Genomic DNA, 72,089 nt, shown 5'->3' with positions numbered 1-72,089 from the left:
CATTAGCCAGATTGTATCTAACTTAGCAGTTTTACTTCAGGCTTTCATCTTTGGCAATCTCTTTTGAACAGCATTATTATCTGTAGAGGGCTGCCTGGGAGGCACCTTGGCATTTCTTTTAATTATCGTCAGCTGAACTCAGGGTATAGGCAGAGCCACGCCCTGGGAACATGCTTCCCCAATAAGGCTGGACATGTTAATCAGTTCTGACTTCATAGCAGCCCAGGTGTCAGCAGGGGTGGGTCTAGATATGTAAATCCAGTAATGCTAGGGCCTAGTTAAGAATGCAAATAAGCTCCTCTGATCCTAAGTTTTGGTGTTACTTCCTGGATTTTTGGGATATAAAATAAACCTGCTGTGTGGCTCAGGGTCATCATCATGCTGCCTCTCCAGCAGACAAAATGGCGTCCCACCCAGCCCCCAGCTTTGTGAATCTATTTCTGCGTCTTGCTCTCTTTATTTCTATTATTTCTCAATCCCTGACTGCCTTCATTTAGAACCAGTTCATTCATCTCTCTTTCCGTGTGGGATGCGGAAAAGGGAGATCCCCACCATGTTTGGCCCCCGCCGCATCAGGCCCCCGCAATCATACTGCCAGTCCCGTCACTGAGTTAAACAGAACTTTTGCATCTGTTATTATGTATTTGAATAAGAATTATGTATGTAACACATGCAAAATTTTGTTTTGACACAATAAAACAAAAGATCATTTGCTTCTTCCCTGGAACATAGAAAAGCACAAACTTGAATCATTGGTGTGGCTTAGGTTAATTTTCCAAATAGCCTACCTAATAATAGACAAATATGCAAATTGACCGCACCTTCGCTATGCCCAAGCCACACCCACCAGCCAAAGCCACGTCCACCAGCCAATCAGGGCAAGTATGCAAATTACCCCAACCAAGATGGCGGTTAATTTGCATATGCTGAGGGAGGGAGGAGTGAAGACTGAAGACAACTTAGAAGGAAGAGGGAGGAAAAGCGGAAAGCAAGGTGGCTGCCAGAGAGAAAGCCTGGACTGGGCGGGGTGGGGCAGGGCGGGCCACAGCGGCCGCTTGCAGGATTCTTCCTGTAAATGGGCTACTAGTTGTTAATAAAATTCATGTAGGGATCTTCACAGAGCCAAGAATTCTCTCTTTCAGGCCTACATATTCAGCATCTCCAAGGAGGAGGCCTGTTATTCTGTGTTTTGTTTTGTTTTTTTAATACTCACCAGAGGATATTTTTTCACTGCTTTTTAAAGATAGTGGACCAGAGGAAGAGGGAGAGGGAGAGGGAGAGAGAGAGGGAGAGGGAGAGGGAGAGGGAGAGGGAGAGGGAGAGGGAGAGGGAGAGGGAGAGGGAGAGGGAGAGAGCCTGCTTGCGGCTGAAGGCAGGCCCTCACCAGCAGTCCCGCCTCTGCGTGTAAGTTGCAGAGGAAACACCTTTTCTGACCGCTCATTGGCTAAGCTCCCTATATGCTACTTGAAGTGTTCTTGGTAACTTGCCTAATAAGAATCCAAGAAGGTGATCTAGGGTTTTTCCACCTCACTTCTGGAGGAAAAAATGAAGGTTCACTGTTGGAGGGGCTAAGAAATGTCATATCTTGCCCTAGTCGGTTTGGCTCAGTGGATAGAGACTCGGCCTGCAGACTGCAGGGTCCGGGTTCGATTCTGATCAAGGGCAGGCTCCTCCCTGGCTGGGGCCCAGGTCAGGGCTCATGCAGGAGGCAGCAAATCACAGTGTCCCTCTCACATTGATGTTTCTCTCTGTCTTTCCCTCTCTCTTCCACGGTTTCTAAATATCAATGGAAAAATATCCTCAGGTGAGGAAAGAAAGAAAGAAAGAAAGAAAGAAAGAAAGAAAGAAAGAAAGAAAGAAAGAAAGAAAGAAAGAAAGAAAGGAAGGAAGGAAGGAAGGAAGGAAGGAAGGAAGGAAGGAAGGAAGGAAGAAAGAAAGATCATATCCTATGAAAGAGACATTTTGAAAATACCTAAAGAAAGTTGTAATTTTCTTGTGGTGAAGGGACTGGAGTCCGTGTTGATGAAAACACCTTGGTGGCTGTGACGGCAGGCAGTGGCAGCAGCAGCGGGGTGATGGGGGCGGTGCCTTCCCCTGATCTGCCAGGTTGCCTCCTGCAGAGGGAGGCCTACTAATGGCTTAGGCCCACGGGGAGCGGGCCTAAGCCGTCAGAAGGACATCCCCTGAGAGCTCCCAGACTGTGAGGGGGGGCAGGGGGGACTGAGGGACACCCCCCCCATGCACGAATTTCATGCACTGGGCCTCTAGTAAGATTATAACAGCTGAAAATTCCTGTCACTTAGTGACACTGTAGTCATTGTAACATGACAGCACAACAAATTACACAAATACTTAACACTGTGTTGTAATTGCCTACAGAATTCAGTACAAGTAACATGCTTTAACGGTTTGTAGCCTAGGAGCTGAAGGGGAACAGAACTAGTCACCCCAAAATATGTATCTTTGACATAAGGATTATTTCAGGCTATTTAATTTTAAGAAACAGACATGGGAGAAGCTCTGAAATCCAAGTAGTAGTTACTCTGTAAAAGACATTACATGTGTAAGGGTGTTTCTCCTTACTGTACTAGGAAGGAGATGACCTTATATCTAGACATTTTTTTAAACATATTTTTTATTGATTTTTAGAGAGAGAAGAAGGGAGAGGGAAAGAGTTGACCAGTGACCTCTCAGTGCACAGTACGACTGTAGACATAAATGTAAAATCTTTCTGTGTGGTGAGATAAACAAAATGTTTAAAAGAAAACACAGGAGAATTAATTCATATAGAATTAATTTTTTAAAAATATGTTTTTAGCAGTACTGATTTCAGAAATAGGAAGGAAGAGTGAGAGAGGGATAGAAACATCAATGATGAGAGAGAATCACTAATTGGCTGCCTTCTGCTCAACCCCTACTGGGGGTGGAGCCCACAACCTGGGCATGTGCCTTTGACCAGAATCGAACCTTTGGTTCACAGGCAGATGCTCTATCCACTGATCCAAACCAGCTAGGCTTTCTTTCTTTCTTTTTTTTTTTAGAATTAATTTTTGAATATGATGTGAGGTTAGAGGTTGAAGTTCATTTCATTGCATATGGCTAATTATTCCAGCACCAGCACTATTTGTTGAAAAGACTATCCTTTGTAACTTTGTTGGAAATCAATTAACCATATATGTGTAAATGTATTCCTGAACTCTCTATTTTGAACCACTGAGTCATTCGTCTTTCTTTATTCTGATACCATACTTTGTTGATTACTTTTCAAGTCTTAAAGTCAGGGAAAGTAAGTCTACAAACTTTGTACCTCTTTTTCAAAGTTGTGTTGGCTATTTTAGGTCCCTTATATTTCCATATGAATTTTAGAATAAGCTCATAAACTTATACAAAAGCCTGTTGGGATTTTGATTGAGGTTGTGCTGAAGTATGGATTGATATGGCAAGAATTGACATCTTAACAATATTGAATCTTCTGATCCACAAACATGGTATTTTTACTTACTTAGGACTTCTTTAATTTCTCTTAGCAATGTCTTATAGTTTCAAAATATGTCTTATTTGATGCTGATAAATGGTATTTTTTTACCTTTCAATTTCTACTGTATTTGCTGCTAAATAAAAATACAGCCCTGGCTGGTGTGGCTCGGTGGATAGAGCATCAGCCTGTGGACCAAAAGGTCCCAGGTTCGATTCCGGTCAAGGGCACATGCCCGGGGTTGCAAGCTTGATCCCCAGTAGAGGGTGTGCAGGAGGCAGCCAATCAATGATTCTCTCTCATCATTGATGTTTCTATCTCTCTCCCTCTCCCTTCCTCTCTGAAATCAATAAAAAAAACAAAAACAATTGATTTTTGTATATTGATCTCAAATGCTTCAACCTTGTTAAACTTACTAGTAGACCTTTTGGGGATTTTATTGGATTTTATGTGTAAACAATTGTGTTTTTTTGTTTGTTTGTTTTGCAAATAAATAGTTTTAATGTATCATTTCCAAACTGGGTGGATTTTATTTCTTTTTCTTGCCTTACAGCATTGGCTAAAACCTTCAGGACAATGTTAAATAGATGTGAGAACAGATACCCTTGCCTTGTTCCTTATCATAGAGGAAAAAATTTAATCTTTAATGATTAAATATTAGCTATAGGCTAATTGTAGATGCTCTATCAGATTGAGGAAGTTCTTTTCTTTTCTTTTTTTTTTAATTAATCATCACTTGAGAATATTTTTTCCATTGATTTTTTAGAGAGAGTGAAAGGAAGGGAGAAAGGGAAGAAGATGAACAGAGAGAGAGAGAGAGACAGAGAGAGAGAGAGAGAGACAGAGAGAGAGAGAGAGAGACAGAGAGAGAGAGAGAGAGAAACCTAGATGTAAGAGAGACACATCAATTGGTTGCCTCCTGGGAGTGGCCAGGCCTATGTTCGGGAACAAACCTGAAACCCTGGTACATGCTCTTGACCAGGAATCTAACCTATGATCTTCCTCAAGCCCTGGCTGATGCTCTAACCAGTGAGTGACAATGGCCAGGGTTGAAAGTTCTTTTCTATTCTAGTTTGCTAAGATTTTTAAAAATCAGAAATGGATGTCAGGTTTTGTCAAATGCTTTTATGCATCTATTGAAACAATCATATATATTTTTTATTTTTTAGCCTGTTAGAATGGTAAATTACCTTGATAGTTTTTTTAGTAGTGATTTTTTGAAAGTATGTTTTTATTGAATTTTAGAGAGGAAGGGAGAGGGAGAAAGAGATGGAAATGAGAAACATCAACTGGCTGTCTCCTTCACGCCCCCTGCTGGGGATCTAGCCTGAAACAAACGGGTAATCTGGTGCATGGGTTGAGGCTCAACCACTGAACCAAACTGGTGGGTACATTGATAGAGATTTTACTGTTAAAGCAACCTTACATTTGTGAGATTAAACCCTACTTGGTTTTAGGATTAAAAATGGCGGCAGAGTAAGTCAATGCTGCACAGACATGCTCCTAGGAACAAACTGGCATTACAACTGAAATACAGGAAAACTTCCTGAATAATCAATGGAAAACTTGCAGGAGAGAACCCTGATACCTGAGACTGCGTAGAGACTGGTAGGAGGGGCAGAGGCGTGAAAGGGCTGGCTGGGTGCCCACAGACAGCAACAGAAGTCCCGGAGAGATATCTCAGCTGTGGGGGTTGTCTATAAGAACTCTGGGATCTAATCCCCAAGCTGGGCCCCCCAACAGAGAGCATCAAAACTGAGGAGGGTACCCACGTAACATCTGGCTGTGAAAAGCAGCAGGGTGCTGTCTGCCAGAGAGTAACAGCTGAAAATTCAGGCACCCTCTTAAAGGGCCAACACCCAAAATTCCCTGTGGAGCTACCACCATGTGCTCTGGCAGAGGGAGGGTGAAGTGCATTGGAGCTGTGAGAGCAGAAGCCAGGACTGGGGACTCAGGGGATAGAGCTCAGAAGGCAGACACCCCAACTTTCCTAGGCTGAGTCATTCCCTCACACAGTGGAGGACATCTTTCCCACATAGACTTTTGCCTTGCCTGGGGGGAAGAGAGTTGACACACCCTAATGGGAAACACCTTGCCCTGAGGCCACTTAAGAAATTAAAAATAACAATTAGCCTTCAGGCAGAAGCAACAGCCCCACCTTATTGAAAAAAAAACTCTCACCACACCTGAGGACAATTGCCCAGGGGCAATTTAAGTTGGAATCCTATCAATTTATAGGAAGAGGCAGTCTCTGGAGGCTTTGAGTCTTTGCTTGATCTTATTGGTCAGAAACAGCCTTTAACACTGTCCAGAACTAGAGATTGAGAGGTGTAGAGGATCTACCTAATACATAGTCACAAAATCAAATAAAAAGCCAAAAGGAGGAGACAAAGAAACAACCCCCAAATGAAAGAACTAGAGAATTCTCCAGAAGAAGAGGTAAATGAAGCAGAGATAAGAAATTTATCTGAAACAGAATTCAGAGTAATGATGGTAAAGAGGCTCAACAGCATGAAAAAAGATATAGTAACTACGAAAAAAGAACTGAGATAAAGAATGACAGCCCTAATGGGTTTGGCTCAGTGGATAGAGTGTTGGCCTATGGACTGAAGGGTTCCAGGTTTGATTCCAGTCAAGGGCATGTAACTTGGCTGTGGGCACATCCCCAGTATGTTCAGGAGGCAGCTGATTGATGTTTCTCTCTCATTGATGTTTCTAACTCTCTATCCCTCTCTCTTCCTCTCTGTAAAAAAATCAATAAAATATATTTAAAAAAAAAGAATGACATAACACAAATAAAGAACACATTGGAAGGAATACACAGTAGATTAGGGGAAGCTGAGGATTATATCAGTGAATCAGAAAACAGAGTTGAAAATATCACTCAATCAGAAAACCCAAAAGAAAAGACAATTAAAAAATCAGGAGGACAGCTTAAGGGAGCAATGGGACAATGTGAAATGTAAGAATATTAGAATAGCAGGTGTGCCAGAAGAGGCAGAAAGGAAGAAAGGGACAGAGAAAGTGTCTGAAGAAATAATGGCAGAAAACTTCCCTAATCTGGTAAAGGAAAAAGTTACACAAATTCAGGAGGCACAGAGAACCCCAAACAAGAGGAACCCAAATAGGCCCATACCCAGACACATCATCATTTAAATGCCAAGATTAAAGACAAAGAGAGAATCTTAAAGGCAGCAAGAGAAAAGAAAACTGTTGCCTACAAAGGAGCTTCCATACAGCTGACACCTGATTTCTCATCAGAAACTCTATAGGCCAGAAGGGAATGGCATGAAGTACTCAAGGTAATGGAAAGCAAGGATCTGAGACCAAGTTTACTATATCCAGCTATCATTCAAAAGAGATGGTCAAATAAAGAGCTTCCCAGACAAAAAAAAGGCTAAAGGAGTACATCACCACCAAGCCAGCATTACAAGAAATGCTAAAGGGATTGCTATAATGAGAAGAAGAAACAGAGAGAGAAGCCTAGCCATACAGAATTAAAATGGCAATAAATAAGTACATATTAATAATAACCCTAAATGTAAATGAACTAAATGTTCCAATCAAAAGGCATAGGGTAGCTGAATGGATAAAAAAACATGACCTAACTATATGCTGTCTATAAGAGAACCACCTCAAAACAAAAGACACACACAGGATGACAGTGAAGAGATGGAAAAAAATTTTCCATGCAAATGGAAACAAACAAACAAAAACCTGGAGTAGCAATACTCATATCTGACAAAATAGATTTTAAAATGAAGGCCATCATAAGAGACAACAAAAGACACTATGTAATACTAAAGGGATTGATCCAGCAAGAGGATATAACCCTGGTAAACATATATGCACCAAATATAGGAGCACCTAAATATATACAAAAACTTCTAGAGTACTTTAACAAATAGATTTACAACAATACAGTCATAGCAGGGGACTTTAACACCCCTGACTTCACTGGGTAGGTCTTCTAGACAAAAACTTAACAAGAAAACAGAGACTCTAAAGGAAACACTGGATCCGTTGGATTTAATTGACATTTATAGAATATTTCATCCCAATGCAGCAGAATATACATTCTTCTCAAGTGCACATGGATCATTCACAAAGTTAGACCACATATTAGAACACAAAACAAGTTTCTACAAGTTCAAGAAGAGTGAAATCATATGAAGCATTTTCTCAGATCACAGTGGAATGAAATTAAAAATCAACTACAGTAAAAACACCCCAAATCATTCAAACACATGGAGGCTAAATAGCATGCTATTAAACAATGAATAGGTTACCAACAAGATTAAAAAAGAAATAAAAAACTTCTTGGAAACAAATGAAAATGAACACACAACAACTGAAAATCTCTGGGACACAGCAAAAGCAGTCCTGAGAGGGAAGTTCATAGCACTACAGGCATTCCTCAAAAAAACAACAAAACACAAAAAACAACAACACAGCAATAAACTGTTAATCCTACAACTTAAAGAACTAGAAAGAGAACAACAAGAAAAGCCCAGAGTAAGTAGAAAGAAGGAAATAATAAAGATTGGAGCAGAAATAAATAACATAAAGACTAAAAAACAATAAAAAACATCAATGAAACCAAAAGCTGATTCTTTGAAAGGATAAACAAAATTGATAAACCATTGGCCAGACTCATCAAGAAACAAAGAGAGTGGGCCCAAAGAAATAAAATCAGAAATGAAAGTGGAGAAGTAACCACGGACACCACAGAAATACAAAGGATTGTAAGAAAATACTATGAACAACTATATGCCAACAACTGAACAATGTAGATAAAATAGACAAATTCCTAGAAATATACAATCTTCCAAAACTGAATCAGGAAGAATAAAAAAACCTGAATAGACCAATAACAACTGATGAAATAGAAGCAGTAATAAAAAAAAACTCCCACTGAACAAAAGCCCAGGTCTGGACAGCTTTACAGGGGAGTTTTACCAAAAATTCAAAGAAGAACTAACACCTATACTCCTCCAAGTATTTCAGAAAATCCAAGAGGAAGAAACACTTCCAAACTCTTTTTATGAGGCCAGCATTATCCTAATTACAAAACCAGATAAAGACACTACAAAGAAAGAGAATTACAGGCCAATATCCCTGATGAACATAGATGCTAAAATCCTCAAGAAAATATTAGCAAATAGTATCTAGCAATATATTAAAAAGATCGTACACCATGATTAAGTGGGATTTATCCCAGGGATGCAAGGCTAGTACAATATTTGCAAATCAATAAACGTGATACATCACATAAACAAATTGAAAGACAAAAATCACATGATCATATCAATAGACACAGAAAAAGCATTCGACAAAATCCAACACCAATTTTTGATAAAATCTCTCAGCAAAGTGGGAATAGAGGGAGCATATCTCAACATGATAAAGGCCATATATGACAAACCTATAGCCAACATCATACTCAATGGGCAAAAACTAAAACCATTTCCCCTAAGAACAGGAATAAGACAGGGATGCCCACTTTCACCACTTCTGTTCAACATAGTACTGGAAGTACTAGCCACAGCGATCAGACAAGAAGAAGAAATAAAAGACATCCAAATTGGAAAAGAAGAAGTAAACTGTCACTATTCACAGATGACATGATATTGTACATAGAAAATTCCAAAGACTCCATCAAAAAACTACTAGACTTAATAAATGAATTTGGCAATGTAGCAGGATACAAAATTAACACCCAGAAATCTATGGATTTTTTATACACCAATAATGAACTCACAGAAAGAGAAACTAAAAAACAATCCCATTTGCCATTGCAACAAAAAAATTAAGATACCTAGGAATAAACTTAACTAAGGAGGTAAAAGACCTGTATTCGAAAAACTACAGGACATTGAAAAAAGAGATAGAGGAAGACATAAACAAATGGAAGAATATACCATGTGCATGGACTGGTAGAAGCAACATCATTAAAATGTCCATATTACCCAAAGCAATCTATAGATTCAATGCAATCCCTATTAAGATACCAACGGAATATTTCACAGACCTAGAACAAACTCTCCAAAAATTCACATGGAATAAAAAAAGACCCCGAATAGCCACAGCAATCCTAAGAAAGAAGAACAAAGTTGGAGGGATCACAGTACCAGATATCAAGCTATATTACAAAGCCACTGTTCTCAAAACAGCCTGGTACTGGCACAAGAACAGACATATAGACCAATGGAACTGAACAGAGAACCCAGAAATCGACTTAAGCCATTATGCTCAATTAATATTTGGCAAAGGAGGCAAGATCATACAGTGGAGTCAAGATAGTCTCTTCAATATTATGGTGTTGGGAAACCTGGACAGATATATGCAAAAAAAAATAAAACTAGACCACCAACTTACACCATACACAAAAATAAACTCAAAATGGATAAAGGACTTAAACGTAAGACGGGAAACTATAAAAATCTTAGAAGAATCCATAGGCAGAAAAATATCAGACATATGTCATAGCAATATCTTTACTGATACAGCTCCTAAGGCAATGGAAACTAAGGAGAAAATAAACAAATGGGACTACATCAAAATAAAAAGCTTCTGCACAGCAAAGGAAACCATCAACAAAACAAGAAAACCCACTGCATGGGTGAACATATTTGCCAATGTTATCTCCGATAAGGGTTTAATCTCCAAAATTTACAGGGAGCTCATACAACTTAACAAAAGGAAGATAAACAATCCAATTAAAAAATGGGCAAAGGACCTAAGTAGACACTTTTTGAAAGAGGACATACGGAAGGCCAAGAGACATATGAAAACATGCTTAAAGTCACTAATCATCCAAGAGATTCAAATCAAAACGACAATGAGGTACCATCTCACACCTGTCAGAATGTCTATCATCAACAAAACAACAAACAACAAGTGCTGGCGAGGATGCAGAGAAAAAGGAACCCTCATGCCCCGTTGATGGGAATGCAGACTGATGCAACCACTGTGAAAAAGAGTATGGAGTTTACTCAAAAAATTAGAAATGGAACTCCTATTTGACCCAATAATCCCACTTCCAGGAATATATCCCAAGAAATTAGAAACACCAATCAGAAAGGATATATGCACCCCTATGTTCATAGCAGCACAATCTACAATAGCTAAGATTTGGAAACAGCCTAACTGCCCATCAGCAGATGAGTGGTACATCTATACAATGGAATACTACGCTGCTGTAAAAAATAAGGAACTCTTACCATTTGCAACAGCATGGATGGACCTGGAGAGCATTATGCTATGCGAAATAAGCCAGTCAGAGAAAGATAAATATCCCATGATCTCACTCATTTGTGGAATATAATGAACAACACAAACTGATGAACAAAAATAGAGCCAGGGGAAAAATATTTTAGAATATAATAGAAGTAATCCTGTTATTTGAAGATTTTTAATATATCCTACAACTTTTGTGATATTATACTATGTTAATACAGTTTTGGTAATATTATATTTGAAATCTTTTTTTCTTGAAATATTAATGTTTATTGCTTGTAATATTATATTTAAAATAGTTTTTCTTGAAATATTAATGTTTGTTTCATGTAACATTATATTTAAAATCATTTTTCTTGAAAAAAAAGAAAAAGACATACAAGTTATGATTATTACCAATAAATAAAAAATAATGCAAGAATTAAAAAAAAACACCTACTTGGTCACAATATATTATCCTTTTAAAAACATTGTTAGAGCCCTAACTGGTTTGGCTCAGTGGATAGAGCGTCAGCCTGTGGACTCAAGGGTCCCAGGTTCAATTCCGGTCAAGGGCATGTACCTTGGTTGCGGGCACATCCCCAGTAGGGGGTGTGCAGGAGGCAGCTGATTGATGTTTCTCTCTCATCGATGTTTCTAACTCTCTCTTCCTCTCCCTTCCTCTCTGTAAAAAATCAATAAGATATATTTAAAAACATTGTTAGAGTCTTGGCCGGTATGGCTCAGTTGGTTGGGTGTTGTCCCATGCACCAAAAGGTTATGGGTTCCATCCCCTGTCAGGGCATATGCCTAGGTTGGGGGCTTGATCCCTGGTAGGGGGAATGCAAGAGGACCCAATCAATGTTCTGCTTTCACATTAATGTTTCTCTCTCTCTCTCCCAAAATCAATTTAAAAATCTTTAAAAAAAGGACATTGTTGGATTTGAATGGCTAAAATTTTGTGAAGAACTATGCATCTATATTCATGATGTATTGGCCAGGGTGGGGAGCCGATTGGGGCCTGGATCAGGCTGGTTGGCTGCTGCAGTGCGCGCCATAGCCACCAGTCGTTCTGGTCGTTTGGCCATTCCATTGTCCCAATCACTGGCTTTTCCTATCTAATAAAAGAGAAACATGCAAATTGACTGTACCTCTGCTAAGCCCACAAGCCACACCCACCAGCCAATCAGGAGCAAGTATGCAAATTAACCCAACCAAGATGGTAGCGGCCACGGAGCTGGAGCAAGCAGGAGGCTTGGGTTGCCCCCGGCGATGAAGGAAGCCAAGCCTCCCACCTCCCTGGCCTGCCCTGGCCTCCGCTCAAGGCTACAAAGTTTCAATTATAGAAGATAAATAAATCCCAGATACCTGCTTCCAGCCTATGCTTGGGTCACCAGGGGGCATGGCCGGCCTGCAAATAACCACAGGCCCCTCGCCCAGGCTACCCCATGCCACAAGGAAACCCCCACCCTGATCCGGGACACCCTTCAGGGCAAACCTGCCGGCCCCCACCCATGCACTAGACCTCTATCCTATCTAATAAAAGAGTGATATGCAAATTGACTGTCACTCCAACACACAAGATGGCTGCCCCCATGTGGTCAAAGATGGCTGCCCCAATGTGGACACAAGATGGTTGCTACAAGATGGCCATTTGGGGAGGGCAGTTGGGAGGGACCAGCTCTGCAAGGGAGGGCACTTGGAGGTGATCAAGCCTGCAGGGAAGGGCAGTTGGGGGGGTAACCAGGCCTGCAGGACAGGGCAGAGGGGGGACCAGGCCTGCAGGACAGGACAGTTAGGGGTGACCAAATTGGCAGGGGAGGGCAGTTGGGGGTGACCAGGCTGGCAGGGGAGGGCAGTTAGGGGTGATCAAGCTGGCAGGGAAGGGCAGTTAGGGGCAATCGGGCTGGCAGGGGAGCAGTTAGGCATCAATCAGGCTGGCAGGGGAGTGGTTAGGGGGTGATCAGGCTGGCAGGCAGAAGCGGTTAGGGGCAATCAGGAAGGCAGGCAGGCAAGCAGTTGGGAGCCAGCAGTCCTGGATTGTGAGAGGGATGTCCGAATGCCCGTTTAGGCCCGATCCTACTGGGATCGGGCCTAAACGGGCATTCGGACATCCCTCTAGGGGTCCCAGATTGGAGAGGGTGCAGGCTGGGCTGAGGAACACATCCCGTGCACGAATTTCATGCACCAGGCCTCTAGTGTGTGTGTGTGTGTGTGTGTGTGTGTGTGTGTGTGTGTGTATGAGCTTTTTTGAATAAACTTTGGTAGTTTTTGTCTTCCAAGGAATTTGTCTATTTCATGTAAATTGCTGACTTATTGGCATAAAGTTGTTTTTCATATTTCCTTTTTATTCTTTTAATGTCTATAGAATCTCTAGTGATTTTCTCTCTCTCATTACTAAGTTGGTAATGTATATCTTCCCTCTTTTTTTCTAATCAGTCTGGCTACAGGTTTGTCAAATTTTTAAAATCTTTTTAAGGAACCAGCTTTTGTTTTCATTTATTTTTCTCTATTGTTTTTTATTTAATTTGTTTTGAACTTTATTATTTCCTCTTTTCCTCAATTTCATTATTTTCTCTTATCTGCTTACACTGAGTTTCATTTGCTCTTTTTTTCCTAACTCTTCAAGGTGATTTGAGAACTTTCTCCTTTTCCAACATAGGAATTTAGTACTAGAAGTTTCCAAGTACTGCTTTATTGATATCCATAAATTTTATTCAATTCAAAATATTTTATAATTTATCCTTTTATTTCTTCTTTGACTTGTGGCTTATTTAGAAGTATGTTATTTAGTTTCCAAATATTTGGGTAATATTTATAGATCTTTCTGTTATTTTTAATTTAATTACATTGTGGTCAAAGGATATATCGTGTGTGACTTAAGTCCTTTAAAATTTTTTGGGACTTATTTTATGGTCCATTATATTGTTACTCATGGCAACTATTTTCTGTGCAACTAAAAAGAATGTGTATTCTTTGTTTTTGTGAAATAAGTACAGGAGACTGCAAGAATGGGACAATGAATTCTAAAAAATAAGACCCTTTATGGCCAAGGCTGAAAAATAGACTTAATAAAAAATTAATCTTCAACGGCTGTCAGTGTTTGCTAAAAGCAGAATTCAGATGACAAAGAAATCATGAATTAGAACTACTATGGGGCTTTCAACTTTTTACAAACCTCAAGTAAAGAATTTCTACAGTGTTAAAAACAAGAGTGTTCAGTTACTCGAGGTCAATTACTTGTTCCAACAAGCTGCCCCTTTGAGTGATACTCTCTCTGACTTACATTCTAGAGACTTGTCTTTCAGCATCTTTGCTGTTACTAAAAGGAAGACCTCTCAGGATAAGAATGCTGGTTTGGTGTGGCCTTGTTGTGGGAGTTGCATTTTAGCTATCTGTCTTTTTATTTATTTACTAGAGGCCCGGTGCACGAAATTGGTGCACGGGGGGGTGTGTCCCTCAGCCCAGCCTGCACCCTCTCCAATCTGGGACCCCTTGAGGGATGTCCGACTGTCCGTTTAGGCCCGATCCTACTGGACATCCCTCTCACAATCCAGGACTGCTGGCTCCCAAATGCTCGCCTGCCTGCCTTCCCGATTGCCCCTAACCGCTTCTGCCTGCCAGCCTGATCACCCCCTAACCACTCCCCTGCCAGCCTGATTGATGCCTAACTGCTCCCCTGACAGCTTGGTCACCCCTAACTGCCCTCCCCTGCAGGTCTGGTCACCCCTAACTGCCCTCCACTCAGGCCTAGTCCCCCCCAACTGCTCTCTCCTGCAGGCCTGGGTCCCCCCCAACTGCCCTTCCCTGATGGCCTGATCGCCCACAACTGCCCTCCCTTGCAGGGCTGGTCCCTCCCAACTGCCCTCCCCAAATGGCCATCTTGTGGCAGCCATCTTGTGTCCACATGGGGGCAGGATCTTTGACCACATGGGGGCAGCCATCTTGTGTGTTGGAGTGACAGTCAATTTGCATATTACTCTTTTATTAGATAGGATAGAGGTCTAGTGCATGGGTGGGGGCTGGCAGGTTTGCCCTGAAGGGTGTACCGGATCAGGGTGGGGGTTCCCTTGGGGCGTGGGGCGGCCTGGGTGAGGGGCCTGTGGTGGTTTGCAGGCCAGCCACGCCCACCGGCGACCCAAGCGGAGGCCCTGGTATCTGGGATTTATTTATCTTCTATAATTGAAACTTTGTAGCCTCAAGCGGAGGCCAAGGCAGGCCAGGGTTGCAGAAGCTTGGCTTCCTCCATCGCTGGGGGCAACTCAAGCCTCCTGCTCTCTCCAGCTCCATGGCTGCTGCCATTTTTGTTGGGATTTATTTATCTTCTATAATTGAAACTTTGTAACCTTGAGTGAAGGCCTGCGCCCGCCAAGGTGTGCAGAAAGCTTGGCTTCTTCCATTGCCGGGGGCAACTCAAGCCTCCTGCTCTCTCCAGCTTTGTGACTGCTGCCATTTTTGTTGGGATTTATTTATCTTCTATAATTGAAACTTTGTAGCCTTGAGCGGAGGCCTGGGCCTGCCAGGGCAGGTGGAAAGCTTGGCTTCCTCCATTGCTAGGGAAACCCAAGCCTCCTGCTCTCTCCATGGCCACAGCCATCTTGGTTGGGTTAATTTGCATACTTGCTCCTGATTGGCTGATGGGCGTGGCTTGTGGGTGTAGTGGAGTGATGGTTAATTTGCAAAATTTTAAAGGACTCTTTTATTAGATAGGACTAGAGGCCTGGAGCACAAAATTCGTGTGTGGGTATGTTCTCTAGGCCTGGCCTGCAATCTGGGCCATCTTCCCCAGCTGCCTGCAGCTGGCCCCACCCCCTACTGCCACCCACCCCTGGCTCCCTGTTTGCCATCGGGTGATCAGTGCCTGATGGCGGGGGTGAGGGACCGAGAGGTCGGCTGTTCACGCCCCCTCACTGACCCCGCCCTCCCCACAGGTGGCCATCAGGCGATCGGAGGCTGCCGGCTGGGGAAAGGAACCAAGAGGTGGTCAGTGTGCCTCATAGTGACTGGTCAAGCAGTTGTTCTGGTCGTTCTGCTGTTAGGTTCAATTTGCATATTACCCTTTTATTATATACCATAGGATAGAGGCCTGGTGCATGGGTGGGGGCTGGCTGGCATGACCTGAAGGAGCCCCAGATCGGGGTGGGGGGTCCCCACTGAGGGACAGGGCCAGTTGGGGCGAGGGGCCGCGGGGTTTGCAGGATGGCCCCATCCCCGATCAGGGTGGGGGTCCCTGCTGGGGGGCAGGGCTAGCCTGGGTAAGGGGCTACAGGTGGTTTGCAGGCCAGCCATGCCCCCGCTTTGTCAGGAAGGACATCCTGAATGATGTCCAGAGGATGTCTGGTCTATCTGGTCTAATTAGCATATTACCCTTTTATTAGTATAGATTTATTTATTTATTTATTTAATTTTTTGTTAATCCTCACTCAAGGATATTTTTCCATTGCTTTTTAGGGAGAGTGGAAGGAAGGAGGAGAGACAGAAAGAGAAACATCAATGTGAGAGAGACACATTGATTGGTTGCCTCCTACATTCATGGGATCAAGCCTGAAACCGAGGCATGTGCCATTGACTGGAATCAAACCCGGGACCCTTCAGTCCCCAGGCCAACCAACGCTCTATCCACTGAATCAAACTGGCCAGGGCATAGCTATCCGTCTTTTGATTGTGCTAAAAGTAAAAATATTTCAAGGTCCATGTAATGAAGAATAAACTCCAAAACATGCCAGATAAACCCCATTCTTTATCCTATATAATAAAAGACTAATATGCAAATTGACCGAACTGCAAAACGACCGGTCACTATGATGCGCACTGACCACCAGAGATGATGCGCACTGAACATCAGAGGGAAGATGCTCAATGCAGGAGCCTCCCCCTGATGGTCAGTGTGTTCCCACAGCGGGAGCACTGCTCAGCCAGAAGCCCTGAGCCGGGCTCATGGCTGGCAAGTGCAGCCGCAGTGGCAGGAGCCTCTCCTGCCTCCACAGCAGCACTAAGGAAGTCCGACTGCCGGTTTAGCCTGCTCCCCGCATCAGACATCCCCTGAGGGCTCCCGGACTGTGAGAGGGTGCAGGTCGGGCTGAGGGACACCGCCCCCCCTGCATGAATTTCATGCACCAGGCCTCTAGTATCATTATAATTAAAACTCCAGCACAAGGCAGTTTCACATTCTTGTCACCTAGTTTAATAGTTCCTTATGTAATATTCACTGCTGAAGGCATTAGCCAAAGATGAAAAAGACATTTCTTTGTGTATGATTCTTGAACTTCAATTTCAGATAAAACACACACACATTCATGAAAGATCTCTGTATTTTCTGTTCAAGATTTTTGTAAACCTAATACTGCTCTAAAAAATAAAGTCTATTAAGTTTTTTAAAATCTTAAAAAAGAGAGAATGAACCCTGTTGTTGCTGGGTGGATAAGTCTATAAATACCAGTTAGATCAAATACCAGTTGATAGTGTTGCTCAAGTCTTCCATATCCTTACTGACTTTTTTTTCCTGTTTGTTCTATTGATTATTAAGATAGGGATGATAAAATCTCTTACTATACACTGAGTGGCCAGATTATTATGATCTCTGAATGCATAATAATCTGGCCACTCAGTATATATATATATATATATATTAGAGGCCCGTTGCATGAATTCATGCATGGGTGGGTGTGCTGCGCCAGCACAGCCAAGGGTTCGGCGAGCCTGAGGGAGGGCTGGTGAAGGATGAAGAAAAAGACAGACAAGAGAATAAGCTGGGTCTAGGTGGATCTTCTGTGCCTGGCTGCGGCCACAGAACAGATCCAGACTGCAAAGCTGATGCTTTATTTATAGTCAGGGGCAAACAAGGTAATTTACAATGTTCTTGTAAGTTTCACTTGTTTTGGCAGCACTTGCTGCCCCTCCCACAGCCCATTAGCTACCCAGGAAAGATCTGGGGAGTAGTCACAAGATCAAGCTTAATTATGCTTAGAGGGCTGTGCCCTCCAAGCTGGGACTTGTTTGCGACTTTGCCAGCAGGTCAGTCCGAGGCTTAACCCTATAACTGCTCTCTACAGGTGGGGTCTGGCCAGCCTGGCCAGGGGGAGGGGACATGGGCGGTTGGCCGGCCTGCCTGCTGGTCGAACTCCTGGTTGAGGGGACAATTTGCATATTAGCCTTTTATTATATAGGAGTGGACAGATTATTATGCATTCAGAGATCATAATAATCTGGCCACTCAGTGTAATTGTGAATTTGGTTCTATGTACTGTATTTGAATCTCTATCGTTAGGTATATAAATTGTTGCCCTAGCTGGTTTGGCTCAGTGGATAAAACGTTGGCCTATGGACTGAAGGGTTCTGGGTTCAATTCTAGTCAAGGGCATATGCCCAAGTTGTGGGCTCGATCCCCAGTGTGGGGCATGCAGGAGACAGCTGATTAATGATTCTCTGTCATCATTAATGTTTCTCTCTCTCTTCTTCTCCCTTCCTTTCTGAAATCAATAAAAATGTATATTAAAAAATTGTAAAGATTGTTATATCCTCTTGATGAACAGACCTCTTTCTTATTAACCCTAGTAATGTTCTTTGTCTTAAAATATACTTTATTTGATATTAAAAGAGCCATTTCAACTTTATTTTGTTAGTGCTAGTATATCTTTTTTCATTATTTTACCTTTAACTTACTTGTGTTTTTATATGTAAAGTCAGCTTCTTGGAGGAAGTTTGTAGTTGAGTCTTGCTTTTCTATCCAATCTGACAATTTCTGTCGTTTATTATTGACTAGAGGCCCGGTGCACAAAATTTGTGCATGGGGGGAGGGGTCCCCTCAGCCCAGCCTGCAACCTCTCCAATCTGGGACCCTTCAGGCCTAAACCAGCAGTCAGACATCCCTTTCATAATCCTGGACCATTGGCTCCCAATCACTCACCTGCCTGCCTGCCTGGTTGCCCCTAACTGCCCCCCTCCCCAGCCTGGTCACTCCTAACTCCCCCCCCCCCCCACTCACCGGCCTTATCACTCCTTACTGCCTCCCCTGCCAGCCTAGTTGCCCCCAACTGCTCCCCCCCGCGTTGGCCTGGCCACCCCACGCAGACTGCTGTTCAGTCATTTTGTCATCCCTCACTAACCCCCCTGCTGGCCTGATTGTAGGCAGCCATCTTGTGAGGGCGTGAGGTTAATTTGCATATTACCTCTTTAGACCATTTACATTTAATGTGATTATTTATATAACTGAATTTAAATATACCATTTTGTTCATTTTCTATTTATTCCATGTGTTCTTTGTTTCCCTTTTCTCCTTCTTTTGGATTAACTTAATAATTTTATTATTTTATCTCCTTCATTGGTTTATTATAATTATTTATTATGTTATTTTATTAGTGGCTTTAGAGTTTAGAGTATACAACTTTAGCTTATCACAATCTACCCTGAAGTAACATTATATAGTATATATACTTCACATATAGTATAAGAACCTTAATACAGTATACTTCCCTTTCTCCTTTGTGGACTTAGTATTGAGTCATATGTTTTACTTCTGTAGAAGCATAATTATTTTTGTTTTAAAAGGTTGAACTGTTGTATTTTACTACAACAAAAAATGGGGGTAAAAGTTGAACTATCTTTGCCCTAACCGATTTAGCTCAGTGGATAGAGTGTCAGCTTGTGGACTGAAGGGTCCCAGGTTCGATTCCGGTCAAGGGCATGTACCTTGGTTGCAGGCACATCCCCGGTAGGGGTGTGCAAGAGGCAGCTGATCAATGTTTCTCTCTCATTGATGTTTCTAACTCTCTATCCCTCTCTTACATTCTGTAAAAAAATCAATAAAAAATTTTTAAAAAGTTGAACTATCTTTGAAAGATATTTAAATAATAAGAAAATAAATATTTTCTATTTACCCACTATAGTTGCCATATTTGGTACTCTTTTTTCCTATTGTATATATAAGCTTTGCATTTGGTATTATTTTTCTTCTGCCTGAAGAACTTCCTTTAATATTTCTTATGTATTGTAGAATTATTCACCTGAAACCTGTATCATTTTATTTACCGTCATCTGAATAAATTCAATAAATTTTTTTAAAAGAGAAAAACGATTTCTTGTGGTGCAGCTCTGTTGGTAATTAAGTACTTTAATTTTTTTAAATTGAAAAGTCTTTATTTCACTTTAATTTTTGAAAGATATTTTTTCTGGGTATGGAATTCTAAGTTATCAAGATTCCTCCCCCCACCCTACTACTTTATAAATGTTCTTCCACTGTCTTCTGATTTTCATTATATCAAGAAATCTGATATTATTTTTATCTTTGTTCTTTTGTATGCATTGTGCCTTTTCCCTGTGACTGCTCTTAAATTTTTTATTTTTTTTATCATGGGTTTTAAGAAATTAGATTATGTTGTTCCTTGGTATAGTTTTCTTCATGTTTCCAATTGTAAGGCTCACTTGTTTTCTATTTCTCAGGGATCACTGGCTTTCATAACCTGGTGTCCAATGAAACCATTGTTTCATATATCTTTTTCCAATTATTAGTTGTTTCATGTAAAAGGTTAAATCCAGTCCCAATTATTTTATGTTGGTTGATTGTATTCATTCTGTTTGAAATAACAAAATTATACTCCTGTGAGAGTTGTCTATCTATACTATACTAAATTCTCATCACCAGCATAGTTGATGAATTGATAGTATTATACCTCTTAGGGGAAGTACTCAAGTATCAAAAGTTTGCCTTTGGAGTTAAAATCCGACAATTTGTTTAAATTCTCTCTTTATCATTAACTTGCTATGTAACCATAGGTAGGAAATTTTAGCTCCTTGAACCTGTTTACTAAGTTGTGATTATTGAAGTAAATAATACAAAATCTCTATCCATAGTAAAACTCAATATATGATAGCTGTTATTATCAAAGATACTTGTCTTACTAGTACTATCAGTTTCTGCATAAGTATTCAAATTTATTAAACTATAAACTAAGTAAGGACATTGCTCCTTAATTGCAAAGCTGTCACTTGTCTTAAAATTAAATTTTGTGAATTTATTGGATGGCACTATCTTACAGACAATTTATGATGAAGTTTTTTAATAGGACTGCTTGATTATACCAAATTTACATTCATAATGGCCCAAGAAAATTCACTAGCTAATTAATATGAATTATGTACATAATATACAAATAGAGTGTTTTAGCCAATCTGGTCAGTCAACACATGAGACACATGTTCTAAAATAGTTGTAGATCTAGTTACTAAATATATATTTAAAAATCAATGGTAGTTGTATAGACTAACAATGACTTAAAAACTCTAACGGTAAAATAAAAATACCTCATTCACAGTTGAAAGAATTTAAAAAAATAAATAGGAATACATTTAGGCAATTATAAGGACGTATACTAAAAACCTATAAACTCTACTGAGAAACATAAAAACAACCCGAATACATGGAAAAACAGCTATTTTGCTTGATAGTAAGAATTATCATGATTTTAAAATTCCCCAGATTAATGTATAAATTTAACGTAATCTCCATCTAAATTCCAATGTAATTTTGATTTTTTTTGTAAATGCCTCTGAGGTTCATTTGAGAAAAGCTGTAGAACAACCAAGAAAATACTAAAAAAGAAGAAGTTGAATATACTCTATGAGATATTTAAAAGTATTATAAAGCTATAGTTATTTTAATTGTGTGGTACTGGAACTGAAATAGGTCAATAGAACCAAATAAAATCAATAACATAACAAAGATGACTATATTTCACGAAGCCTTGTGGAAGTGCAGGGAGTATAAAAATGCAAAAGATGAGTATCCAATCTTGAAGGAAGGTTGAGATAAGAATACAACTTTTAATATAAAATAAAAAGAATTAAGTGGCATAAGGGATATATAACTAAGGAACTATATAAATTCAAAGGCAGGAGAAAAAGTCTTGGTCAGGTCTGTCAAGCTTTGAATGCTGGACCTTGCTTTGTCTCACAGATTGTCAGTCCTTCCTGGTTGTGCAATTTCAACTGGATTTAGGCCATTCTGGGAGCCATAGGGGCTACTCCACCACACTTGTAAGTCATTTCACTAGATTTGCCAAACAGGACAATCCCAGGAGCCCTCTTTTGTTGTCTTGCTTGATTTTCTCAAGCAAGTCCATTCTGCTAGGTCCCTGAATCTGGACAGCCCCTTCCTTTTTCACTCCAGTCCCTATGGGGTCATTTAAGAAAATGTATTCATTTCCATTCACTGATTATGTTATGCCGATCATTCTTAAAAACCCCTTGGACATCGATAAGCCTTTAAAGCCATTCAGACAATAAGCCTATTTAAGCCAATCTTGCTGAAACACAAGTATCTCTTTCTCCTTCACAGCCAGTGGAGCAGAAAGGTCTTAATTGAAAGAACAGCCCGGCAGTCCTGAGGCTGGGTGTGGTGAAGTCACATGGATGTGACTGAGAAGGCATATGCTGCCCGAGGAGGCAGCTTATCTTTTCCTAAATTCTTCTCAAAGGGTCTCCTGAACACCTTTTGCATTAGCATCACCTTAAGAGCTTGTTAAACATTCCTGGGTTCCTCTTCAGAATTGCAAGTCAGGATCTCAGGCTCCAGGTGTTTAAAAATATATATATATATATATTTAAATATATTTTTATTGATATCAGAAAGGAAGGGAGAGGGAGGGAGAGATAAAAACATCAATGATGAGAGAGAATCATTGATTGGCTGCCTCCTGCACGCCCCCTACTGGGGATCGAGCCTGCAACCCGGGCATGTGCCCTTGACCAGAATCAAACCAGAGACCCTTTAGTCCCTAGGCTGACACTATCCACTGAACCAAACCAGTTAGGGCTAATATATATATTTAATTTAACTTTATTGTTAAAAATATTACAGATATCACCTTTTCCCCCCTCACTGACCCCTCTAGCCTGCCCCCACTCCCCTCCCCAGGCCTTCACCACTCTATTGTCTGTGTTATGCATATATGCATATAAATTCTTCAGTTAATCTCTTCCCACCCACTCAACCACCCGGGCTTCCCTCTGAGATTCGACAAACAAGCTTCTCTGCATGTTCAACCTCCTAAAATGCCCCCTGCTCTATCTCTAGTTTTGGAGTTGCTCAATCTGATAAATACTGTCTCTAAACCAGCAATTTTCAACCCGTTTCATCTCATGGCATACACATATAAACTAGTTACTAAAATTTTGTGGCACACCAACATATATATATTTTTTGCTGAGCTGACAAAAAACAGGTAAAATTTTGATTCATTAATACTGGGCAGCTATTATGGTATTAGTTGTTGTCATTTTTTTTATTTGACAATCTAAGGGAAAAGAGGTTAGTGTCCCTGACTAAATAGTCAGGTATTGCATATTTTAAAAATTCTTGCAGCATACTGGTTGAAAATCATTGCTTTAAACAATGATTCTCAGAGTTCTTAGCAGTTTTAAAAAGACATTTCATGCCCGCCAGTGTGGCTCAGTGGTTGAGCATAGACCTATGAACCAGAAGGTCACAGTTCTATTCCAGGTTGGGGCACATGCCTGGGTTGTGGGCTCAATCCCCAGTGTGGGGCATGTAGGAGGCAGCTGATCAATGATTCTCTGTCATCATTGATGTTTCTGTCTCTCTTTCCCTCTCTTCCTCCCTGAAGTCAATAAAAATATATTAAAAAAAAAAAAAAAGGTATTTCACAGGTGTTGAGCTCTAAACCTCACTGGAAGACACCTAAGGCCTGGGCTACTTATTAGCCGTAGATCACAGTAGTAATAGCTTCATTCTCAGTCTGCAGCCTTTTTTCATTTCCCTTCCTCTCTGTAGTCTACCATTCCCAACCCAACTTCTTTTATGCTTTGTAAGCTGTAACTAAGCATTTCCCAGGCAAAAGTTGATATTCTGGAAGTAAAGATTATATCAACAAGCCCTGTCCTTTCTTTCTATTGCTTCTGCCATACCCTAGAGACCCTTATCACCATAATTAGGCTCACATACAGCCTGGTGTTAGTCTGTGTAACAGTCTTCCCTCTCTCAAATCTTTCCCCCTACTTTTTCCTCTCACCTGCTCAAAAGCTTAAAAGGACTCTTTGTATCAACCATATCAAGTTTAAACTCATCTGTTTGCTTTCCAGGCCCTTTGTAATATATCCCATTTTTATTATTAGACTTTACTTCCCATTATTCCATATATGCTTTCCATTCACTGCCCACAAATATGTCCTGCTCATTTCAACCCATGGGCCAGATTCATCTCAGTGTTCTAGAGTGGTATAAGGAATCAGGGTAGGGTTCCAACAAATATGAGCCAATTTACTCAATAGTTGGCATTTGTTTCTTTTTCAATGCCCTCTCCTTTTACATTTAAATCCCCCAAATCCTTCAAGTCTCACATTCTGCTTGAAGACTTCCCCAGTTTCTCTAACTCTTGTGGCCTATTAGTTGTGGGGTCGGGGTGGGGTGGGGTGGCGGGGAGCCAAAGAAAAGAAGGAAGGAAGAGAGGGGAGCGAGGTGGGGAGGGAGTGAGGGTGGGAGTAAAGAAGGAAGGCCGGATGGATAAAAGGAATAGCTGGGATTCCTCACGAGAGAATGGGCTTTAGAAGTTGCAAAAGCAAAGGAAAAAGAAGGAAAGAGTTGTGGTCTGATAGTTCCCACTCTGAAGGTGTTCAGGGAACAGCACAGTCATGGAATATTCATTGGCTTTCTATAGTGCCACATAACCTACAACATTCTGTTCAGAACACATATACTGTCAGTGTTCCTTGCTAAGTGTTTCAGATGCATTCATTGTACCACTCCCATGGTAGTTCAGGAGTCATTTCTTCCTGCTTCCTCGACACCCTCCCCCCGCCCCATATTGAGCTACATGTCCCTTCTCCATGCTCCCATGACACCCTATGCTTACTTTTAACTCACTATCTTATAATGAAAGTGCCTGTTTGTAAGTTTGACTCACCCTTAGACTGTGATTTTCATGAAAGAAGGTTCAGGCTTCTTTGTCTCTATTCTTTGAACCTTTTTAATTAAATCCTCACCCGAGGATATTTTTCCATTGATTTTTAGAAGGCGTGAAAGAGAAAGGGAAAGATAGAAATATTGATGTGAGAGAAACACATTGATTGGTTGCCTCCTGCACGAGCCCCAACCAGAGCCTGGGCCGGGGAGGAGCCTGCAACTGAGGTATGTGCCCTTGATCGGAATTGAACCTGGGACTCTTCAGTCCTCAGACTGATGCTCTATCCACTGAGCCAAACCAGCTAGGGCTTCTCTGTACCTTTTATAGGTATGTAGATTCTGTAGATACATAGATTCTGTAGATGCTACACAAATGGTCTCTGAAGTAACTAGACTGTAAGCTTTGGGGGGTGAAGACCATGTTTTATACCTCTTGTCTCTGTATTCTTAATAATCAGCTCAGTGTTTACGTGTTCAGAAAAAGTTTATTAATGTGAACATTTCTGTGCTCTGTTATTCTCAACACTCACACATCACCTTACCCTTGCTCATCAAACCCTAGTAACTGAGCATTTAGTAAGTGCTCAGCACACTCTTATTCACTGAGATTAATGCTGTTGGCCACTGAGAGAAACAATAAACAAATTTATTAGTTATACTTCTGTTTAGAAACTCTATTATATAGTCTATTTGTTTAAATAAGAACTGCCTCTCTTTCAGACTTTCAGAGAATAGAATTTGGAACCAGGCAGAATTAGATTTGAATCTTGGCTTTGCAAATGCACTAGCTATATGAGCCTGGGTAGGGCCTTTAAATTAAAAATGAAGATAATAGCCCAGCTGGTGTGGCTCGGTGGTTGAGCGTTGACCTATGAACCAGGAGGTCACAGGTTCTGTTCCTGGTCAGGGCACATGTGGGTTGTGGGCTCAATCCCCAGTGTGGGGTGTGCAGAGGCAGCCAATCAATGATTCTCTTTCATCATTGATGTTTCTATCTCTTTCTCCCTCTCCCTTCCTCTCTGAAATCAATAAAAAATATTTTTTAAAAATGAAGATAACAGTACCTATTTTGTAAGATTATTATAAGGATTAAATATAAATATATGTACAGAGTGGAGAAAAGTTGGTTTACAGAAGATGACAAATAATACAAATACATAATACAGTAATTAATAAATAAATAATACAAGAATAAATTCTGTGTTTTGCATACTCACAACTATAAACCTACTTTTGACCACCCCAGTATATACTTGGCACATAATAGGTATCAACCAAAGTTAGCTCTTGCTTTTTGAAGAAGTCATACCTTTCCACACAGTATCCAGTTGATTACATGATATTATCTAGTTTAGCCTAAGGTTAGGCTTCACACTATTTGAGTGTGTAATATGGATGTGCTTAGGAGTGTGTATGGATGTCTATATGGTTGCTTATGTGCACACATCTGTGTACAAGAGCCATAGGCTTCCAGCTATCCTTACATTTTATTTGAGAAATTTCAGAGATTTAAGTTAAAATTGCCAATTAGGGCACGTTCTCCTCTTGCTTTCACCTCCACCAACCTGATTTCACCTGTTAAATGGCAGCATAGCAAGAAGTTCCTGGGGTTAAGCTAGGGTGAACAGATTCCACTATGAACATCTAAAAGCAAATAGGAGGAGTGCTCTCCAGTATTATCCAGCTATAAAACCCACCTGCTGCTATAGCACAATAATGGAAAAATGATGAATGGGTAAAGCCACTTTGCCTCAGTGGAGCTGGGTAAATATAATGAGCAAAGGAATATTTTCTCCCCTTTTATAAGGCACACCAAGTAGTTTTGGTGAGCAGCTCCAAACATCACATTCTGTTTGTGGCCTGTCTCATGTTGGTCTGAAGGTCTGTGGTAATTTTCCCCACCAATAATGCTAAAGCCAAACCTCCAGGCTAGTAATTTCAATTCCTCTAAGTAATTTCCAATTATTTCCAGAATAATTAGGAAAGTCTGAAAATATTTTACAAAACAAAGTTCATTTTAATTAACTTATATTAAAAAAGTGTATGTCAGAGAGTTCCATCTACAGCAAAGGCTGAATAATTGGGCTATTACAGATAAACTTCTTGCTGAGAACAATTGGAAAATGTAGATAATTATTATTTTCTTAAACATCAATTTGAAGGCATAAAAAAAGCTACCCAAAGCAATGAGAATTTGCTGGCCCAAGATCTGGAAGAAAAGAGAAGCCAAGGAAGGTGAACCTGGTGTTTGGGAAAACTTTATCCTACAGATGGTTATTGATTCCAAAAACAAAGGCAGCATTGAGAAGCTGAAAGAGCTTTCAGCAATTTCCCAGCTTTGAACGGCAACACAAAAATTATAGTAAAGAGCCTGAAAAGGAGAAAGAGTCCTGGTAAACATGCCAGGTTTTCTATTGGGACTGTGATGGATTTCACCCTAGGATAAGGGTAATTGGCCAGCCCTGATAAAGACTAAAGCCCAGCTTTGAATTTTTTTTTTAACATGTTTTATTGATTTTTTAGAGAGAAAGGAAGAGGGAGAGAGAGAAACATCAATGAGAAAGAGAAACATTAATTGGCTGCCTCCTGCATGCCCCTTTCTGGTGATCAAGCCCATAACCTGGGCATCAGTGCTCTGACCAGGAATCCAAGCGACCTCTCAGTGCTTGGGATGACACTCAACCAATTGAGCCACACTGGCCAGGGCCCAGCTTTGAATTCCTGAGACATTTATTAGATAAAGGTATTCAGCCCCTAAACTTTCTGGTTGATAGAAACAAAAGTAATCCCTCTCTGAAGGGAAATAACATCATATAGAACCTCAAATCAACTGAAGTTCAGCAAGTTTTTCTTTTTTTAAAGAAATTGATAATGTGGTTCTAAAATTTATATGGAAATGCAAAGGACCTAGGACCTAGAATAATCAAAGTGATATTGAAAAAAGAAAACCAAAGTCAGAGTACTTACATTTCTGAGTTCAAGATTTAGTTTATAATTACATCAGGCTTAAAATAGAAGTAGATAGAAATAGATTAATAAACAGAATTGAGTCCAGAAGTAAACCCAGACATATATAGTCAATTGATTATCAACCAAGACACCAAGTCAATTCAATAGGGAAAGGAAAGTCTATTTAACAACTTGTGCTGAAACAACTGGATATGTCTATGGGAAGAGAATTCTGACCCTTACTGCACTCCATATACAAAAATTAATTCAAGATGGATCACAGACCTAAATGTAAAAGTTAGAACCGTAAAGCTTCTAAAAAATATATTTGCAACCATAGAGTAGTCAAAGCTTTTTAGGCATAACATAAAATGTACTAATCATAAAAATAAGAAGTGAAATATTGAACTTCAAGAAAATTTTTCTCATGAAAAGAATAATCATTTTGAAAATGAATAATCAAGCAACAGACTGGGGGAAAAATACTCCAATACATTCATGTGGCAAAAGATTTGTATTTACAACATACAAAATCTCCTACAGGATAACTCCCGGAAGATGGTGGAGTAATAAGCACAAGGAATTTGCCTCCCCACCTACACAACAACTGCACTGAAAGAACCTGTCTAATGCAACTATGTGGGAACTCTGGAGTCTACTGACGGTTACAACTTCCAAGGAAAGTCTTGGACAGTAAATTGCTGTTAATTTTGGCTTTTACACAGTAGCAGCTTCCTGTGGCAAACAGCTATTCACCTGTTCCTGGAGGAGCTTTCACATAGCTTGTAGGAACCAGGGTGGGCAAAAAGGACCCTATCCTCCTTTGTGGATATACTGAACAAAGAGATGACTCATGAACCTGGTGGGACAGAACAGGATGGTGTGAGATTCCATCATGATACTCAGAACAGTGTGCAATTTAAAACTTATAAATTGTTTATTTCTGGAATCTTCCATTTAATATTTTTGGACTGTAGTTTGCTCTGGGTAACTAAAACTATGGAAAGCAAAACTGCGGTTAAGGGGAATTACTGTAAACCAATGAGATCTTACAGACATACAGAGAACACTCTTCACAAAAAGAGTATAGACATTCTTCTCAAGTGCTCATGGGACACTTTCCAGGATAGATCATATGTTAGGACACAAATTAAGTCTCAAGAAATGTATAAAGATAGATATCAAACTCTCTTCTCCAATCACAATGGGATGAAGTTAAAAACAAATAAGGGGACATCTGTAATATTTTCAACAATAAAGGTATATATTTTAAGAATCAATAATATAAGTAAAACTAGAAAATAAAAAAACTGGAAATTAAACAACACACTTAAACAACCAATGGATCAAAGAAGAAACCACAAGGGAAATTACAAAATACTTAGAAACAAATGAAAACAAAAACACCACATACAAACACTTATGGGAAGCAGCAAAAGCAGTGTCAATAGGGAAATTTATAGCTATAAATGCTTACATTAAAAAATAAAAAAGATCTTGCCCTAGCTGGTTTGGCTCAGTGGATAGAGCGTCGGCATGCAGACTGAAGGGTCCCAGGTTTGATTCCAGTCAAGGGCACATGCCCGGGTTGCAGGCTCGATCCCCAGTAGGGGCTGTGCAGGAGGCAGCTGATCAATGATTCTCTCTCATCATTGGTGTCTCTAACTCTCTCCCTCCCTCTCCCTTCCTCCCTGAAATCAATAAAAATATATTTAAAAAATAAAATAAATAAATAAAAAAGATCCAGACAGTGCCCTCGGTAGTTTCAGATCTGTCTCTTGATTCAACAGTGTTTGGATGGAACAGACCCAGGGACACCCCTTCTTCCAGCTTCTGACCACTCCCCAGTGTCTTATCCAGTCACCATCTTCAGAACCACCTCAGACACCAGCCAACACACCAGTTTGTTTTTTTTCTACCTTAACTTCTTATTGCTAAAAAACCATGAGCTCCCAAATTCGTCAGAATTATTCCACTGAGGTGGAGGCTGCTGTCAATCGTCAACCACCTGGCCAACCTGTATCGGCAGGCTTTCTGCACCTACCTCTCTCTGGGCTTCTATTTTGACCGTGATGATGTGCCTCTCAAGGGCGTGGGCCACTTCTCCCACGAGTTGGCTGAGAAGTTTGAGGGTGCTGAGCATCTCTTAAAGATGCAAAACTAGCATGGTGGCTGAATTCTCTTCCAGGATGTGCTGAAGCCTTCCCAAGATGAGTGGGGCAAAACTCAGGATGTATGGGAGCCACCTTGGTCTTGGAGAGAAACTGAACCAGGCACTTTTAGAGCTGCATTCCCTGGGTCAGTGGTTGGCAAACTCATCAGTCAACAGAGCCAAATATCAACAGTACAACGATTGAAATTTCTTTTGAGAAATTTGGCAATTTTTTAAACTTAAACTTCTTCTAATGCCACTTCTTCAAAATAGACTCGCCCAGGCCGTGGTATTTTGTGGAAGAGCCACTCAAGGGGCCAAAGAGCCGCATGTGGCTCGCGAACTGCAGTTTGCCGACCACGGCCCTGGGTTCTACCCACACAGACCCTCATCTCTGTGACTTTCTGGAGAACCACTTCCTGGATGAGGAGGTGAAACTCATCAAGAAAATGGCAACCACCTGACTAACCTCCACAGGCTGGCTGGCCCCCAGGCTGGGCTGGCCAGTATCTCTTCGGAAGGCTCACCCTCAAGCACAAGTAGAAGGCTTTGGAGCCCAGAAGCTTTTGAGGGGCTCCTCTGCATTCCTCTGGTGTTTAGCTTTGCCTGAGCCTCTCCCTCTAACTACTATTCATTCTTTTAACCACCCTGAAGCCCTCTCCCATGCATTGAAACAAATAAAAACAATAAAGCTATTTGCAGCAATAAATGAATGAATGAATGAATGAATAAGATCTCAAATCACAACTTATCTTTTACAACCTAAGGAACTAGAAAAAGAACAGACAAAACCAAAGCTAAAAGAAAATAATGAAGATTAGAGCAGAGATAAAATAAATAATGGAGCTCTGGTTGGAGCATCTGAAGGATTGTGGGTTTCATTCCCAGTCAGGGCACATACCTAGGTTGCTGGTTCGACCTCCCATCAATATGTATGAGAAGCAACCAACTGATGTTTCTCTCTCACATCGAGGTTTCTCTCTCTCGCTCTCGCTCTAAAAAGCAATAGCCTTAGCCAGTTTGGTCCAGTGGATAGAGCGTTGGCCTAACAACTGAAGGGTTCCCGGTACGATTCCAGTCAAGGGCACATTCCTGGGTTGTGGGCTCGATCCCCAATGGGGGATGTGCAGAAGGCAGCTGATCAATGATTCTCTTTCATCATTGATGTTTCTCTCTCTCTCTCCCTTTCTGAAATAAATAAAAATATCTTTAAAAAATATAAATCAATAAAAAAAGAAACACAATTGAGAAAGTTAATGAAACAAAAAGTTCTTCAAAAAGGTAAAACAATTTGCTAAGTCTAGCTAGACAGATTAAGGGAAAAAGAGAGAAGACTCAAATTACTAAAATCAGAAATAAAGGTGGGGCCCTTGGTGATTTGGCTCAGCGGATAGAGTGTTGACCTGCGGACTAAAGGGTCCCAGGTTCAATTCAGGTCAAGGACACATGCCCGGGTTGCAGGCTCCATCCCCAGTAGGGGGCATGTCGGAGGCAGCTGATCAATGATTCTCTCTCATCATTGATGTTTCTAGCTCTCTCTCCCTCTCCCTTCCTCTTTGAAATCAATAAAAATATATTATTTTAAAAAAGAAATAAAAGTGGGGACATTACTGTGAATTCTACAGAAATAAAAAGAATTTGAGCACTGTTTATGCCTGGTTTTCTCTAAAGCTGAGATGGCAGCCCAGCACCTCCTGTCTGGAGCGTGTAGGGTTGCTATTGATCACATGGCATCTTATAAGCTGCACATCAGTGATGCTTATTTACTTATGGCCTTTTATTACATTGAAGGCCCAGGAGAACCTCTTTTTGCCACATTCGTTGAAGACCAAGCTGAGATAAAGAGGGAACATGGAAAGCAATTCATAAGATATCTAAGAGGATGTCAGAGTAAAATCTGCTGTTGGGTCATTAAGAGGCCTGAGATAGATAACCGGGGAACTGGGATCCAAGCTCTAGAGTCTGCTCTGGAGCTGGAGAACAAGTTAACCAAGCTCCTGTTAGACCCAAAGACCATGGCTTCTGCAACATGAATAGGATCTCTTATGCTTCTTGGGAAAGTACCTGGATAAATAGAAGAAGAACACAAACTACTTGGAATGCAACTTGTATATCATAAGGAATTAGAAAAGCAGACCCAAAAGGAAGAAGACCCATTTATAAAGCCTGCTGAAGTGTTTGATAAACAGACCAAACATCTGAAGGTGATAAAACAAGTCTTCCCATGTAGTAGGTCACAAAATCAGCTCCTTAAGAATCTTAACCTTCTCCATTTGTCATAAGACTGCTTTCCTTCATGGTGTGTGAACAAATAAATCTGTTTTTGCATTATAAAAATAAATCCTATATAATAAAAACCTAATATGCAAATTGACTGACCAGCAGAATGACGGGTTGCTATGACACGCACTGACCACCAGGGGGCAGACATGTAACGCAGGAGCTGCCCTCTGGTTGTCAGTGCGCTTCCACAGGGGGAGCACCCCTCAGCCAGAAGCCAGGCTCACAGATGGTGAGCGCAGCGGTGGTGGCAGGAGCCTCTCCTGCCTCCATGGCAGCGCTAAGGACCCCTCAGGGGATGTCCGGGGAGCGGTCCTAAGCCAGCAGTCGGACATCCTCCAAGGGGTCCCAGACTGCGAGAGGGCACAGGCCCAGTTGAGGCCCCACCCCCACCCCCAATGCACAAATGTCGTGAACCAAGACTCTAGTAAATAAATAAAAAGAATTTAAGATAGTTCTATGAACAATTATACACCAAACAAATTGAATAACCTCAATAAAATAGACAAATTCTTAGAAACACAAAACTTACCAAGACTAAACCACAATGAAAAAGTAAATTTGAATAGACCTATTATTAGTAAGGAAACTGAATAAGTAGTAGACAATAGGGGGGGCCTGGGGAGGGATGCAGTAATCAAGATAAATAAGATGTGCCGAAACAGGTTTGGCTCAGTGGATAGAGCGTTGGCCTGCGGACTCAAGGGTCCCAGGTTCGATTCCGGTCAAGGGCATGTACCTTGGTTGCGGGCACATCCCCAGTAGGGGGTGTGCAAGAGGCAGCTGATAGATGTTTCTCTCTCATCGATGTTTCTAACTCTCTATCCCTCTCTCTTCCTCTCTGTAAAAAATCAATAAAATATATTTTTTAAAAAAAAGATAAATAAGATGTAGAAGGGTAGAGGGAGTCCATGGAGGGGAGGGGGACATCTGTAATACTTTCTTTTCTGTTCTTATGTAATACTTTCAACAATAAAGATAAAATTTTAAAAAATAAAACAAAAACATATTTAGTTCAAATAAAAAAATAAATTTCCTAGCCAAAAAAAATAGCCCTGATGGCTTCACTGGTGGAATCTACTAAACATTTAAAATTGCCAATCTTCTTAACTCATTCTATGAGGCCAGCATTACCTTGATACCAAAGCCAGAAAAAGGCATTACAAGAAAACTATAAACCAATATCCCTTATGAACACTGATGCAAAAATCCTCAACAAAATACTAGCAGACCAAATTCAGTATCATACTGAAAGAATTATATACCATGACCAGGTAGGATTTATTCCCAGAATGCAGGAATAGTTCAATATAAGAAAAATCAATCAATGTTATACACCTCATTAACTGAATAAGGGATAAAAACACACATGGTCATATCAATTGATATAGAAAATAGAATTTGATAAAATTCAACATTCTTTTATGATAAAAACACTAAAAAAAAGTAGGACTAGAGAGAGACTACCTCAACACAATAAAAACCACATACAAAAAACCCATGGCAAACATCATCCTCAATAGTGAAATACTGGAAGCTATTCCTCTAAGATCAGGAACAAGGCGAGGATACCAAATCTCACCTCATCTACTTAACATAGTCCTGAAAATTACAGCCAGAGCAATTAGGCAAGAAAAAGAAATAAGAGGCATCAAAATTGGAAAGGAAGAAATAAAATTATTTCTGTATGTAAATGATATAATCTTATATATAGAACACCTTACAAATTCTACATGAAAAAAATGTTAGAACTATTACATGAGGTCAGCAAAGTAGCAGGAAAAATTTAACACAAAAAATCAGTTGCATTTCTATACAATAAAAATGAACAATCTGAAAAGTAAATTATAAAAACAATTCCATTTACAATAGCATAAAAAATAATAAAATATTTAGGAGCTAACTTAACCAAGGAATTATGAAACTTGTATAATGAAAACAACAGAAAATTGATAAAAGAAATTTAAAAAGATAAATGAAAGGAAACATTCCATGTTTATGGATTGGAGGACTTCATATTGTTAAAATGCCAATACTATGACCTCCAGGTTCACAGGTCCCTGAGCCAGGCTGACCGGGCTGGACACAAGTTTTTAAGGGGGCACCAAAAAACAAAACAAAACAGTAATCAAGATAAATAAGATGTCAATGCAATATTTTTTAAATAACCATGAAAAAAATCCATGAACAAAATATCAAAATTTTAACCCTGGCTGGTGTGGCTCAGTTGGCTGGGCATCATCCTGTGCACCCAAAAGATTACTGGTTCAATTCCCTATCAGGGCACATGCCCCGGTTGCAAGCTCTATCCCTGGTTGGGGCCCTGCAGGAGGCATGTGATCAATGTTTTGCTGTTACATTGATATTTCTCTCTTTCTCTCTCTCTCTCCCTCTCCCGTTCTCTCTAAAAATCAATTTTTAAAATATCTTAAAAATACATAAATAAAGATAGGTATCAGTATTTCTGATTTTTCCTTTTGCCTCAGGCACCAATATGACTCAACAGCATTGTGGGAAATTATATTTGCAACATGTATATAACAAGTATCTATAATACTTATAGAACACTTATAGATCAATGAAAATGTCAGACAATCCAACAGAAAAGCAGGTTCAAGACTGAAAGGTATTTTATAAAATAGGATAGCCAAGGGCCAATAAATACATTAAAAGGTGTTCAACTTCATCAGTCATTAAGGAAATAAAAATTTAACTCAAAAAGCATTCCACTACACATCCATCCAAATGGTTAAATGTAAAAGACAGACAATGTCAAGAATTGGTCAGGATGTAGAAAAAACAGAAGTCTCAGACATGACTGGTGGGAGTGTAAAATGATACAATTACTTTTTTAAACTGGCAGTATCTATTAAAGCAGAACTCACATGTCTTATGATTCAGCAATTCCACTTCTAGATAATAGCCAATAGGAAAACATTCTTATGTTCATCAAAAAACTGTTCAAGCCGCCAAAACCGGTTTGGCTCAGTGGATAGAGCGTCGGCCTGCGGACTGAAAGGTCCCAGGTTTGATTCCGGTCAAGGCCATGTACCTTGGTTGCGGGCACATCCCCAGTGGGGGATGTGCAGGAGGCAGCTAATCGATGTTTCTCTCTCATTGATGTTTCTAACTATCCCTCTCCCTTCCTCTCTGTAAAAAATCAATAAAATATATTTAAACAAAAAACTGTTCAAGCCCAACTGGTGTGCCTCAGTCAGTGGTTGAGCATCAACCTATGAACCAGGAGGTCATGGTTCAATTGCCAGACAAGGCACATGCCCGGGTTGTTGGCTAGATCCCCTGTGGGGGCCACGCAGGAGGTAGCTGATTAGTGATTCTCTCTCATCATTGATGTTTCTATCCCTCTCTCCCTCTCCCTTCCTCTCTGAAATCAATAAAAAAAATTTTTTTAAACTGTTCAAGAATGTTCCTAGTAGCACTGTTCATAATAGCCCTCAATCGGAAACAACCCAAATGCCCATTAAGGGAATGGATAAATAAATTGTGGTATATTAATTCATGAAATACTATATAACAATGAGAATAAAGAAAATGTTATTACACATAATAACATAAATGAATCTTACAAACCTAATATTAAGCAAAAGAAGTTACACATAAAAGCATATACACATAAAAGCGTAAGTTACACATAAAAGCAAAAGAGGCAAAACTTAATTATGGTGTTAGAAGTCAGGTTAGTGGTTACCCTTGGAAGGAAAGGGACTTAAAGAAGGTAAAATGGGGGCTCTGAGTGCTAGTAATGCCCTATTTTTATTAATTTTTATTTTTTAATATACTTTTATTGATTTCATAGAGGAAAGGACAGAGAGATAGACACATCAATGATGAGAGAGAGTCATTGATCGGCTGCCTCCTGCACGTCCTGGGGATTGAGCCCCCAACCCAGGTAGGTGCCCTTAATCAGATTCTAACCTGGGACCCTTCAGTCCGCAGGCATATACTATCCACTGAGCCAAACCGGCTAGGGGTAATGCCTTATTTTTAGATCTAGGGTGTGTTCACGTGGAAAAAATTCATTGAGCTGAAGACTTTTTCCCCAATAAAAACAGAAAATCTTTCAATAAAAATTTTACTTAAGAGAAAACAAAGTGAGTTCAGACCAGTCAGGAGCCCAGGGAAGAGAGATGAAGATTAAAAAACTTAAGCGATCAAGTGAGAAAGTCCGGTATCATAATGCACTTTCTCTCTGGCCCCACTCCTTTTTCCCCAGCTATGCAGATTCTTTTAGTTGTCATTTTATCCACAAAGACTAGGGGAGGCTAGTCTTTGTCTTCCTATTTGATACACAGGAAGGGCAGCCCTGAGGAGGTCAGCGACTAAATTAAAGCCTCACAGGCAGTTAGAGATGGGTGCGGGATTGAACACTGGCCTCCTAATTCCTGCTTCTGAGTTGTGTGTACCAGGGCCTGCTGTTCCTGTGAGTCAGGCCACCTGACCACAGGGACACTAGGCTCCAAGCAGTGAATGCTTTGCCTCTGTCTCCCTAATTTATCAGTATAGTGATGCCAAAGATGGAGATGGCCTCCTAATTTATTTCACAGTTGAACTGAGAAAGCAGATATCTAGTCAGTCATCACTGTGTACACTTTCCTGGAAGCAAATGTCAAAGGGTGCAACTACAGGACATAAAGAGCCATTTTAAACGAACATCTCCACCTTCTAAAAGCCGAATCACTGACTGTGTATTGAAAGAGGCCTGCTGGTCCTTGAGAGCAGACCTAACCAAGGAAGAGGGAAACACATAATGCCTAGAATCCTGTCTGTAATGACTGTTTCTAAACAAGTGAGTGGAGTCACACTTTTCATCCTTTCATCTTTTTGTTTTGTTTTGTCAATCCTCACCCGAGGATCTTTTTCCATTAATTTTTAGAGAGAGTGAAGGGGGAGAGAAAAGCATCTATGTGATTGTTTGCCTCCGGGTTAAGCCTGCAACCAAGGTATATGCTTTTGACTGGGAATCGAACCCTCAACCCTTCAGTCCTTGGGCCAACACTCTACCCACTGAGCCAAACTGGCCAGAGCCCTTTCATATTTTAAACAAGATTCAAATTGCGGTTTACAATGTTTTGAATCTAGTACTTCTGTTTCAAGCTAAGTCTTCTTAAAAACACCTTAAAAAAAAAAAAAAAAGTAACAGTCTCAATTTGGGTTATACATTTCCTTATATTCTTGAATTTGCAGAGCTCCAAAGCAAGGCAATCTGGCATTTGGTTTCCGAGACCCACATGTCTGTTTTTCAAAGCCTCAGCCTGACAGGGACTGAAACTAAATACTTCAACCTACAATTTACTTCTTTTGAGGTAAGGGTCAGTCTCCTTTCTACATCTGTCTGACAGGATGTTTAAGTGACCAAATCAAAAGTCTATAATGGCTCCCACCCCCATTCCTGGTAATTACCATTGCATAGGGCCTTCCTGCTGAGGGCTGTGCCCAAAGGGAAGTTACCAGTGTTAGTTCCCGAGCCTTAATGAGATCCATGTTGTTTTTCAGTAGCAGAGGAGACACAGATCCACTCCCTACCTTCAACGCGAGTCAGTTTTTAAAAAATTTTCACAGCAGCCTGACCAGAACTATCTCATTCTCAGGGGGCTCAGCTGGGAGATCTGTAACTTCATGCTTCCAGGATATGGTTGCATTAATCCCTAAACTTGCTCTTCATATCGTCCCTGTTGTCTGCTCATTGTAACATGGCTGCTCCCGCCATTAAGGTTCTTCTTTCCTCCATGTATCTCAACAGAGCTCTGCATTCTGGTACAGTGAAGGGTACAGACCTGCAGCCTTCTCTACAAGGCATGGGTAGGGGCCAGCTGCTTTTACAATAATTTAGGTGGTTAAATATTTAGGAAAATGCTGCACTCAAATAAGAAACTGTGATTCCGAAATTCCAATTAGCAGAATGTACCAGGCAAAAATCATCTAAGCACTGAGGGCTTGGGGAGACTGTTACAATAGAAGGAGCAAATAAACAAAAAATAGGAGATGAGGAGGAGAGAGGAAGAGGAAGCATGAAGAAGAGAAGGTGAAGGAGAAGAAATTGAGCCCATAGATAGCATACTAAGCATAAATATCATACGGTAGCAAAACACCCGCCGAGAAAGAGAAAGAGATTTCTTCTCCCCACACTGGGGCTCACCTCTCACTATACAGGGCCCTCTCTCACGAATTGTAAGTAGCCGCTCTCTGTGGTCGATAACATAATTCCAGATCAGAAGAAGGATTCTGAAGTCAAGATGTTTTTAGATCAATGGTTCTCCCATGGAATCCGGAGATCTCTAGTGGGTCTGCAAAGATTCTCCCAATTGCTCTGTGGGCTGAGTCAAAATGCAAGACACAGAAGTGTGTTGGGTGATTCTACCCCCCCTCCCTTGAAACATATTTTCCACTGTGGATTTCAATCAACACGTAAAAGTATCAAAGAAACATGTTTAAGAGAAGTTACAGGGATTCAGCAAAAAACACCTCAAAAGTGTGTGTGTTTTTTTTCTTTTTTGACAACTATAATTGAAAAATAAAGACAAGTGCCATATGATTTCAACTATATGTGGAATTTAATGAACTGAACTACCAAGCAAAATAGAGACAGACTCAGAGAGAGCAGGCAGACAGCTCCGGGGTTGGGGGCTGAGGGAAGGGAGGGAGGGGATGGGGAGAGGGATTAAGCAAAAAAGAAGAGAGAGAGAGAGAGAGAGAGAGAGAACTCATGGACATGGACAACAGTGTGGTGATTGCGGGGTGGAGAGGATGGGTGGAGGTGGAAAAGGGCATAGAGGAGATAAATGGTGATGGGAAAAAATAAAATTAAAAATTAAAAAGTTGGCTTTTTGTTTGTTTGCTGGCTTGTTTATTTGATCTAGTAAGTAGGTGTAAATAGAGCAAAATCTTTTGTTCTGCTCAAGCAATTTAAGGAGCAAAAATCTTGAGACTCATCAGGCTAGATGAAAAAGTGAACCTTGCAAAGCACATCTTTTTGAAGGAAGGAAAGTCAGGAGCTCAGGAGTGGAGTAAGGAAGGGGATTGCCAATTGTAGCTGCAGTTTAAGAAGATCTGCTTTTCCTCATCTTAGCTCCACAGCAAGAGTTAACCTCAGGAAAGCCTGTGCTGCTGGAGAGGAGTTTTATGAGTTATCGAATGACCTATTTGATAGCCACATAACACAACAAAGCTTTCAGGCCACCTAGGCTGCTCAGAGGCTATGATATAAAATGTACTTACGGTTAGATTGGCCTTTCCCTCTCTACCAGAGCAACGTGCACATTCAGCTGTTTGTTGGACCAATTTGCACAGCCATAGTTTCTTGGATTTCAAAACAGATGGGTTGCCTACACTGCAGGTAAACAGTGTGGAAGCTGTAAATTAAAATGAACTTGGAGGCCTCTCATTGAATTTTGCTGATATACTTACAACACCATTTACCAATTCAGATAATTCAGTCATATGTGTGAAGTATCCTGTGATAATTCAGCTACCTTCCTGAATGACCCAGATGCTGTTAGCCCTCTTGATCCTTTGATGAAGACCAGACCAAGAATAAAGGAAGCAAAGTTCTTTCCATCTTGCTTGATTGATAAGATGAAAATAACTTGTTCACTCTTTGAATGTGATTGAAAAAAAATGAACGAAAGAAAAAAACCCAATCCCAACATCTGGATGGAATTAATACATACCTCTCTGGGACCCTCTGGTTCTTGAATGTTTTTTTTTAAAATATATTTTATTGATTTTTTACAGAGAGGAAGAGAGAGGGATAGAAAGTTAGAAACATCGATGATAGAGAAACATCGATCAGCTGCCTCTTGCACAACCCCTACCGGGGATGTGCCTGCAACCAAGGTACATGCCCTTGACCGGAATCGAACCTGGGACCTTTCAGTCCGCAGGCCGACGCTCTATCCACTGAGCCAAACCGGTTTTGGCTGGCTCTTGAATGTTTTGACTAATGGTTCCCTTTCCAAAGTCTGTGGAGGCTCAATCACTCAACCTGTCAGGGAATGATACTTTGCTACCAGTTACTGCAAGTTGGTTTAAATAGGTTGTCAAGATGCTGTAGCTGTGACCAAATCCCTGGCAGGGGCAGGTGAGGCAGTACATGCCATGTAAGTATGCTCACATGTTTCTGTGTGGATATCCAGTGGGAAGGGCATGGTCCTTCTGGATAAATTGGGCCTCTCTATTGTATTGCATAGTGTCCTAGCCTTAGAATCTGCCTCCATGGATACACTTTCGTCATTAGGAGATCTATGTTTGATTCCTGTTATGGCTAATGTTTCTGGATCCCTAGAGTACTGCAGAAAAAGGACCAGAGTATTAGAAGACCTGGTTTCAGCTCCAACAACACACTCTGGGATTTATTTTTATTTTTTTCAATATATTTTTATTGAATTCAGAGAGGAAGAGAGAAGGAGAGAGAGATAGAAACATCAATGATGAGAGAGAATCATTGATTGGCTACCTCCTGTATGCCCCCTACTGGGGATCAAGCCTGCAGCCCATGCATATGCCCTTGACTGGAATTGAACCCACAACTTTTCAGCAGTCCATAGGCTGATGCTCTATCCACTGAGCCAAACCAGCTAGGACAAGATCTGTGATTTTAAGCTAATTTATCTGCCATCACTGAGCTTCAGTTTTATATATATATATATATATATATATATATATATATATATATATATATATATATATTGATTTCAGAGAGGAAGGGAGAGGGAGAGATAGAAACATCAATGATGAGAGAGAATCATTGATTGGCTGCCTCCTGCATGACCCACACTGGGACATGTGCCCTGACCAGGAATCGAACTGTGACCTCCTGGTTATAGGTCGATACTCAAACACTGAGCCACGCCAGCCAGGCTGAGCTTCAGTTTCTTTATCAGTAATGTAGGTAAGTAACATCCTCAATGGGGATACTGGGGAATGAATTGAGGTAATCTATAATAATAAAAGGGTAATATGCTAAGTAGACCGGACATCCTCCCTGAGGAAGCCGGGACCGGAGGGAAGCCAGCCAGGTCCCGGGTGCCCGCGGGTGGCCGGAGGAGGGCAGACCGACCGGGTCCCAGGTGCCGGAGGGAAGCCAGTGCCAGCAGCCAGGGGAAGGAAAGCCTACTCTTGCACAAATTTTCATGCATCTGGCCTCTAGTGGTATATAAAGTGCTTGGTGGGGCTCCATGCACATGAAATGCATATGAATCTGGGGGAGCACATTGTGGCAAAGGAGGGCTCTGCTTTGAGAGAGGAAGACTTCACAATTATAATGAGAGCCCAAGGAAGGGGTTCTATTATTGTCAAGTATCCCTGTCTTACTACAACTTTTTGTAGGATATTTGCTCTTAAAGTGGAATGGTGGAAAAATCAATTAACTGGAAGTTAGATCATCAATATCCTAGTCCTGATTCTGGTAACAACAGAACTAGATAAGTTTGGGAAAGTCATTTAGTTGCTTTTCTCACCTATATAATAATGATTTTCATACTTGCCCTTTCAAAGCATAGTATTATTATAAAGCTTAAATAAGATGGGGCTTATACAAAAATATATGAGACATATAAAAATATAACTTATTTTGGTCAAAAACTTCAAAACAATCTGGCTATCTAGCAGAGTCTAATACACTCTGACAAGCTTGTCGGAAATGTGATTTAACCCTGTTTCTGTGGCTGACAAGGATGAAGTATAAGTGGCAAGTCCCCCACTGAACCTACCCAAATAGCCAATCCCTTGGATTTTGTGGGTAGTTCTTGAAGGACAATGAGAAATAACACCAGGAAATGAGCAAAGGTTTGACTCCAGCTTTTCTAAATCTCCTGTGAAGGCATGGTTGACGCTTCTAGAACCAAGGCTATATCTTTGATGGCTTGAATTGAGGAACCTGTTTGGAGCCAAACGGCTTCAGGAGCTTGCTCCATGCTCTAACCTTAGCATATAGTAGAGCAAGTTAGTGGGTCTAGGAAGCAGGGAGGGTGGTCATACAACTTAACATAAAGTCCCACCCTCAAATCACTGATCATCCACAACCTTTTAAACATTCACTTGCAACAACAGCCTAGAAGGATAGTCATCCTCTTTATCAGACCTGTTATTTTCCTTCCCATGCAAGAAAATAAGTGTAGAAGTTAGGAAAACCTATATTTGTCTTATTTTTTGCTTTTGCCTTTTTTCTTTAATGACTCAGAATATTGCAGACCTGCCCTGGGTGTACAGTTCAAGGGAGAGGTTTATGGAGCAGGCTCTCAACTCTGAGGCATGGAGGCTCTCCCCACTTCTCATAGCAAAGGGCTGCCGGGAATGTCTCTCCCATTTGTGTTTGCTTGGGCTGTAAAGCAAAGGCATCTGCTCCAAACTCTTCTGCATAGACATGGGACATTTGGACATAGATCTTTCCCCCAAAATGCTGCCTTTTACATGGAGCCACTGACATGGTGGATTGCGGTTGGAGAGCAGGGAGGCAGTAGTAGACGGTGAGAATTAGGAATCCACCTTTTCTCAGGTGGCTATCCCAGTTGCGAGCATGCAGCATCTCCTCCTCAACTTGTCCATAAACAATACCTACTCACATATTAGTAAGGATAGGAACCCACTGGAACTAACACAAGCCCCGGCATTTAAAGTCCTCAAGCAGATCCAAGTCTAGGCTTGCCACCCTGGGTATATGTAAAAGGGGTCATCAGTATGCATTTCTTTTTAATGCTTGTGGAGATTCTACTTCAGAAGCAACTTGGAAAAAATAAAAACTCCTTCTTAGAGAACCTGCATCTATTTAGATCCAGAGTAAACAAGCATATAAAGGGCTGCTTGCTCAGTATTTCTAAGATGTGGGGTTGGTCAGTTCATTAGAGAAAAGAGTACTAATAAATAGGAACAGTTTTCATTTGGGGGGCATCTGGTCAGGAGGCCCTTAAAGGGACCCTGGTATCTCAGGGAGTAGGTAATCTCATTCTTCCAGGCTTTATTGTTTGAACCTCACAGTGTGAGCCAGAGGAGAGTCCAAGTGGGCCAGCAGTCTAAGGACAGAAGACCCTTTAGGCAGGAGGGTCTAAAAAGCTTGTCCCCTAGTTGGCCTTTCTTCCTCTAATTTTTCAGGCCCTGTGATCTTTACTACAAAGCAAACCATATGATTTTGATTCTGGTTCCTGGCTTACTGAGAGCTTTTTATGTCTCCAGTGGCAGGAAGTCCTCCAGCCTCTTTTTTTCCTTTAAATATATTTTTATTGATTTCAGAGAGGAAGGGATAGGAAGAGAGAGAGATAGAAACATCACTGATGAGAAAGAATCATTGATCAGCTGTCTCTTGCACGCTCCCTACTGGGGATCGAGCCTGCAACCCAGGCATGTGCCCTTGAACGAAGGTGAACCTGGGACCCTTCAGTTCGCAAGCCGAAGCTCTATCCACTGAGCCAAACCAGCTAGGACATTTTTTTCTTCCCTCCAGCCTTTTTAAGCAGTTGTTCTGGCATCTAAGAGAGGAAGCCAGCTTTTTTGGACTCTCACCAGCTGGACATTGAAGCCCCGTGGAGAGCAATGCTCAGTAGAAAGCAACACTCAGTAGAAGAAGGCTAATAAGAATGACTGTAAGGTGGGAAGACACTCCTGGGATTTATAGAGGTGGACTCCAGGTTGACACTTGTCCAAAGAATTGGCTTTCCCCTCCATTCTATCCCTGGATTTCCATCTGTGTCTCCCTGTGAGATGACCCTTCCCAAGAGATGGAAAACCAGGATCTAGTCCTTCTGAAAGAGATAGGGGAAGGAAGTATTGTCTGACATAAGGGACCACACAAAACTTCTAATCCCAGAGATTGGTGTTTCAGTCACCAAGATGACTGTAGCCAGGTAAACTTCAGTGAGAGTCAATGGAAGAAAATTCTGAGATTTGAGTGGTAGGCAAGGTGAAGGCTAGAGGAAGTCAGTCACTTCTCAGAAGGAATCAATGCTACTTTTCTAGGAAAGGGTTGAAGAGATGGTGACAGACTAAGAAAAATCTTTATCATTTTATTTACTATATAAAGCGTTATAATATTCAGTCATTTGTTTTTGTCTCTGGGCCTGTGCATGTGCTGACTTTTCCACTTGAAAAAAACATTTTTTTAGCAGATCCCCATATGGCCATCTCTTTCTCGTTCTCTAGATTTCAAATGTCTCCTCCTTAGAAAGGCTTTCCCGACAAACTCTTTCATGTGATTCCCACCTCACTCCCTATGATATCACTTTACTCTCTTCTGAGAATTTATTACTACTTGAAATTATTTTGTTTGCTTACTTGTTTTGTTCTAGTTATCCAACCATAATGTAATTTCCATGAAAATATCCCATCTATCTTGTTCACTGTTATACCCTCAATGCCTATAATAGAGCCAGTAGAACATTGAGCGTTCAATAAATAAATGCTGAATGAGGGGATATATGAGTGGAGTGTTAGGGTTGGGAAAGCTAGCCAAAGAAAGCTAGGTAAAATTGGAATGGAATGCATAAGGCCAGAAAGAAAATAAATAATCAGGAGAGGAAATTGAAACCAGTAACAAAAATCTTCTGTGAAGTGGAAATAAGTGAAAATTTAAAAAACCCCACACATTTTGTTTGATACCTTCCAGCATTCATCATATTCAACAAACCTTTGTTAAGTACTTACATGTGCCCAGCATTATGTTAAGAGCTGTGGAGACACAGATGAATAAAGTCAGAGGTTGAAGAGGATGGGGAGAGGAAGTAACGTTAGGAGTTGTTCTCTCCTGAGTTCTCAAGCCATTCACTGAGTTCACCATCTGAAAAGGAGACATAAAAAACAGCTGTGTAACAAAGGGGCAAAGACTATGAGGAGTGTTGGTAAATTTCAATAAGGGGAACATGTCAGAGGAAACTACAGAGGAGATGGCATTTAATTTTGGCCTTGAAGATAAGTAAAGAGTTCATCAGGTGGAGAGGGAGCATATTCCAGGCAAGGAAACAGCATGAGCTAAGGCATAGAGCAAGCATGTCAAACTCGCGGCCCGCGGGCTGCATGCAGCCCACAACAAATATTTTTGCAGCCCAGCCAATATAACGGTATGTAAGAAACATTTTAATAAAAATTTCATAACTTAAAAAAAATTTTTCATAACTTAATTTTTACAATATCCTGTTATACATAATCCTATGTAATAAAGAGCTAATATGCAAATGGTCATCATGTCCTCTCACCATCACGCCATAACGGCTCAGGCACTCAACACTGAGGAGAGAGGAATGGGGACCAGCCAGGCTGCGGCCCAGGAGAGGAACAAGCTGCATGCCCTGCGGTCTGGGCCCCAGTGGCTGCGCCTGCGCCTGTGGCCCAGGAGAGGGACAAGCTGCCCACCCCGTGGTCCTGGGTGCCAGTGGCTGGGGCTGTGGCCCAGGAGGACAAGCTGCCTGCCTCACAGTCCTGGGCACCAGCAGCTGCATCTGCACCTGTGCCCTGGGAGAGGGACAAGCAGCCCACCCTGTGGTCCCAGGCACCTGTGGTTGTGGCCCGGGTGAAGCTGCCTGCCCATGGTCCCCTGCTTCTGGTTGCGGCCGGCTCAGGTGAAGCTGGCCCAGGTCCTGAGTGCCTGCGGCCGGCCAGAGGGAGGGAAGCCTGGGTCCCGGGTTTGGGGTGAGGCAGAGGCTGTTAGGGGCAATCAGGCCAGCAGGGGAGCAGTTAGGAGTGATCAGGCCAGTAGGGGAGCAGTTAGGGGCGATCAGGCAGGCAGGCAGAGGTGGTTAGGGGTGATCAGGCAGGCAAGCAGAGGAGTTAGGGGCGATCAGGCAGGCAGGCAGGCGAGCGGTTAAAAGCCAGTGGTCCCACATTAGGAGAGGCAGTCGGACAACCCCCGAGGGGTCCTGTATTGGAGAGGGTGCAGGTCGGGCTGAGGGACCCCCCTCCCATGCACAAATTTTGTGCACTGGGCCTCTAGTTATTAATAATGAACTACAACTAATGACTGTTGCATGACTATGCAACTAATGACTATACTCGTGTTGCATTCATTTCCCTTACGCACTTAACACGCAGGCACACAATTTCTCTCCACTAATACTAGCAGCAAATATTTTAGCAGCTGATTGCTACGTCATTAGTCTTATGCGGACTTGTTTGTTGTGCGCAACAGGAAATATTTCACTTTCGGAGAACAAGAAAAATAGGTTTATTTGCATTACACTTATTAATTTGTGCAGTTATTCAGTGTCTATTAAGTTAATGCTCAAGAAAAATATTAATTTTTATTAAAATGTTCTATTATTTTAACCATTACTCATTTATTTCAGCCCTTTGTATTCAGCATGTCTCTATCGAAATAAACCTACATTCTATGAAAATTGAAGCTTTTGTTTTTTTGTGGCCCACATAAACTTAAACCTTGTTTATTTGGCCTGTGTTAACCTTTGAGTTTGACATGCTTGCATAGAGACATGAAAGTACTTGCTATGCTTGGAAAACAGCAAGCAGACCAAATTGTTCCCTGTGATGAGAGTAGAATGTTCATGGGGAAATGACTACACATGAGGCTAGAAACACAGGTGTAATGAAGTGGTGAAATGCTGGTCGTCTTATCATGGGACATGCTAATGAATGTGCACTTAGCAAAATCAGAACCACCTAGATTTTAGTGAAATTCTTGGATCCTCATATGATCCCTGATTAATAGTGGTATATTAACAAATTCTCCCCATCTGTGACAAATATCAATCAAAGGACTCCTGGCTTGATGCCCAGAAGTTTCACTGTACCTCATAGATGTGGCCTTAATACAGTCCAGCTGAGGGCTTGGGAGAAGTGCTAGACCAGGATGGAAAGCCCCTAACACTCACCCAAGGTCAGGCTGAGATGCTTTCATTCCACCAATGGTCTTACACCGCGAGCCCCAGGCCATTCACCACCCCCTGCAAACCACAGGATTTCCAGATAGCTAAGGCAGGGGAAGCCACTCAGGGACTACGGTGAGACAAGGAAGGCATGCATCTTTTTATTTTTATTTTTAAAATCTTTTATTGATTTTTCAGAGAGAGAAGAAGGGAGCCCATCCAGTGTGGTTCAGTGGTTGAGTATGAATCAGGAGGTCAGGGCTTGATTCCCAGTCAGGGCACATGCCGGGGTTGCAGGCTTGATCCCCGGTAGGGAGCATGCAGGAGGCAGCCAATCAATGATTCTCTCTCTCATCATTGATGTTTCCATCTCTCTCTCCCTCTCCTTTCCTCTCTGGAATAAATAAAAAATATATCTAATTTTTTTTTTAATTTAAAAAGAGAGAGAGAGAGAAAGGGAGAGGAAGAGAAACATTGATGTGAGAGTGAAACATCCATTGGTTGCCTCCTGCACATCACCTATTGGGGATTGAGTTTCTGGAGCATGTGCCCTGACTGGGAATTGAACTAGCAAACTTTTAGTGGGCAGGATGATGCCTGACCAGTTGAGCCACACCGGCCAGAGAGGAAGGCATGAATCTTGAGTGCAAAATTTAAGGTGGTGCTAAAATAATTATATTTTAATGAAATACTGTGGGAAGCCGCCTATTGTCTTCATTAGCAGAGAGGTTTGGACAAGGAGCCCAGAAGGCTGGTGACGCATGAGCCCTGGCAAAGGTCAGAGCTCTGCACTGACTGTTTAGTCGAGACAATGGTAGCTGAAGCAACTTCCAGACCAGATAGTCATGTAAATCCTTACTGATAAGATAGTCTGTTACTGGAATTGCCTGCCTAAGGGCTATAGGTGTATCCCAAATTGAATAAAAGGATGGCAAGGCCTGAGCCCAAGTGGAGTCCTTCCTCTTGCGTTGGGCTCCCGCCTGGCCCCCCAATTTCCAAATTATTATTTGTCTTGTCTCTGTCATTTGCGTGCGGCCCTTCTCCAGAGCCCGAACCCTGAACCACAAGGGACGTGGGTCATCACAAAATACTAAAAAGTAAAAATCTATGCAAATGAAATCAATGATCAAGGGAACTCTCTTCTATTATTCCATCATTATTCAAAGGTCATATGTGGTCTTGGGGTAATTCTCTTATTGGTTCTTCAGACTTCTGGAAATCAGAAAATGGGAAGCCTAAATAAGCCAGTGCTAGGGAATTGAAATATGGAGGTACCAGCCCCATCTATGCCAGTTAATCTAAGATCTACACCGAAGATGGGAGAGCCTACATTTGCTGTTTACTTAAAGCACTCCCCAGTCTGAGGCTGGAAATTATAATTTGGATCTTGGAAATTACAATGTGGATCTCTACCATAATTTGGCCTATTGCCTCTTCCTGGAGAGGCTTTCACACCCTGGGAACAAAGTATAAAATAAGCTTTGCTTCTGTGTTTGATGGGCTAACCTGTTTGAGGAATTAACTCTTATTTTCTGTGATATCAGACACTTCTGTTCTTTGTGAAAGAATGAAGCATTCATTCTTCACACTGCCTCTCCCAAAAGAGTAACCAGGGCCTTTTGTTCTGGAGATCAGGCCTTCTTTCACTTCAGAAAAAATAAAAAATAAATCAATAGGCTTTTGTTTTTGAAAGCAGCCCAAGTTCTCAGAGGTGGTAAAGTTGTGCTGAGAGAAATAAAGGGCTCTTCGGATTAGAGGAGGGCAGAAAGAGAATTTCCTGAGCCTGGCTCTGAAGGGGATGGTGCTAAAGAGTCTCCTATTCCCCCACAGATCCCTAGAACAGTAGGACCTTGAATGCAGATGACTGTGTGCTCAGGAAGGTGAGCAAAAGCACTGCTATTTGAAAGCCTCAGCAGAGGTCTCCATGACGCCACTAGGCCTACAGAAGGGGACCTAGAATAGACCATTGTCACTGGCAAAGAGCACCAAGGGGAGCAAGCACTGACTGTAAGACATCTACCAAAAAGGACCAAGGTTGGACCAAGGTGGATGAGAGCCAAGGATATTTAGAAAACTCAAGAAACGTGACTTTTAGAGGATATGTATTTAATGATACAAAGCTATACCTGTTAACAGTGTTTAATACCAGCCCTCACACTTTCCTTTAAAGTCTGTAGGTTTTTTGGCACAAAGAAACCTCCAACTTGATTTATTTAATTTAAACCTGCTTCTCAGAAGTGAGAGGCTGGAAAAGTTCCAGGATATATGTATTTGGGCATGCAAGCTGCTCTGAGCGTGCTTCACACCTGAGCACCATCCAGTCCCTCCTTTGCCAAGTCATGGAGCCTGATTCAAAGGTAGACTTGGCCAAGGGACATGCCCCAGAAGTAGGAGGAAAGGGACCTGGGCACAGTGACACACTAGACTGGGTACTGAAACTACTCAAACTGAGTACTGAAACTCCTCAAACCTTGTTGTGAAACGAATCTGCCCTCAGATTGCCATACCAGAGCTCTGCCCAACACCTTGGGGAGAAGAGTATCTGAAATGTTGGTGTTTCTTCTAGCTGGAGCTCCTTTTTTTTTTTTTAAACAGGTGATCTTTCATTTTAATATATTTTTATTGATTTCAGAGAGAAAGGAAGAGGGAGAGAGAGGTAGAAACATCAATGATGAGAGAGAACCATCTATTGGCTGCCTTCTGCATGCCCCCTATCGGGGATTGAGCGTCAAAACTCGTGCATGTTCCCTGACCCAGAATCAAACTGTGACTTCCTGGTTCATAGGCTGATGCTCAATCATTGAACCACACCAGCTAGGCAGCTGGAGCTCTTTGAAGAAGACCCAGTAGCAGGAAAGAAGGAGAGAACCTATGACCTATAATCGCTAAATTGGGCACTGGAATGTTTAAGGGAATATCTTTTTGAAATATCACTATGTAGTTTTGGCATAAACTTAAAATATATTCAGAAAAATCTATTCAGTTTACTAGCTAAAATGCTCATGGATTTAGAGCAATAGAATGCTAAGTAAATGAGGTTTAGCTAAAATGATTCTTTTGTTTTTACCACTGAAGACATATTTTAAAAGCTAAGACTACTTTTCTAACATTCAATTATTGGGGGCTTAGTTTATGCATGCACTATACTAGAAACAGAGGCTGCAAAGACACTGTCTCAGCCTGCTAAGGGTTAATATAATAGACCAGGAGAAGAGATGCATAAGTATAATGTAATTATAAGAAATAAGTGATAATAATAAATTAGGTCAGTGCTTGATGGAGATATACATAAGACATGCAAGCACTTAATGAACCTAAGGCACCAGGGGATGGGGCGACTCAGGGAAGGCTTCTTAAAGAAGTGATATCTGAGTTGAATCTTAAATGATAAATAGGATTACCTATGTGGAGGCAGGGCATTGACAACAGAAGGAGACCACATTTCAGACAGAAAGGCCAATCTCCCTGGTGGTCTAGTGGTTAGGATTCGGCGCTCTCAGAAAGGCCAGCAATAGCAAAGACAGAGGGGAACAAGGGTGGGGTTAGGAGGGACCTGAAGGGTCAGAAGCAGCAGACAGGAAGGGCCTTAGACATATCAGATTAAGGAGCCTGGATCATATCCTTGGTCACTGAAGAGTTTTTTAGCAGGGGAGACATATGGTCAGATTTAATTTTATAAACATCATGAGAGCAGATGTGTGAGGATTGATCGATGTGATTGATACATCTGGAGACAAGGAGACCAAAGAAAATAATCTAGGTTAAGGCAGAATAAATACATGGAAAATGAGCACCTGAATTAGTGAGTTTGGGGGGAAAGCAATACATCTAAGCGCCTTGGGTGAAAGGGGATGAGGGCAAAGAAAACATCAAGGAAGACCCCCAGGATCAAGCTCAGGTGACTGTGTGGGTGATGGCATCACCCATTAGATGCTGAATTCCAAAGGAAGAGCTGGGCTTAGTGAGGCAGGGGGTAAATTTTGTTTACTCGAATGTATCTGTGGGATACATGAAAATGGATATATCTAGGAATCTGTTAGAAATAAAAACTACAGTTCTGGGGAGAGATCTATTCGCGTTTTCATGTTATTGGCATATAGATAATAATTAAAACTAGGGGAACAAAAGAGATCACCCAGGGAGAATGGGAATAGAGAAAAGGACAGAGATCCAAGGACTAAACTCTGGAATAGTTTAGGCAAGCTCTAGGAAACCAAAATCATCTTGCACATTTTTCTGGGGCCTTAGAGTTTATCAACTACTTTCATACCTATTACCTTAATTCTCATCTGAGGTGTTCTGTAAACTAACTGGTAAAGTCAGGTGTGATTGTGATGGTGACAAGAATGCCTTGGTCCATTGCATAGGCAGGAGATGAGATTCAGCATTCTCTCCCTACATCATGTCACAGAGGATATTCCCAGCTGTTGACTCAAAGCCCCAGTTTAACATGATAGCAGATTCCTAAAAGGACTTGAAACTCTCGCCTAGACTCCTGGTTCAGAGCACAGCTGTCCTGTGACCCTGGGCTCGCAGGGACAGTAGCAGAGCTGACAGGAGTTCTATTTCCAGAAGCAGGTGCACCCTGCCTGCCTCTGCATTGTCCCGAAGGCAGCACCAACTTCAGCTGAGGCAGGGCTACAGGCTGGGAGGAAAGGAATCCTTTCCAGAGACAGAAGTAAGGCAGCAAGAGCACTTGTTCCTTCCTGCATGCCTGAAGTCAGCAGGAGGCATTAAGGCTGGCCTGGCCCTACAAGGAGGTCTGTGAGCTATGTGGCAAAAGGCAGGGCAGAGATTAATGCAATCAGGTGACTCCTCAATTCTCTGGTAGAGCCCTGACATCCTCCAAGTAGTCTCATCCACTCTGAACATATTTCCACAGTATCTCTCCATTTCACTGTGTAACATTATTGTACACTGTTCATGTGCTCCCTCGAATTACTCAGATTTTAATTTGTGTATCTTTTCTAGGGTTTGCCTTATGCTCAGGGGAAACAGATAGGAACCCGTGAGACCAGAGGTTCCAGGCACCAGAAACCAATGGTGTAGTGGGAAAACCTTGGCTGGAATCTTGGTTTTGATCCTTTTTAGTTGAGTGACCAAGAAACAGTTTTGTTTAACCTCCCTGTGCCTCAGTTTCATCATCTGATAAATGCTTCACAGGGTTGTTAGGAGAATTAGAGAATATCAAAAAGCCCAAATAAATGGCAGCACTCAATATTAGCACTGTGAAAATTTCTATTACTACAAATACCTTACCTTGTTTGTCTTTTTATAAAAATTTCTACCATTAAGATGATTTATTTAGGCTCAAGATCTGCAAGTCCAATTATAATGGGAAACTAACCCATTATCAGTCATTATCACAATCTGATCTTGAATTAGTTTAGGTCCAGCAAAGGACAGGAATAGATCACAAACAGTAACTCTGGTTGGACTGGAGTTGAGGAAAAGAAATGTTTCCCAAACTTTAGTCATTTGAATAGCAGCGTCAGGATCTCAACCATATCCCCATTCTTCTAAAGTATTATTTACTTAATATTTTTCTTTAAATCAATTAACTTTTCTAAAATGCAAATACAGCCCTAGCCAGTTTGGCTCAGTGGATAGAGCGTTAGCCTGTGGACTGAAAGATCCCAGGTTTGATTCCAGTTCAAGGGCAACAGCCGGGGTTGCAGGCTTGATCCCCAGCAGGAGGCGTGCAGGAGGCAGCCAATCATTGATTCTCTCTCATCGTTGGTATTTCTATCTTTCCCTCTCCCTTCCTCTCTGAAATCAATAAAAATATATTTTAAAAAATAAAATAAAAATGTAAATACATTTATGTAAAAAGGAAAATCTATTATCAGTGTCATTGATCATTTTTTTTTTTTTATTGATGTTTTACAGAGAGGAAGAGAGAGGGATAGAGAGTTAGAAACATCGATGAGAGAGAAACATCTATCAGCTGCCTCTTGCACACCCCCTACTGGGGATGTGCCCGCAACCAAGGTACATGCCCTTGACTGGAATTGAACCTGGGACCCTTGAGTCCGCAGGCCGACGCTCTATCCAGTGAGCCAAACCGTTTTCGGCGTATTATCAGTGTCATTGATCATAAACATAATATAGCCTAGAAAAGAAAATTAATAAAACAGTGGCATTAAATTCTAAATAGCTACTCCCAGAAGAAAACTTCAGGTCTATGGTCTATTTGTTGGTTAAAATGGAGATTAAGAAGTGGTCAAGAATGTTAATAACATACTGGGCTCAAATGAGACTTTCTTCTACATGTAATTCAGGCTTGAAAGAGAACTGCAAAGGAAAATACTTTCTTATGATGTAATTCTTTGTTATTTTATGTTTGTCTACTTATCACCTATAATCATGTCCAATATAACTTAATCATCTCATGTATAATAACTGGTACATGTCCTAAACTTTTTGAAACAGTAGGTCTGGTACATGACGGTAAATCAGGGACATGGGGGCTAAAACTAGGACTATTGAGTACTATCCTATATAATAAAGAGGTAATATGCAAATTGACCATCACTCCAACACACAAGATGGCCGCCCCCATGTGGACATAAGATGGCCGCCACAAGATGGCCAGCAGGGGAGGGCAGTTGTGGGTGATCAGGCCAGCAGGAGGAGGACAGTTGGGGGGACCAGGCCTGCAGGGGAGGGCAGTTGGGGGCAACCAGGCCTGCAGGGGAGGGCAGTTGGGGGCAACCAGGCCTGCAGGGGAGGGCAGTTAGGGGTGACCAGGCCTGCAGGGGAGGGCAGTTGGGGGCAACCAGGCCTGCAGGGGAGGGCAGTTGGGGGCGACCAGGCCTGCAGGGGAGGGCAGTTGGGGGAGACCAGGCCTGCAGGGGAGGGCAGTTGGGGGAGACCAGGCCTGTAGGGGAGGACAGTTAGGGGCGACCAGGCCTGCAGGGGAGGGCAGTTAGGGGTGATCAGGTTGGCAAGGGAGGGCAGTTAGGGGTAACCGGGCCAGCAGGGGAAGACAGTTAGGGGAGACCAGGCCTGCAGGGGAGGGCAGTTGGGGGCAATCAGGCTGGCAAGGGAGGGCAGTTAGGTGTTGACCAGTCTGGCAGGGGAGTGGTTAGGGGGTGATCAGGCTGGCAGGCAGAAGTGGTTAGGGGCAATCAGGCAGGCAGGCAGACAAGCGGTTGGGAGTCAGAAGTCCTGGATTGTGAGAGGGATGTCCCAGATTGGAGAGGGTGCAGGTTGGGCTGAGGCATATTACATATGTCCTCCTTCTCCCCCAGTGACCCCTTCTAGCCTGCCCCCCTCCCATGCACAAATTTCATGCACCAGGCCTCTAGTAAGTAATAAAAGAAAATAAACTGGAGAATCTTCCAAGGCCAGCTTTGCTTCCTTTATAAGTTTGTATAAATGCTTTTACAACCTTGTATAAGATTTCTCTTTTTGGATCTTCTCTAGCACCTAGATAGGGTGGCATACATAATATATGCTCAATAGATACTTGGAGCTGACTGACTGAATAAATTTGTATTATTAGAACAAGTTATCCAAACTGGACCCTGGGAGCCCAAGAGGGACATGGTTTTTCTGAAAGGTATTTCCTCATCTCCCACCTCCAACTGATACCAGGTTCAGCCTAAAGTCTAGGCAAGTTGTGGACATGCCATGCACCAGCAGAGTAGAATAGGTTCTAAGGACTGAACCTTGCAAATAATAGTCCTTTCTCTTCTTTTGGACTTGGAGATCTGGCTTTTGATAAATAACTTTACTCGGTCAATGGTCGTGGAGTGGTGAAACAACTCCAAAGTAGCTTTCACTCAAAAAGGTTGTTTACAGTAAGGTGTGTCTAGCACTGAAAACAAAACATTAAAGAACACTCTTACCTGGTAGACCTAAGAGACTGGTACTCTAAGTTTATATTCATTAGAGTATATAGTCTTTTTGCACAGACAACATGACTGATGGATACATAAGTCTGTAACTACTACTAGTATTTATAAAACAAAGTATCTGAGTCTCTCAATAGCAATTTGGGAAATTCAGGGCCTTCCTAAAAGAAAGATAAAAACACCATCACGAGACATTCAGTCCTAAGGAAGTCTATCTTTAAGTTACTAGGCCTGTGGACAGGGATGAAACTGACAAATTTTACGTACTTCAGGGTACTCTGCCCTTGTCCAGGGCAGGAAAACGACTTTTTCTCTGAGAAGGGACTTTAGAGGCTAAAAATAAACTCCACTCTGAAAGGGTATAAACCAGCTATGGAAAAGATTTCCGAAGTCTTTTGGCCAATGAATCTTTCTCCCCAGCCTAGTTTAGTGCTGAGGCTCTGTACCTAAATTCTAACAAAGAAATAGCTTTTAATGGTAACTAGAATTATCCATTTATGACTTTCCACCCCAGTTGTTGATCATTTATGGCAACTTTTAATGACCAATTGGTTCCCCTTTGTGCTTCTTCATCAATCAGCACATTCCCAAAGACTACTGATTTTGATTTTCAACCCAACTTAAACATATTCAGGCCCTGGCTGAGTAACTTAGTTGGTTAGAGCATCATCCTGACACACCAAGGTTGTGGGTTTGATTCCCGGTCAGGGCACATACTAGTACAGGAATCAACCAATGAATAAGTCGAACAACAGAACAACAAATCTCTCTCTCTCTCTCTCTCTCTCTCTCTCTCTCTCTCTCTCTCTCTCTTCCTCCCTCCCTCCCTCCCTCCCTTCCTCCTTTCTTTTTATCTAAAAAAGACTGGAGCTCTTAGAGCACAACTGTGACATTTAAAAAACACAACACCAGGGGGCAGGGGCGGGCTAGAAGGGGTCAATGGGGGAAAAGGGGGGCATATGTAATACTTTCAACAATAAAGATTTTTTTAAAAGCCCACAGCACCATAATAAAAAACCGTACTGCTGCCAAGTGTCACCCCAAATCCCAAAGGTAAATATAAATGATTTGGGGGGCGGGTGCCTATTGTTTTAGAGAATTCCTACGAAGCTCCTTACAGAAAAATGACATTAGTAAATCATGTCACCATCAGCCCACTTTCCTGTCAGTTTGGATGATGATATACTAATATCAGCAGAGTAGAATTAAATTGTCAGATTTTTGGACTTACTTGTGGAAATAGTGCTGAGTGAGAAGCATCATTGAACTCAGGGTTCAGGCTTTCGTTTAATCACTTGGGCAGCCTGCCCCCCCACCTCCCCACCGTTGAATCCCCCACTGCTTTTTATGTACCTCGGGGCTATTAATGAACTCCAGCTGTGGGGGCCACCACTCTGACCATTTTGCCTGGCCTCCAAGATCTTCTGTGCTTTCCCAGCAAAGGGGCCTCTATATTCTCCTGCTCCGTGACATCGTCTGCCTCATGGATCTCCACCTCCCAGGGTGTTGCCAACACAGCAGGAGATTCCCTTTGGTGTGAGTTCATTTGCTTTATGGCGATTGAGTTATTACATTTCTAATCTGGAAGCAGCCTGAAATTAAGGTGCAAAAAACTGAATTTTGGAAACCAAAGAAATTTGGTGCAATTAAATTTCAGGTGTTGTCTAGGTCTTCCTGGGATCAAGCCTGCTGTGTGGGGGACTCCTGCCCGTTTAGCCATGGAAGATGCCTGGTAGAGCCAGGATCCAACAGATTGCTGAACTAAGACTTCATTCGATGCCATTCTTCAAGCTGAATCAATACCACCTCCTAGCTATGTGACCTTGAACAAGTTATTTAACCTCTTTGGGTCTCTTTTTCCTCAGATGTAAAATGAGGGCAACGATATTCCACAGTGTTAATGAGAACTTGTGTAATACATAGTAGATGCTCAATGAATTTCAGTTTCCTAACCCTCTACATTCTAGATGGAATCTATTCATCTGCTTCACCTCTTGCTTAGTAGACAGGATGAGGCTTGGGCAGGAATATCCCTCAGGGGCACCTCTAGGAAGGATGTGGGGTAAATACTCTAGGAAATCACGGGGATTGTTCTCTCTCTTTTTCAGATTCTAGGTTACAATGGTAAGACCAAGAAATCCTCTGAATGCAGCTCCACTTAAAAGAAAGCTTGCTAAGGATTTTTTAAATAAAGAGAATGCTTGCAATGTTCATTTCTGAGACAAGCCTATTAGTAGGCATGACCAGAACTCCTCATTAATATAACCCCGCCCAGCCCGGCTGGCATGGCTCAGTGGTTGAGCATCGACCTATGAACCAGGAGGTCACGGTTTGATTCCTGGTCAGGGTACATGCCCAGTTGCAGGCTCGATCCCCAGTGTAGGGCATGCAGGAGGCAGTCATCAATGATTATCTTTCATCAATGATGTTTCTCTCTCTCTCCCTCTCCCTTTCTCTCTTAAATCAATAAAAATATATTTTAAAAAAAGACAGCAGTGTGTCCTGCACTGCCATAGGGCTGGGAACTTGGCTCACATCCCATCTGCCTGGGAAGAGTGCTATTGTTTAGGATAATTTAAATTTCTCTGTCAATTGTTACCTCCTCTGTGTTTTGTCCTTGATGCTTACAGATTATTTGCTACTATAATTCATTAATTAAAGTTCTCCTTTCCCTTAGGCTTAGTTTTGCTACTTCAGGCTCATTGGTTTGTTTGTTGGCCTGAGAGCTGAAATGAGAATGTCCCAAACTAGAGGAGAGAGAAGCAGAGAAAGTGATTAAATCTGAGAATGGATTGGGATGTTTAAATAAAGTGCTAATAGGGTTGTGTCCTCCACTAGATTTTAATTCCTGAAGGCAGGGACTGTGTCTTATTCATCTGTGTATCCCCACTGCCTAATGGGGTTCCATGGTGGCTGTTCAATCAATGCTTACTGATTAATAAATGAATCAAATATAAACAACATTACAAAAAGTTATAGATGTGAAAGTGGTCGTATAGATAATACACACTAGAGAAACTCAGAGAAGAAATCATTGTAGGCCAGGGTGGTCAAGGAAGTTTCTATGCAGGGAATAGGAAAGTTCCATGGAAGAATTTGACTCTAGACAGAGATGGGATGGAATATGGAATGAATATGGGCTTCCAATCACTTAAACTCTGTGATACAAAAATTTAAATTTAAAAAATGGGGACAGTAAACCTATATCATACGAAAAGAGTAGATGAGATAGCTATATAATTAGCACAGAGCGTGACACACACAAAAGAATTTTCTTTTTTTCTGTAAGTTATTTTTCTTTTACTGACCTGTATAGTTATCTCATTGGATTTGAAAGCTGTCATGACAGTATTCTGGAGTTCATGGTATCATTTCCTTCACCAACTAAGATGCTTTGATCTGTCTCTAAGGACAAATGAGATAAGTAGGCATGGTAAGTACTTTCTATCTTCTATCCTTGAGCACATATAACCATGTTGGACATGAGAGACCTTTACTAGGCACTGCTTCTGCAATTTTACTTACTTTCCCACCTCACAAACGTTTATTATTGGAAGAGCTCTTGAAGATGATTTAATATATGATTTTCATTTTACATATTTAAAAAAAGTTTAGCCCAGAGCAATGAAGTGATTTGCTTAGCTAGTTAGTGGCAGAACTGTGAACTATACTTGAAGTCTTTCGACTTCTTATCCAGTGCTCTTTCTCACATATCAGGCTATTTTACATTTCCATGAATATTGGCAACCCAGCTTTTTTTGTGGGATTCAGAGATATCCTATTGTGACATCTGGTTTATCAAATGGCTAAGAGGATCCAGTGATTAATATAAATATAAGATATTCCTGTTAATTCATGATTCCTGATTTCTGCAATATTGGTTATTCTAGGTGACTTCTTGGTCCAGAAATGATTGTATCTGCAGCAAGATGACATTTTGTTATTTCCCAAGATATCAATTTTCAAGTTTGAATACATTGTTAACATCTAATTTATTAGACTTTTATTTATTTATTTATTTCTAAATAAAAACATCACTTTTATTGACAAGTTTGGGACACAAATGGACTTCACAGAACAATAGAAATAAGACAGTCAGTCATAAGACACCGGATTATAACATTGCAGCAGACAGGTCAATACTCTTCACTCTCATCCTCTCCCTCAGCACTGTCTGCTCCAACTTCCTCATAATCCTTCTCAAGGGCAGCCATGTCCTTGTGGGCCTCAGAAAATTCTCCTTCCTTCATGCCCTCACCCACATACCAGTGAACAAAGGCACACATCATGTCAAACTTGTGGTCCAGGTAAGCTCAGGCCTCAGCAACAGTGTGGTGTTGCTCAGCATGCACACAGCTGGCTGTACTTTGGCCAGGTCTCCACCAGGTACCACAGTGGGAGGCTGGTAATGAATAACAACTTTTTAGCCAGTGGGGCACCAGTCTACACAGGATGGTACGCTCAGTGTGGATGGTGGCAATGTCAGCATTGACATCTTTAAGAACCACATCACCACAGCACAATTGACAAGCCATGCATTTACTGTGGCGAGGGTCACCCTTCAGCATCTGATTGGATGGCTCAAAACATACATTAGTGATCTCTGCTACAGCAAGCTGTTCATGGTAGGCTTTCTCAGCAGAGATGACAGGGGCATATATGCCCAGAGGGAAGTAGATGCAGAGATAGGGCACCAGTTGGTCTGGAATTCGATCAGATCAACATCCAGGGCTCCATCAAACCTGAGGGAAGCAGTGATGGAGGACACAGTCTGGCTAAATAAGGCGGTTAAGGTTAGTGTAGGTTGGGTTCTCAATATTGAGGTTTCTATGACAGATATTGTAGATGGCCTCATTGTCAACCATGAAGGCACAATGAGAGTGCTCTAGGGTGATGTGAGTGGTGAGGATGGAATTGTAGGGCTCAACTACAGCTGTGGAAACCTGCAGGGGGGGGGGGGGGGGTGCGGGGGTGGGGGGGGAGCTGGGTAAATGGAGAACTACAGCTTGGACTTCTGGCTATAATCGACAGTGAGACATTCCATCAGTAGGGAGGTGAGCCCAGAACCAGTTCCCCCACCAAAGGTGTGGAAAACCAAGAAGCCCCGAAGACCTGTGCACTGGTCGGCCAGTTTCCGAATTTGGTCCAAGATGAGGTCAATGATCTCCTTGCCAATAGTGGAGTTCCCATGGGCATAGTTATTGGCAGAATCTTCTTGGCCTGTGATGAGCTGCTCAGGATGGAAGAGTTGACGGTAGGTACCAGTGTGAACTTCACCAATGACTGTGGGTTCCAGGTCTACAAACACTGCTCTAGGCACATGCTTTCCAGTGCCTGTCTCACTGAAGAATGTGTTGAAGGAGTCATCTCTCCCACAATGGTCTTGTCGCTTGGCATCTGGCCATCAGGCTGGATGTTGTATTCCAGGCAACAGAATTCCCAGCAGGCATTGCTGATCTGGACACCAGCCTGGCCAACGTGGACAGAGATACATTTATGCATAATTGAGACTTGTGGGGCTCCACAGGGCTAGAGGAGGCAAGAGGATGGTGACAAGGACCTCCCATGACAGGCTACCAAGGAGCCAGGAGGGAAATCTATACTTTTCATTCTAAATTTCTATTAACTTTTTCTGAATTTAATTTCTATTATAAAATTAATTAAACATTAACAGTTTAAAAACATGTTTTGTTTTTTAAAAAATAATTTCCCCCAGTGTAACTTTGTACAGGGGCAGTATCATAGCCAATGAGGTATATCCAAGGTGCTATTATTGCTAATTGAAAGAATTTTTTCATATGTTTATTGTCCATCTATATTTCTTCCTTTATGAAGTATGTGTCCAAGTTTTTGTCCCTTTTTAAATTGGGCTTGTTTATTTTTATTACTAAATGGGAGTTATTTGTATATAAGTCCTTTGTCCTATATGTGTACAGTGAATATTTTCTAGGCTATGGCTTGCCTATTTATTTTTTCATCAGTATCTTTTGAAGAGTATAATTTTAGAAATTTGGAGAAGGAAATAATTTCAAATTTATGGAAAATTGAAAAAATACATGTAGTACAAAAATTGTCTGTATTCCCTTTACCTATAGTTTCCTGATAACATTTTTACGCATTTGCTTTATCATTTTCATGTCCTGTCTGTCTCCCTATACACATACACATGCATGTACAAACACTCAGTTTTTTTCCAAACAATCTGAGAATAAGTTGCAAACTTCATGGTCCTTTACCTCCAAATACTTCAGTGTGCATTTCCTAAGCATAAGGACATCCTATTTACCTTACCACATAATGTTGACCAACATCAGCAAATTTAGCATTAATATACTTTAGTCCATTGTCCATTGTCCAATTTTGTTAATTGACCCAATAATGTCCATTATAGATTCCCCCCCGCCCCGCCTCTGTAGCACAGGATCCAGTCTAAGATCAGGCATTGCATTGGGTTTTCATGTCTCTTTAGTCTTCTTTAATCTTGAACATTTACACAGACTTTGTGTTTTATGACATTGACATTTAAAAAAATAGAACATGACAAAATATGTGAACATTTTGGGTTTGTCTGATGTTTCCAAATAATTAGATTCATGTTATACATTTCTGATGGAGTACTACATAAATGTTGTTTGTTCTTAGGGTTTAATCCAGAGGCACACAATACCCATCTACCCCTTATTAATGATGCTAATTATGACCACATGATCAAGTTGTCTGATTTCGCCACTGTAGAGTTACTAATTTTTCCCTGGTAACCAATAAACCATCTATTGGGACACACTCTAAGATCATGCAAATATCCTGCATCTCATAAAAATTTGCTCCTAAGTTTAATATTTACTGACATTTTATTTGAACCAATTTTTGTTATGATAGCTGCAAAATGATGATTTCAGCACCTAAGCATTCCCTACACATTTAGTGGTAAGCATCAGTCCTTGCCATTCATTCATTCATCTATTTATCTATTTGTTATGAGTTGGGATTTATATTTTTCTATGTTTAATGTTTATAATTTATTACAGTCCTTAATTATTCTGGTGCTAACATTTCAGATATGGTCAGTAGGAGCTCCTTTAAGCTAGCTCCTTTCCCTTTAAGACATGTACCCATTCTTACTTTTAGTAATTCCTTACTTAGTAGCATAAAAGATGTTCTAGGCTCATCTTATACCTCCTGTGTCCCAGCTCTGGAATCAGTGATTTGCCCAAGGAGTCCTGGTTCTACAAAAAAAAATAAATTATACATAAACATACAGTAAAATTGACTTTTTGTGTGTACAGTTCATTTAGCACATGTATAGATTCACACAACCACCACCACAAACAATACAGAATATTTCCATTGTCTCCCAAAATTCTCTCATGCTATCCTTTGGCAATCATACTCTCCATTCTGCCCTCATACCTAATTAAGTTCTGGCAACCACTCATATTTTTTCTCCATCTCCATAGTTTTTTGACTTTTTAAAAATGTCATAGCCCTGGCTGGTGTGCTCAGTGGTTAGAGTGTCGGCCTCCAGACCAAAGTGTCGCAGGTTTGATTCCTGGTCAAGGGCACATACCTGGGTTACGAGTTCAATCTCGGCCCCTTTCTGGGTACATGTGGGAGGAACTGGTGTGTTTCTCCCCCCCCACCCTACCCTCCCTCCCTCCCTCCCTCCCTCCCTCCCTCCCTCCTTCCTTCCTTCCTTCCTTCCTTCCTTCCTTCCTTCCTTCCTTCCTTCCTTCCTTCCACTCTCTCTAAAAATCAATAGAAAAAATATCCTCAGGTGAGGATTAACAAAAAAATAATTAATTAAAAATAAATAAATTTAAATGTCATGAAAATGAAGTAATCCAGTATATAAACTGAAACATGTGGGACAGGAGATTCCTCTTCTGGTGGGTTTTTAACTATAAATTCAATGTATTTAATAGTTATAAAAATATTGAGGTTATCTATTTTATCTTGAATTTTGTGGTTTTCAAGGAATTTGTCCATTTCATCTAAGTTGTTAAATTTATGTTCATAGAATTGTTCATAGTATTCCCTATTATCTTTTAAATGTCTGTATTTTTATTATCTTTTAAAAGTGTATAATTACTTTCATTACTGATATTGGTAATTTGTATCTTCTCTTTTTTCTTTGTCAGTCTTACTAAAAGTTTATCAATTTTATTGATTTCTTTTTTCTTTTTTTTATTGATTTTTTACAGAGAGGAAGGGAGAGGGATAGAGAGTTAGAAACATCAATGAGAGAGAAACATTGATTAGCTGCCTCCTGCACACCCCCTACTGGGGATGTGCCCGCAACCAAGGCACATGCCCTTGACCGGAATCGAACCTGAGACCCTTCAGTCCGCAGGCCGATGCTCTATCCATTGAGCTAAATCGGTTAGGGCATATTGATTTTTTTCAAAGAACTGGCTTTTGGTTTCTTTAAATTTTTGTTTGTTTTCAACTTCATTGATCCCTATCCTTAGGGTTATTTCCTTCTTTCTGCTTGCCTTGGTTTTAGTTCTTCTCTAATTTCTTAAGGTGCAAGATTATTTATTTGAGACCTTTTCTTTTTTCATATAAGCATTTGATGCTATAAATTCTATTTAAGCACTTCTTTGGTGTATTTTTTATTTGTTGTACTATAATTTTTGTTCAGTTCAAAATATTTTATAATTTCACTTGAAATTTTAACCTTTTTATTATTTAAAAGAATGCTGTTTAATATCAAAATTTTTGGAGATTTTTCTGTTATATTTCTGATTTTAACTTCTAGTCTAATTCCATTCAGGTCAGATAATCATACTTTGCATGATTTAAATTATTTTAAATTTGTTAATGTTCATTTTATGATCCAGCACATGGTCTATATTGATTACAACTTCCATGTACACCTTATTTTTTCCATGTACACTTAAAAAATGTATATTTTGCTGTTGTTGGATGGCATGGTCCCATAAATATCAATTAGATGTATTTGGTTGAGTTCTTCTATGTGCTCACTCATTTTTAAAAAAACTGATTTTAGGGAGAGGACGGGAGAGGGAGAGATAGAAATATCAACGATGAGAGAGAGTCATTGATTGGCTGCCTCATGCACACCCTCTACTGGGGATTGAGTCCCCAACCCTGGAATGTGCTCTGACAGGGAATCAAACCATGACCTCCTGGTTCATGGGTTGACGTCAACCACTGAACCACACCATCCAGGCAATGCTCACTAATTTTTTTGTCTGGTAGCTCTATCCATTACAGGGAGAGGAATGTTGATACTCCAACTATAATTGTGGATTTATCTATTTTTCCTTTCAATTCTATCAGTTTTACTTCATGTATTTTGATATTCTTCTGTTTGGGGTACACACATTTAGGATTATTATATACTAGTGGCCCAGTGCACAAAATTCGTGCACAGTGGGGAGGAGGGCGTCCCTCAGTCCAGCCTGCACCCTCTCCAATCAGGGACCCCTTGGGGGATGTCCACAGGGATCAGGCCTAAACCGGCAGTCAGACATCCCTCTTACAATGTGGGACTGCTGGCTCCTAACTGCTCACCTGCCTGCATGCCTGATCGCCCCTAACTGCCTCTGCCTGCCTGCCTGATTGCCCCTAACCCCTCTGCCTGCCTGCCTGCCTGATCACCCCTAACCTCTCTGCCTGCCTGCCTGATCGCTCCTAACTGCCTCTGCCTGTCTCATCACCCCTAACTGCCCTCCCCTGCCAGCATGATCTTGACCCCAACAGCCCTCCCCTGCTCGCCTGATCTCACCCCCAATGGTCCTCCCATGCCAGCCTGATCTCGCCCCCAACTGCCCTCTCTGCCTCGGCCCCCACTACCATGGATTTGTCTGGAAGGAAGTTGGATGTCCAGAAAATGGCCGGTCGACCCAATCTAATTAGCATATTACCCTTTTATTAGTATAGATAGATTATATAGAATAGGATTGCTTAAATGGGGAGGAAAAGCCTTTTTCAGCAGGAGGAGATGCTCTTGGCAGTCAAAAATACATAATCCTTATCTCTGGACTAATAGCCAGCCATATGCACTATACTGCCAAACTGGTCATTAAAAAATTGAACCACTTTCTTACACCTTACACCAAACAGCTGTTGCCCTTAAAACCCCTCCTCAGCCCCCACCTTAGGTTCTGCCTTTGCACTTCACCCAGATTTGGTTCTGATTGGTCAGTTTCTATGCCAGTCAGCGTCAAAAGCTCTGCCTCCTATGAAGCCATTGGCTCCTCACAGTTCACCCAGATTTGGTTCTGATTGGTTGGTTTCTATGCCAGTCAGTGTCCAAAGCTCCACCTCCTAGGCAGCCATTGGCTCCTCACACTTCACCCAGATTTGGTTCTGATTGGTTGGTTTCTATGCCAGTCAGTGTCCAAAGCTCCACCTCCTAGGCAGCCATTGGCTCCTCACACTTCACCCAGATTTGGTTCTGATTGGTTGGTTTCTATGCCAGTCAGCGTCAGAAGCTTTGCCTTCTAGGCAGCCATTGGCTCCTTGCAATTCACCCAGATTTGGTTCTGATTGGTCAGTTTCTATGCCAGTCAGCATCAAAAGCTTCACCTCCTAGGCAGCCATTGGCTCCTCACAGTTCACCCAGATTTGGTTCTGATTGGTCGGTTTCTATGCCAGTCAGCATCTTCGGGCCTATCTCTGGGCCTGATCAGAGAGGCAGGGCTGATCAGCAGCCCCCACAGAGGCCCGGAGAGAAAGAGGGAGGCAAGGGCTGATTAACAGCTGCCATGGAGGCTACAGATCAGACCCTGCTTCTCTGTCCAGGCCTCTCTCTGGGCCTGATCTGCAGCCCCCTCAGTAGTCAGTGCTGGGTCACTATGCCTTCAGCGGCAGCAGTCAGTGCTGGGTCGCCATGGCAACCCAGCACTGACTGCAGGACTGACTTCCGGTTGGTCGAGCCTTCGGTGGTTACGGACCTGGGTTTTTATATATTAGGATTCTTTGTAAATTGACCCTTGTATCATTATATAATGCCCCTCTTTATCCCTGATAATTTTCTTTGTTCTAAGATTTCATGGTGCTTACTTATTATTTCTTCAAATAACACTTTGTCAAATATTAATATAGCCACTCAGATTTTTTTAAAATATATTTTTATTTATTTCAGAGAGGGAAAGAAAGATACAAACATCAATGATGAGAGAGAATCATTGATCGGTTGCCTCCTGCACGCCCGCTACTGGGGATCAAGCCTGCAACCTGAGCATGTGCCCTTGACCAGAATTGAACCCGAGACCCTTCAGTCCACAGGCCGACACTCTATCCACTGAGCCAAACTGGCCAAGGCCACTCAGATTTCTTTTGATTTGCATGTTAATATCTTTTTCCCATCCTTTTAGTTTTAACCTAACTATATAATTATATTGGAAGTGAGCTTTTTTTTTTTTTTTGTATACAGCATGTAGTTGTGCTACTTTTAAACAATCAATTCTGACAATCTCTGTGTTTTAATTGGTACATTTAAACCTTAATGCAATAATTCATATGTTTGGATTAAGTCTACCATTTTATTATTTGTTTTCTACCTGTTTCTTCTCTTTTTGATCCTCTATTTCTCCTTTACTGCCTTCTTTAAATTTTTTTAGTATCCCATTTTATCTACTGTAGACTTTAAAATTTTTGTACGGTATTATACAGGTTTCCTTTTTTTTTTTGGTTTGTTAATCCTCATCTGAGGATATTTTTTTCATTGCTTTGCAGAGAGAGAGAAGGGGGGGGGAGCGAGGAGGGGAGAGAGAAGAGAAAGAAACATTGATGTGAGAGAGACACATCGATTGGATGCATTCCACACACTCCCCGACCGGATCAGGGAAGGAACCTGCAATCCAGGCATCTGCCCTTGATCGGAAATCAAACCCACAACCCTTCAGTCTGTAGGCCAATGCTCTAACCTAGTGGTCAGCAAACCGCAGCTCACAAGCCACATGCGGCTCTTTGGCCCCTTGAGTGTTCTAACGCCCCTTCTTCAAAATAGACTCACCCAGGCCGAAAACCCGACTTCTGCGCATGGGCCACAAAGTTTCAATCGCACTGTACATGTGCACCCACACGTGGTATTTTGTGGAAGAGCCACACTCATGGGGCCAAAGAGCCTCATGTGGCTCGCGAGCCATGGTTTGCCAACCACTGCTCTAAGCACTTAGATCACCGGCCAGGGCCAACCATCAAACATTTTAAAGAACTCTTTTATATGTACCCAAATATTTATCATTTCTGTTGCTCTTCCTCTTCTCCTAATGTTCCCAGTTTCCTTTTGGTATCATTTGCCTTCTCTTTGAAGAACTTTCTTTAGTAATTCTTTTAGCAATGCATTCCCTTAGTATGACCTTCATTTGATAATATCTTTATTTCACATTCATTTCTTAGGAATATTTCCTCTGGATATAGAACTCTGTATTGACATTCACTTAGCACATAAAAAATGTTGTACTTCCTTTGGCCTCCATAGGTTTTGATGAGAGATAAATTATATTCATAGTTCTTTTAACATGTCATTTTACTCTGTCTACTTTCAGTATTTTTTCTTTGTCTTTAGTTTTCAGCAGTCTGATTGTCAAGTATAAATCATGGATTTCTTTGGCGTTATTTTGTTTGGGGTTTGCTGAGCTCCTTGAATTTGTAGATGAATGTCTTTCACCAAACTTGTGAAGTTCCTAGCTATTATTTCTTCAAACACTTTTTCTGTACCACACTCATCCTCCTCTTCTGTAACTTCATTAATACAAATGTTAGTCCTTTGATATTGTCCTCTGAGGCTCTGCTTATTTTTAAAATCTTTTTTCTTTTGGCTCAGATTGAACAATTTATATTCAAGTTCACAGGCTCATTCTTTTGTTATATCCATTCTACTATTGAGCCCACCAATGAGTTTTTTTATTTTGGTTATTATATCTTTCAGTGGGGTCTGGAGTGATATCCTCTTTCATTCCTAGTATTAGTAATTTGATTTTTTTTTCTTCTTTTCTTAATCAGTTTAGCTAGAGGTTATCAATTTTGTTAAATCTTTCAAAGAACCAACTTTGTATTTCACTGATGTTCTCAAATTTTGGTCCATATTCTATTCCATTGATTTCCATTCTTACATGTATAATGTCCTTCCTTTTGCTTACTCTACTTTGTTCTCTTTTTATTCAGTTTTAGATCATTTGATTTTTAAATCTTTTATTTATTTTTAATTCTCACCCAAGTATATGTTTGTTTGTTTGTTTTTGTTTATTAAAGAAGAAGCATTGCCCGGCAGGTGTGGTTCAGCGGTTAAGCATCGACTATGAACCATGAGGTCACATGATTCAATTCTGGTCAAGGGCAGATGCCAGGTTGTGGGCTCAACCCCTAGTAGGGGGCATGCAGGAGGCAGCTGATAAATAATTCTCTCTCATCATTGATGTTTTTATCTCCCTCTCCCTCTCTATCTCTGAGATCAATAAAAAATATATATTTTTAAAGAAGCAGCATTACATATATATTGAAGGTTAGTAATGAGTTAGGCTGGAAATATAAAGATAAATAAGACAGAGGAGGCACAAATACAACTATTATATAATCTCATATTTGTAATGAAGATGTATTTATTTTAGCTCTACTTTTTATAATTTGAACACCTTATCTTTGCTGCATTTATAGATTGTGGAAAACTTTGCTATATACAATGTTTCTATTTTATTTTACAATAAAAAACTCACAACTAAATTTTAAAAAAGCATTAAAAATTATTTTTATTGATTTTCAGAGAGAAAGGAAGGAAGACAGAGAGAGAAACATCGATGTGCGAACTAAACATTAATCAGCTGCCTCCTGCATGGTCACTACTAGGGATCAAGCCCACAACCTGAGCATGTGAACCAGCAACCTTTTGGTGTATCAGAGGACACTCCAACCAACTGAGCCACCTAGCCAGGGCTAAATCTTCTTTTTAAATATAAGTTCTTCAAGGCATAAATTTCTCCCTAACCACTGCCATAACTGCATTACATAAATTTTGATACGTAGTTTTATCATTCCCTTAAAAATATTTTGATTTCTTTTTATTTCCTTGTTGTCCCAAGGATTAGTGAAAGGCATATTTGCTTAATTTCTAAATATTTGGAGATTTTCCCAGATACTTTTTCACTTGATCTTAGCAAAAAGGCTGAGAAGAGATCCCCAGATATTTTTTCATTATTGATTTTAATTATATTGTGGGTATATAATAGGTAAGATAGCAAACTCTGCATTGTTTCAAACTTCTTTTTTTTAAAATAAATCTTTATTTATCAGATTATTACAATTGTTTCTGCTTTTTTCCCCCCATATCTCCCCATCACCCGGTTCCCTCCCCCGCACCCCCCCGTTGTCCTTATCCATAGGTGTGTGATTTTTGTCCAGTCTCTTCCCATACCCCCCACACAGACACCCCTTTCCCCTGAGAATTATCAATCCACTCCCATTCTATGCCTCTGATTCTATTATGTTCACCAGTTTATTCTGTTCCTCAGATTTTTAATTCACTTGATTTTTAGAATCACTTGTTGATAGATATGTATTTGTTGTTCATAATTTTTATCTTTACTTTTTTCTTCTTTTTAAACAATACCGTTCAGCATTTCATATAATACTGGTTTGGTGGTGATGAACTCCTTTAGCTTTTTCTTATCTGTGAAGCTCTTTATCTCCCCTTCAATTCTGAATGATAACTTTGCTGGGTAGAGTAGTCTTGGTTGTAGGTTCTTGCTATTCATCACTTTGAATATTTCTTGCCATTCCCATCTGGCCTGCATAGTTTCTGTTGAGAAATCAGCTGACAGTCGTATGGGTACTCCCTTGTAGGTAACTAACTGTTTTTCTCTTGCTGCTTGTAAGATTCTCTCTTTGTCTTTTGCCCTTGGCATTTTAATTATGATGTATCTTGGTGTGGTCCTCTTTGGATTCCTCTTGTTTGGGGTTCTGTGTGCTTCCTGAACTTGTAAGTCTATTTCTTTCACCAGGTGGGGCAAGTTTTCTGTCATTATTTCTTCAAATAGGTTTTCAGTATCTTGCTCTCTCTCTTCTGGCACCCCAAAAATTCAGATATTGGTACGCTTAAGGCCATCCCGGAGGCTCCTTATGCTATCCTCACACTTTTGGATTCTTCTTTCTTTCCGCCTCTCTGTTTGGGTGTTTTTTTCTTCCTCATATTCCAGATCTTTGGTTTGACTCTTCGGGTGCGGTGGTCTACTCTGTATATTCTTTATTTCAGACAGTGTATGCAAAATTTCTGACTGGTCCTTTTCCATTTTTTGCTATTCTCATTTAGGTCCTTGAAGGTCTCTTCAAGTTTCTCAGCGGTTTTTAGAAGATTCTTGAGTAACCTTATAAATGTGGTTCTGAACACTGTGTTGTCCATTAGTTTGCTTTCATCTATCTCTCCTACTTGTGACATACTTCGATGTCTCCACATTTTGGCTGCCTCCCTGTGTTGATGGAGTGGCTTTGTGTGGTCGGTGACCTATAGGGGCCAGTAGCTCAGCTTCCCCAATCACCCTAGGTGGTCGCTCTTGGTACTCCCCTTTGTGGGCTGAGTGGAAAGTCTTGGTGTAGTTAAAAGCCCTGATTGCTGTTGGTACACTGGGAGGAATTGACCTCCGGTCCAATTGGTTGTGAGGGCCTGCTGTGTCTATAACGGAAGAATTGCTGTGCTGGAGACACAGTAGGGCTTTGGTGCTCACTGAGTCTGCCTCTTGAATGTGTCCCTTATGAGAGTGGTTGAAATCTGGTGTCGTCCACACCAACGGAAAAGTCACTCTCACTCTCCGACCGATGGCCGAGAGTCCCGTAGGCGTCTGGGTCCCCCTCGTGTCCCCAGAAACTAAAGTTCAGAGTGGTTGGGATTGTTGGTATCACTGGTGGGAGTTGATCTCCAAGCCAGTTGGCTGTGAGGATCAGCAGTGTCTCCTCTGGGAGAGCTTCTGTGCTCAGCTTGGATGGGGCGGAGTCTCAGGGTGGCGCAGACAAGCTTTGGTTTCCCGTCTGCTCCACCCTAAGAGGGGCGGTTTCTCCGTGCCTGAATTAATGGCTGCGCGCCTCTGAGAGAAGGCAGCTTTCGAGCCTCTCCCGCTGCCTAACAGACCAGTTTCTCCCCAGCTGGGGCTGGATTTCAGTGCAGACCGGAGGTTTTGTTTTTCTCCCGAACGAGAAATCCAGCCACTGGGAGGGCTGTGCTCAGCTTGGATGGGGCGGAGTCTCAGAATGGTGCAGACAAACTTGGTTTCCGTCCTCGCCGCCCTAAGAGGGCCGGTTTCTCCATGCCCTAATCAATGGTTGCACGCCTCTGAGAGAAGGCAGCTTTCGAGCCTCGCCTGCTGCCAAACAGACCAGTTTCTCCCCGACCACAGCTGAATTTCAGTGCAGTCGGGAGGTTTTGTTTTTCTCCCAAATGAGAAAGCTAGCCACACAGCGTCTGCTGCCCTCCCTCTCCGCGCACTGCGAGCAAGCCTGCCGTGTATTCAGCCGCCCGCCCTTTCCGCGCTCACGGATCTCCGCACCTCCACAGCTCCTGAGGCTCAGGGTCCCCCTCTCTTTTTTTCTCTAGTTGTAGGTTTTCCACTCTGCCAGCTTTCCGGTGGTTCTGGACGGTGTGCGCTCTGTTTTCCAGTTGTAGTTTCAAAATTGTTGTGGTAGGCAACAATTAGGTGTTTACCTTATGCCGCCATCTTGGTTTCTCCAAACTTCTTTTTTAAATATATTTTTATTGATTTCAGAGAGGAAGGGAGAGGGAGAGAGAGATAGAAATATCAATGATGAAAGAGAATCATTGATCGGCTACCTCCTGCATGCCCCCTACTGGTGATCATGCCCAAACCTAGGCATGTGCCCTTGACTGAAATCGAACCCAGGACCCTTCAGTCTGCAGGCTGACGTTCTATCCAGTGAGGCAAACAGGCCAAGGCTGTTTCAAACTTTTAAAATATATTAATATTTATTTTATGATATAGCATATGGTCTACAGTATATTAGTAAGTGTTACAGATGTACTTGAAAAGACTGTAGCCCTAGCCAGTTTGGCTCAGTGGACAGAGCATCGGTCTGTAGACCAAAGGGTCCCGGTTTCAATTCCGGTCAAGGGCTCATATATACCTTGGTTGCAGGCTCCTCCCAGCCCGGGCCCTGGTCAGAGCTTGTGCAGGAGGCAACCAACCAATCAATGTTTCTCTCACATCGATATTCTCTCTGTCTTTCCCTCTCTTCCACTCTCCCTAAAAATCAATGGAAAAATATACTCAGGTGAGGTTTAACAAACAAACAAACAAAAATTAGAAAAGAATGTATATTTTTCAGTTTTGGGTGGAGAGTTCAATAAATGGCAATTTGATACAGTTGGCTTACACTGTGTTATTCATGTTTTCCTTACTGATTTTGTGTCTATTTGTACTGTCAATTACCAAGAGAAGGGTGTTGA

At 41.3% G+C, this 72,089-nt stretch overlaps 2 pseudogenes across 2 annotated transcripts; one reads left to right on the top strand and one right to left on the bottom strand.

Moving 5' to 3' along the window:
• Window positions 1-29,501: 29,501 nt before the first annotated feature.
• LOC307107485 (ferritin light chain-like) lies at window positions 29,502-30,252 on the top strand (annotated as a pseudogene). The gene is made up of 2 exons: window positions 29,502-29,859; window positions 30,059-30,252. The product of its transcript is annotated as a ferritin light chain-like (transcript).
• Window positions 30,253-58,735: 28,483 nt separating this feature from the next.
• LOC307107801 (tubulin alpha-1C chain-like) lies at window positions 58,736-60,172 on the bottom strand (annotated as a pseudogene). The gene has a single exon. The product of its transcript is annotated as a tubulin alpha-1C chain-like (transcript).
• Between the last annotated feature and the right edge of the window lie 11,917 nt (window positions 60,173-72,089).

Source organism: Cnephaeus nilssonii, assembly GCF_951640355.1.
Source record: "Cnephaeus nilssonii genome assembly, chromosome: 11".
NCBI classification, from domain to species: Eukaryota; Metazoa; Chordata; class Mammalia; order Chiroptera; family Vespertilionidae; genus Cnephaeus; species Cnephaeus nilssonii.
The sequence above is the reverse complement of the archived record's forward strand: the minus strand, read 5'-3'. Positions and strand labels throughout refer to the sequence as shown.